The following is a 71477-nucleotide window of genomic DNA, read 5'->3' on the forward strand; positions in this document are numbered from 1 at the left end:
CTACCTCTCCATCCGAACCTATCTTCCTTTTGTAGATCCATTTGCATCCAATAGGTACAATACCTTCTGGTGGATCTACTAAGGTCCAGACTTGGTTGGAATGCATGGAGTCTATCTCTGACTTCATAGCTTCCAGCCATTTCTCGGAATCGATATCAGATATCGCCTCGTTGTAGGTTTTGGGATCCTGTATGTGATCCCTATCTCCCATCAGGAACATTTCCTCGGTATCCTCTTCTAGTATACCTAAGTATCTATCGGGAGGATGGGAGACCCTACTAGATCTACGAGGTGGTCGAGGGACATCGTGTACTGGCTCTTTATGAATGGGTTCAATAGGATCCATGACTCGTTGCTTTTCAGAGACTTTCTCTTCAAGCTCAATTTTCCTCCCACTGCCTTTATCAAGGATAAACTGATTTTCCAAGAAGATGGCATGACGGCTCACAAACACATTGTGATCCTCTGAGACGTAAAAATTGTATCCTAATGACTCTTTAGGATATCCTATAAAACGAGCACTTATGGTCCTAGCCTCTAACTTGTCCGCCTGTAGTCGCTTGACGTGGGCCGGACATCCCCAAATCTTGAGATGACCCAGACTTGATTTCTTACCATGCCATATCTCATACGGTGTGGTAGGAACGGATTTAGAGGGAACTCTATTCAATAAATAAATCGCTGTGAGTAAGGCATCTCCCCAAAGGAACATAGGTAAATCAGTGAAGCTCATCATGGACCTGACCATATCCAATAGGGTCTGATTTCTCCTCTCTGACACCCCGTTGAGTTGAGGTGTACCCGGAGGTGTCCATTGTGAGACTATGCCGTTTTCTTTGAGATAGTCCCGGAATTCCCCACTAAGGTATTCTCCTCCCCGATCTGATCGAAGAGCCTTAAGAGGTTTTCCAGTTTGTTTTTCTACTTCATTCTTGAACTCTTTGAACTTTTCAAAGGATTCAGACTTGTGTCTCATAAGATACACATACCCATACCATGAATAATCATCGGTAAAGGTAATGAAGTAAGAATAACGTCCCCTGGCTAGCACATCGAATGGGCCACATACATCTGTATGTACTAGGGTAAGTATTTCAGTGGTCCTCTCCCCATGTCCTACAAAGGGTAGTCTAGCCATCTTTCCTTGAAGACAGGACTCGCAAACTGGATATGACTCGGAAGTCAATGAGCCTAAGAGCCCATCTTTATCCATTTTGTTCATTCTATCTTCTCCAATATGGCCAAGTCTGAGGTGCCACAAATATCTTTGGTTTATCTCATCTCTGGATCTTTTGGATCCTTTGGCACTCACATCTTGCTCGGTAACATTCACAGATACATCCATATGTAAATGGTAGAGACTGTCAATCATAAAACCACGTGCGACTATTTTATTTCTTAAATAAATAGAACAGCAGTCTTTGTCAAATGTAAAAACATGACCTTCCTGTGCTAGACATGAAACAGAAATCAAATTTCTGCTAGCAACAGGTACATAATAACAGTCTCTAAGTATTAAACTAAATCCAGACGGTAGTCGCAGATGGTAGGTGCCCACAGCCACAGCAGCAACTTTTGCCCCGTTGCCAACCCGAAGGGTTACCGCACCTTCCGCCAGCCTTCTACTTTCCTTTAGACCCTGCATGGTAGTGCACAAATGAGCACTAGAACCAGAATCTATAACCCAACTAGAAGTAGAAGAAACCGTTAGATTAGTTTCAATAATGAGCAAGTCTATACCTTCTGAAGGTGTGTCACCTTTCTTGTTCTTTAGGCTCTCGAGGTATGAAGGACAGTTTCTCTTCCAGTGGCCTTCGACATTGCAGTGGAAACATTTTCCTTTGTCGTTAGCCTTTTTCTTTTGAACTTCCTTCTTTGGCTTCTTGTCTTTCTTCTGCTTCTTTGCAGGCTTCTTTTTCTTCCAAGTAGACTTTCTCTTGGAACCAGAAGTCAACTCAGCAGCGAGGACATTGCCCCTTGAACCTTTCAAGGCTCCCTCAGCAGTTACCAACATGTTGATTAGTTCAGTCTTAGTGCATTCAATCTTATTCATGTGGTAGTTTACTATAAACTGACCAAATGAATCAGGAAGTGACTGTAGGATCAAATCCACTTGCAATTCCTTGTGCATGTCCATACCGAGCTTCTCAAGCTCCTCTAGGTCCTTGATCATGGTCAGACCGTGATCATGGACAGACTGCCCCTCGCGCATCTTCGCTTTGAAAAGCCTCTTGGACACTTCAAAACGAGCTGTGCGACTTTGCTCACCATACAACTCTTGCAGGTGTGCCAGTATGTCCCTAGCAGTCTTTATATTTTCATGCTGGCATTGGAGTTCATTAGACATAGATGCCATCATATAGCATTTTACTCTAATGTCATCGTCCAACCACTTTTTATGCATCTCACGCTGAACATCAGTGGGACGTGCTGGTAATGTGGGGATATCTGAATCGAGTATGTAGCCTATCTTCTCACAGTCCAAAACTATTTTGAGATTTCTAAGCCAGTCCTTGTAATTGGTTCCGGTCAGTCGGTTGGTCTCAAGAATACGGGTCAAAGGGTTTGAAGCCGACATTGTATCTGCAGAGAGTAAAGATTCTAGTTAGACTTTTGTACTTGATCCTAATCTGTCCTAAGGTCTTTTAGAACAAATATGACTCCCACTATTTTCTCGAATCCCTCACACTCCCCTGGTAGGGAAACGGAAATCCTACGCGACTAGGGTTTCTAGTGGGTACTGCGGTCCCACCAATTCACATGCCACCTCACCTAACAGTTATTGGTGACACATAGATGGATGAGTGTACAACTCTTGTACAATGCTTCTCAAGCATGTTGCAGTGCAACTTGGTCTCTAAGCCATGAAGACCTCACCTAACAGTTATTGGTCCCATTTCTTAGTTAAGTCAGACCCACTATATAACCGTAGGAATAAAGTCGTCATTGGGTCCTCACCTAACAGTTATTGGTGCCCAACCCCACCTTTACCCTACAACATCTCATGTCTATAGAGAGGTCCAACCCCCCAATGCAACTTGACCACTGTATCCAGCCGAGACAAGTCAACATCAGAAAGGCCTTAGCAGCTCTACTACAGTGGAAGACCTATTGACTTAATATTGGTTAATCAGGTCTTAGTGTTTGCAACTTGAGCCCTTCATAAGAGGTAATCGAACAATTGGCCAGGTAAGCAGGTGGGAGGCTCCCCTTACTCAGAGAGTAAGGTCCTAATTAAGTAACCACCTTTCATGCTTTCCTAGACACCAATTAGATCAATTAATCTAATATGACTTGCTCATGTCGGTTCACTCTCGACTTGATTGAGGAGGTTTTGATTTAGGTCTCAATTGGGTTTGCTACATCACATGTAGACCTATCTACCCGACTCTCATTCACATCACATGCAAACGGCGCATTGCAGGCAGTTATAATCGCGGCAATAATTAAAGCTCAACTTTAACTAGGTGATGATCATGGATTCTAATTAGGTCGTATTACAAGCACATGCACATCAATCGATCAAGTGGTCTTCAACTCTTGAATTGGTTCCAAGCTTCCTTGATTCGATCCTTGATCAACTCTTGATCCCATCGCCATCAACCGCTTAGATCACCTTTCATCTCATGCCTTTGCTTCAACTTGATCGTTGATGTACATCACATCACAGAAATACAACCAGATATAAAATAAAAATAAAAATAAATTACATCTCCTTTTAGGAGGCACGCAGGCCTCTCAAAACATCAAATAAGATGCATGCAAGCATCTGTAAAATTTACATGACATCGCAGATCACATCGCAGGTCATTACATTTGATACCAAAAGGGTTTGAATCCTATGATCATCACCGTATGCTACAATTATAATTTCAGATCTGAAAACTAACTGATTATATCATGACATAGGTCGCTGATCATGCTAATCATGATTCTAAACTTTGTAATCCCATTAACAATGCAATTAGAATCATCTTTTTATCACATAAAAATCAGCATGTAAAAATCAGCACCCCTGAAAAATCTGCATGCAGAATTTTTCAGCATGCATGATCAATCAATTTTCAGATCTAATAAGCCTTTAGATATTTAATTCTTACCTTAATCTACGAAGCCTAGGCTCTGATACCACTGTTGGGAACCCGCCCATGCCGCTGATATTTCAAAAATTTTTCAGATGGCAGCGGAATCGGCATGCACGAGTTCGACGTTCATCGCATGAACGTTGTTTCGAGACCTTTCGTAATTAGGTAAGAATTAAAACTTTTAAAACTAATAGGAAGATCAAATCTTCACCTTGCGCGGGTAGATGATCACCGCAAATCTGAATTCGTGGTTTTGGAAGAGGGTTCGTTTGAAGCCGTTCAAACGTCCGGCCTCTACGGGTATCCACACGAAGTAGAGAACCGATCAAAGCTTTCTTGTCTTCCCGGGATGCTAGCTCCCTTGCAAAGACTTCTTTTGATGGCTGATCTCCTCTCTTTCAATCAACCCTTGATTGTGCTTGAGAGGAGGAAGAGGAAGAAGGAACTCAAGGAAGAAGAACACAGCTTCTGCAGCCTTCTTTCTTTTCCCCGCGTTGGAAGAAGGATTGGAGGAAGAGGAGGCGGACAAGGCTCTCTTCTTTTTCCTTCTTGTTGGCGGCTGAACCAGGGAGTTGGGAGAGGGTGGCGGCAGCAAGGAGAAGAGGATTCAATTGCTTAGGGCGCCGGCCCCTAGTCCTCCTTATAAAGGGATTGGAGCTCCTAACTTTTAGGAGTTCCAATGACAACTTGCCTAAGAAGGGGGGGCGCCGGCCCTAGCTTCTTCATGTCGCCCTAGCCAAGTGAGAGGGGCTGATGTCCCTCTTACTTGGTTAACCTAATCCTCTTCCAAAGAGGATTAGGTGCCTCTCTCATGGTTTAATCCCAATCCAATTAGGATTAGCCAAATTTGGTTCAATCTACGCTAGTCCTAATCCAATTAGGACTTGAATGAATCATGACTCAATTGAACTCTTCAATCCTAATCCTATTAGGAGTCATGTTGATTCATTAGATTAATAATTAATTTAGACTTAAAGAATCCTAATCTAATTAGGATGTATTTAATTTTAGTCCTAATCCAATTAGGACTCTTATTTGAATCCGAAGTCCTAATCCAATTAGGATTTCTAGGAATCCTACTCCAAGTAGGAATCCAATTTTAATTCAAAATTCCTAATCTCATTAGGATTGTAGGAATCCTATTCTAAGTAGGAATTCCAGTCCTACTCCAACTAAGCTGATGGCTCTATCGAGAGGGCTCGTATCTAGGATTCCCAGCCCTAATCCAATTAGGACTCTAGGAATCCTACCCGAAGTAGGATTTGTGTTTAAGTCTAATTAATTAATTCCCTTTGTTCACTTCTTCAACTTCTATCAATCAAATTGATTTCTTTGTGATTCTTAATCACGATTTCAACCATCGGATCGGTCAATACTTCTAGTGTGTGTGACCCCATAGGTTCTATTCTGACTGGTAGTGAGATATATTGTGATCTCTATCACTATATCATTGAAAACTCCTTTCAATGGGTTGGAACGATTCCAACTCAACTCATTAGGGTTTATCGATCATCAAGATAATCCCTATGAGTCCCACCATCCACCAGTGACACCTAGCAGCATGTAGTGGCTACCCAGCAGAATGGAATGATGAACCTCTAGGTGCAGTTAACATGTGATATAGTCCTACTATCGTGGATCCCTACAGGACGGAGGTCATGGACAACTCGTCAAACCCCATCGTCTGTCATATGTCAAGATTTATTCGACTCGAGTTCGATAGTGAGAAACTCTTTCTCCACTGTGTATACTGCCCCGGCCGAGGTCTTACGAACTCAGTCTTATAAACACATAGGATCTCTCCTTATCTATCAAGGTCGATAGATTCCATATAGGTGCATACCCTACTCCTACAGTGAACTTACTGCAGCCAATCTACACTGCATGGACCCATATGGCTAGGGACCATGTATGTGTGCAGTCAAACTACAATAACCCCACTGTGAGCAGCCGAAGCACCGCAGGTCAAAGGACCAGTCACACTACTGCAACATCAAGCAAGTCACTGACGAGTGGATAGACATCCAAGTGACTTCTTGTATTGGTCACGCTCAGTACCCTTGTTCTCTAACAAGCACCTGCACTATCACTTCAGTGTCCCTACACTGTGGACTCAAGTCTCGTCCATCCAGAAGGAGAGTGATCTGTGCACTGATCGGATCGATCACCGTCCTCGTGATGATCCTTTGATCAGGAGCATTTAGAAATTAATCACCAATGATACATGGCTCAAATTCTCAACTCTTGAGAATATGTATCATCATCTTATTAATTTCTTGGACGATTCATAGACACATAAACAATATGAATGAAAAGATGCCTTTTATTTATTCAATAATAAATAGTCAAGTACAAAATTATGTCCCTAGAATCAACAATGTGTCAGCCAAATTGGCTTCTAGGGCATACATCTAACACTTTAGACCCTGCATAGTAGTGCACAAGTGAGCACTAGAACCAGAATCTATAACCTAACTCGAAGTAGAGGAAACCGTAAGGTTAGTTTCAATCACGAGCAAGTCTAACATACCTTCTGAAGGTGTGTCTGCCTTCTTGTTCTTCAGGCTCTCGAGGTATGAAGGACAGTTCCTTTTCCAGTGGCCATCGACATTGCAGTGGAAACATTTTTCTTTGTCATTAGCCTTTTTCTTTTGAACTTCCTTCTTTGGCTTCTTGTCTTTCTTTTGCTTCTTTGCAGGCTTTTTTTCTTCCAAGTAAACTTTCTCTTGGAACCATAAGTCAACTCAGCAGCAAGGACATTGCCCCTTGAACCTTTCAAGGCTCCCTCAGCAGTTACCAACATATTTAACAGTTCAGTCTTAGTGCATTCAATCTTATTCATGTGGTAGTTTACTATAAACTATCCAAATGAATCAGAAAGGGATTGAAGGATCAGATCTACTTGTAATTTCTTGTGCATGTTCATACCGAGCTTCTCAAGCTCCTCCAAGTCCTTGATCATAGTCAGACCGTGATCATGGACAGACTGCCCCTCGCGCATCTTTGCTTTGAAGAGCCTCTTGGATACTTCAAAACGAGCTGTGCGACTTTGCTCACCATACAACTCTTGCAGGTGTGTCAGTATGTTCCTAGCAGTCTTCATATTCTCATGCTGGCATTGGAGTTCATTGGACATGGATGCCATGATGTAGCACTTGATCCTAATGTCATCGTCTGTCCACTTTTCATGCGCCACATGCTGATTAGTGGTCGGACGTGCTGGTAATGTGGGGATATCATTGTCGAGCACATAGCCTATTTTCTCGCAACTCAGAACAATTTTAAGATTTGTAAGCCAGTCTCTGTAATTGGTACTGGTCAATCAGTTGGTCTCAAGAATACGGGTCAAAGGATTTCAAGCTGACATTATGATCTGCAGAGAGTAAAGATTCTAGTTAGACTTTTTGTACTTGATCCTAATCTGTTCTAGGATCTTTTAGAACAAATGTACCTCCCACTATTTTCACGAATTCCTCACACTTCCCTGGTAGGAAAACGGAAATCCTACTCGACTAGGATTTCTAGTGGGTACTGCAGTCCCACCGATTTACATGCCACCTCACCTAACAATTATTGGTGACACATAAATGGATGAGTGTACAACTCTTGTACAATGCTTCTCAAGCATGTTGTAGTGCTACTTGGTCTCTAAGTCATGAAGACCTCACCTAATAGTTATTGGTCTCATTCCTTAGTTAAGTCAGACCCACCGTATAACTGTAGAAATAAAGTTGTCATTGGGTCCTCACCTAACAGTTATTGGTGCCCAACCCCATCTTTATCCCTACAACATCACATGTCTATAGAAAGGTCCAGCCCCCCGTTGCAACTTGCCCACTATGTCCAGCCGAGACAAGTCAACATTAGAAAGACCTTAGCAACTCTACTACGGTGGAAGACCTATGTAATACCTGGGCCCAAAAAATTAAATGGGCCCAATACCTTTTTGGGCCCGTACTCGAGCATTGGGCCAGGATACCTAATGGACCTAACTGGGGGCCCATTGTTGATGGCTGCCACCTCATGCTTTATGCATGGATGTGACTAGGGACAGGTGGGGATCAGAGGAGGACCCAGCTGTTCAAGCTCCTCCCCAAGAAGAAGCGGGGCGTGACATCTAGTGGTATCAGAGCTCTAGGTTTAACAAGACTATAACCATAAAAATTTGGGGTAATGGGTAGTTAGGAGTATCATAATATGTTAAGATTGTCATAATACCTTAGTCGAAGAAAGTAATTTATTTCAGTTTCATCCTAAACTCTTGACTGCTAGGTAGCTATAAGAAATAAGGAATACTCAGACATTTATCCTGATGAATTACCAGGAATTACCCCTGGTTGAGAAATCGAATTCACCATCGATCTTAGGAAAGGGACCCATCTTCAAGGCCCCCTACCGGGTGATTCTTGTTAAGCTAGGAGAACTGAAATTTTTGGAGAGAAACTTTGTCTACCTAAAAATGTTCTTTTCAAGGGTGTTGCCCGATTTGGGCGATACGGCAAAATGAGTCCTCGCTACATCGGTCCACTTGAGGTGTGACTAATTTCGAGGACGAAATTTATTTAAGGGGGGAAGAATGTAATACCTGGGCCCAAAAATTAACTGGGCCCAATACCTTTTTGGGCCCGTACTCGAGCATTGGGCCAGGATACCTAATGGACCTAACTGGGGCCCATTGTTGATGGCTGCCACCTCATGCTTTATGCATGGATGTGACTAGGGACAGGTGGGGATCAGAGGAGGACCCAGCTGTTCAAGCTCCTCACCAAGAAGAAGCTGGGCATGACACTCGTCCCCCCCCCCAACCTTCTTCTTAAGAGTATCTATTAAACCCTACCGGCTCTCTCTCCAAAAATCTGAGGAACCCCTAAATCGGCAAAGGCGATGGAGTGGAGGCACTGGAGCACGGGGCACTGCAATCCCCTTCGGAAGCCAGGTAAGCCCCCTGCCTTCTCTCCCCCTGTTTTGTGCAAGACAACAAAGAAACAAAGAAAGAAGGGAGGAAGGGGATTGTTGGCAGGCCGAGAGCCACCGGCGACGGCCATCGGCTTCAGCCGTGATCCCGTCGGCGCGGGCGTCGGCTGCTGGCAGACCAAGGGAGCGGCCGCGGGCATCCCGCAGTGCCGCCGGCTTCTCCCGGCCTCTCTTCCCCGTGGGAGAAGAGAAGGCCGCCGCAGGCGCGGCCGTGGGCTCAGCCGCAGGCGCGGCCGTGGGCTCAGCCGCAGGCGCGGCTGTGGACGCCGCGAGCCCGGCCGTGGCACCGCCGACTGTGGCTCGGCCCTCCCAAACCCCCCTTCTTTCTTCACAGGGGAAGAATGAAGAGAGGAAGAGAGAGGGTTTGGGAGTGAGAGAGAGAGAATATGGGGTTGGTGAAGCGAGGTTGAAGAAAAGTAGAAGAATGAAAGAAAGAAAGGAAGAGGGAAAAGAAGAGAGGAAGAGGGGACTCATCCTCCTCGTCGTGTGCGGCGGCCGCCGGCTTCGGCCGCGAGCACCGTCGTCACAGGCTCGGCCGAGGACGCCGCGGGGCCTAGCCGTGGACGCCGCCGGTTGTGGCCCGGCCTTCTTCCGCTCGCCGTCCTCCCTTTCCGCTCGTCGTGCTCCCATCGTCGGAGAAGAGAGGAAGGGGGAGATCGGGATGAAAGAGAAGGGAGGAGAGGAAGCTTCGGGAAGGAGAAGAAAAGAAGAAGGAGAAGAAAAGAAGAAAAAAAAAAGAAAACGGAGAAGAGGAGAAAAGGAAAGGAAAAAAAAAAAGAAAGAAAAAAAAAAGAAAAAGAAAAGAAAAAGAAGGAAAAGAGAAGAAAAGGAAAAAAAAAAAGAAATGAAATGGGTTTAGCCAAATTTGACTATCCAAGCCCAATTAGATTGGGCTAAGTCTAAATCCGAGCTCAATCAGATTGGGCTAAGTCTGGACGAGCCCAAACTATAAATTGGGTTAAATCCGAGCTAATTTAAGTTAAATTGAAATGGGTCCGAACCCAATTAAGCTCATGAGTTGGTCTCAGCAGACCTAATTGGTTGTAAATCAGGCCCAATTCAAGCCCAATTCAACTGACAGAAGGTCGAATTGACCTTGGGCTAACCTTGACTCAGGCCCAAATGAGCCACATTGACCAAATCAGAGCATCCAATTGGCTAGAAAAGGTTGGACCCAATTATAAACGTGGCCCAATCCTTTAATTAAAAACCCAATCAACCCATGTGGACCCAATTTGGTTTTAAATCGAGCCCCAAAGGCTCTAAATTGGGTAAATTGAACTTGGGCTAGATCCTTGGATGGGATCCAAGCAAGTAAGTTCATAGTATGATGAACTAAGAAATTTTATAATAAATAAATGGGGAATAATGTAATCCCTATGATGTTGTTTTAGGTGATTAAGGATTTGTCACCTGGACTTGAGCAATTTGGAAGCGAATTGATGTAAGTAATCTGTCTTAATCTTATCGTAGATCTTGTATTACGTTTTATAAGATGAACCAGTGTTTTTCATACAATTTGAATTGTATACATGATTTGTGAAGAAAGTAAGTAACCTGTCCTAATCCTGTTATGGATCATGTCATGTTATTAATGTTTCCTAAGCATTTATTTTAAGTATATATGTTTCATGCATGATATGTTACAATGCATAAGTAACTTGCATGATCTCAGAAGCTTTGGCTATGTATGCAACATGATGATGCTGATATTTTAATCATGCATGTAAGTTTATAAAGTTTTAGCTAGCCCAGAGGCACTATAATGGGCTCAAAGATGCTACTGAGAATGACTGGGCCTGCCCCGCCAGTGGCTGAATAGTAACTGGGCCTGCCCCGCCAGTGGCTGAATAGTAACTGGGCCTGCCCCGCCAGTGGCTGAATAGTAACTGAGCTGGCCCCGCCAGTGGTCAAGACTGACTTCGCAGTAGCATCCGAGAGAATGGACCACGGCATGTCGGGGGCACGGTTTCATATGCATATATTATGAAAATTTTGTGATTTGCACTACTGCTTTGTTTAAATTGCATACATATTATGCCATGATGATTATTAGATAAGCATGCATGTCAGCTTCTCAAACCCTGATTTACATGTTTAGCCTACTGGTTGATCCGGTAGGATATGCAGGATTACTTACTGAGCCGTGTAGCTCACATCTGTTTATGCTCCGTTTTCTTTCAGATCCTCACCAGTGATCGCCATCAGATATGTTTTTATTTTGTTACAGAGCTTCGTTATTTTTGGAGAAGCTTATATACTTTTGTACATTTGAATAGCATAGAAGTTCTGTATTTTTGGTTTCAAACTTGAAGGTTGTACTGCAAAACTTTTAATATATATATAAGTTTGAATCCTTTTGGCTACCTATTACCCCTGTATGAGGCTGCGTGCTACTGTGGGCGATAGTCGGCAATAGCACGGCCGTGTCACGGATCCGGGTCCGGGGCGTGACATCTAGTGGTATCAGAGCTCTAGGTTTAACAAAACTATAACCGTAAAAATTTGGGGTAATGGGTAGTTAAGAGTATCATAATATGTTAAGATTGTCATAATACCTTAGTCGAAGAAAGCAATTTATTTTAGTTTCATCCTAAACTCTTGACTGCTAGGTAGCTATAAGAAATAAGGAATACTCAGACATTTACCCTGATGATTACCAGGAATTACCCCTGGTTGAGAAATCGAATTCACCATCGATCTTAGGAAAGGGACCCATCTTCAAGGCCCCCTACCGGGCGATTCTTGTTAAGCTAGGAGAACTGAAATTTTTGGAGAGAAACTTTGTCTACCTAAAAAAATGTTCTTTTCAAGGGTGTTGCCCGATTTGGGCGATACGGCAAAATGAGTCCTTGCTACATCGGTCCACTTGAGGTGTGACTAATTTCGAGGACGAAATTCATTTAAGGGGAGAAGAATGTAATACCTGGGCCCAAAAAATTAACTGGGCCCAATACCTTTTTGGGCCCGTACTCGAGCATTGGGCCAGGATACCTAATGGACCTAACTGGGGGCCCATTGTTGATGGCTGCCACCTCATGCTTTATGCATGGATGTGACTAGGGACAGGTGGGGATCAGAGGAGGACCCAGCTGTTCAAGCTCCTCACCAAGAAGAAGCGGGGCGTGACAACCTATGGACTTAATATCGGTTAATCAGGTCTTAGTGTTTGCAACTTGAGCTCTTCATAAAAGGTAATTGAACAATTAGCCAGGTAAGCAGGTGGGAGGCTCTCCTTACTTAGAGAGTAAGGTCCTAATTAAGTAACCACCTTTAATGCTTTCCTAGACACCAATTAGATCAATTAATCTATTATGACTTGCTCATGTTGGTTCACTCTCGACTTGATTGAGAAGGTTTTAGTTTAGGTCTCATTGGGATTGCTCTACTAGTTTGCATCATATGTAAACCTATCTACCCCACTCACATTCGCATCACATGCAAATAGCATATCACAGACAGTTATAATTGCAGCAATAAATAAAAACTGAATTTAAATAGGTGATGATTATGGATTCTAATTAGGTCATATTACAAGCATATGCACGTCAATCGATCAACTTGTCTTCAACTATTGAATTGGTTTCAAGCCTCCTTGATTCGATCCTTGATCAACTCTTGATCCAATCGCCATCAACCGCTCAGATCGCCGTTCATCTCATGCACTATCTTCGACTTGATCGTTGACGTACATCACATCACAGAAATACAACCAGATATAAAATAAAAATAATAATAAATTACATCCCTTTTAGGAGGCATGCAGGCCTCTCAAAACATCAAATAAGATGCATGCAAGCATCTAAAAAATTACATAACATTACAGATCACATCGCAGGTCATTACGTTTGATACCAAAAGGGTTTGAATCCTATGATCATCACCATATGCAGCAATTATACTTTTCAGATCTGAAATCTAATTGATTATCTTTTGACATGGGTTGCCGATCATTATAAATATGATTCTAAACTTTGTAATTCCATTAACAATACAATTAGAATTATTAATTTATCACATAAAAATCAGCATGCAAAAATCAGCAATCCTGAAAAATTCTGCATGCAGAAAATTTCAGCATACATATCCTTTTAAATTTCAGATCTATCATGCCCGTTTATAATTAATTCTAACCTTAATCTATGAAGCCTAGGCTCTGATACCACTATTGGGAACCCGCCCATGCCGCAGAAATTTAAATAAATTCAGATGGCAGCGGAAGAGGCACAAGCGGGATCGACGTTCATCATATGAACGTTATTCAAAAACCGTTCGTAGATAGATTAGAATTAAAACTTTTAAACTAATTATGAAGATCAGATCTTCACCTTGTGCGGGTAGATGATCACCGCAAACTGAAGTTCGTGGTTTAGGATGAAGGTTTGCTTAAAGCCGTTCACACATTCGGCCTCTACGGATATCTACACGAAGTAGAGATCCGATCAAAGCTTCCTTGTCTCCCCGGGGTACTAGCTCCCTTGCAGAGACTACTTTAGATAGCTGATGTCCTCCTTTTGAATCAACCCTTGATTGTGCTTGAGAGGAGGAAGAGGAAGGATGAAGACCAGAGAAGGATCAAAGCCCCTGCAGCCTTCTTTCTTTTCCCTGCGTTGGAAGGAGGAAAGGAGGAGGAGGAGGCCGCCAAGGCCTTCTTCTTTTCTTCTCCTTGCTTGCGGATGAACCAAGGAAAAAGGGAGAGGGAGGCTCACGGAACAAGGAAGAGGAGAGGAAGAATTGCCTCTAGGGTTTGGCCTTTTGGTCCTTATAAAGGCATATGGAGCTCCTACCTTTTAGGAGCTTCATTATTTTCCTTTTAAGAACCAAGAGGAGGGGCGCACGCCCCTCTTCTTTTCTCTTTGATTTCGGCCAACACCTCTTCCTAACCCTTCATCACGCATGCCCCCACTTGATCTAATCAAGTGGGGCGTGGGGTCTAACCCTAGGTGGTTCAATCCTCTTCTAAAGAGGATTGGGTGCACTTGTTTCCCTTCAAATCCTAATCCAATTAGGATTTGATTGAACCATGAGTCAATTGAACCCTTCAATCCTAATCAAATTAGGAGTCATCATAGTTCATTAGATTAATAATTAATTAGAACTAAAGAAGTCCTAATCCAATTAGGATCTATTTAATTTTAGTCCTAATCCAATTAGGACTCGACTTTGAATCCGTAGTCCTAATCCAATTAGGACTTCTAGGAATCCTATTCTAAATAAGAATCCAAATTGAATTCAAAATCCTAATCTAATTAGGATTGTAGGAATCCTACTTGAAGTAGGACTCCCAGTCCTTCTCCAAGTAGGACTCCCAGTCCTAATCCAATTAGAACTCTAGGAATCCTACTCGAAGTAGGATTTGTATTTAAGTCCAATTAATCAATTTCCATTGTTCCTTCTTCTATTGATTATCAATCGAATTGATTACTCGTGATTCATAATCACTTTTCAATCATCGGAGCGGTCAATACCTCTAGTGTGTGTGACCCCATAGGTTCTATTATGACTGGTAGTGAGATATATTGCGATCTCTATCATAATATCATTGAAAACTCCTTTCAATGGGTTGGAACAGTTCCAACTCAACTCATCAGGGTTTATCGATCATCGAGATATTTTCTGTGAGTCTCACCATCCACCAGTGACACCTAGCAGCATGTAGTGGCTACCCAGCAGAATGGAATGATGAATCTCTAGATGCAGTTATCGTATGATACAGTCCTACTATCATGGATCCCTACAGGATGGAGGTCATGGACAACTCGTCAAACCCCATCGTCTGTCATATGTCAAGATTTATTCGACTTAAGTTCGAGAGTGAAAAACTCTTTCTCCACTGTGCATACTGCCCTGGCCGAGGTCTTACGAACTCAGTCTTATAAATCACATAGGATCTCTGGTTATCTATCAAGGTCGATAGGTTTCATATAGGTGCATACCCTACTCCTACAGTGAACCTATTGCAACCAATCTACACTATATGGATCCGTATGTCTAGAGACCATGTATACGTGTAGTCAAACTACAATAACATCTCTGTGAGTAGCCGAAGCACCGCAGGTCAAAGAACCAGTCACACTACTGCAACATCAAGCAAGTCACTGACGGATGGATAGACATCCAAGTGACTTCTTATCTTGGTCACGCTCAGTACCCTTGTTCTTAACAAGCACCTGCACTATTACTTCAGTGTCGCCACACCGTGGACTCGAGTCTCGTCCATCCATAAGGAAACCAATGTGTGCACTGATCTCATCGGATCGATCACAGTCCTCGTGATGATCCATTGATCAGGAGCATTCAGAATTTAATCATCAATGATTCATGGCTCAAATTCTTACTCTTAAGAATATGCATCATTATCTTATTAATTCTTGGACGATTCATAGACACATAAACAATATGAATGAAAAAGATGTATTTTATTTATTCAATAATAAATAGTCAAGTATAAAATTATGTCCTAGAATTAATAATGTATCAGGCAGATTGGCTTCTAGGGCATACATCTAACATCAGTTAATAGAAGCCATAAGATATAATAACTCTATGTAATGGTGAATAAAGAAATAAAGAAGAGTATATGTAAAGAGATAAACCAATCAGCCATGTTCCCCTCCTTTTCTTTTTGGGTACAAGGATGGGCTTTAAGCTGAAATTAGAGTCTGGATGCAATTCTAATTTCTAAGAGCCAGAAACACAGGATCTGAAAACTCCAACATACAAACTAGATATGTTACGGTGGAAAGAGAAAACTGCAACACAGCCGCATCATCTCAGGCTTAAAGCTGAATTTTCCCCAACTTTGATGTACAACGCTGTCATTGTTGTAACTTGTTTCACGCAGCAATACTCATTTTTTGAATTGTCGCTCCGTATGGGGCGAAATTAATTCCCCACTCTCCGAAAGAATCTGGTGTAACAAAAAGTTTCCAAGTCCAATGACTTCACTAATTTCCGATCCTTGAGAGCCTTTTATTTTTTAATAAAATATCAAAAATGCCCCTGCCCCTCTTGATCTCCTATTTCCACCGAAGAAGAAGAAGAAGAAAAAGGGAGTCGCAACAGCCAACCACGGCCGCTGCCGGCCACGGCCCGGCCCCCTCCCGAACCCCCTCCCGCGGCCGCCGCGGCACCTCCCCACCATGGGGCGAGGGCATTTCCGACAGCATCCCGCATCCTGCGGCCAGCACCTGCCACGGCCTGGCCCCCTCCTGCGTCCGTCGCGGCTGGCGCCAGCCACGGCTCGTTCCCCTCCCGCGTTCGCCGCGGCCCAGCCCCTTTCCGACAGATAAAAGCATCTGTAATGCATGGCGCTAATAAGCATCGGTAATGCATGACGCTAATAAGCAAAGCATCGGCAATTACCGACGCTTTCAAAATGAGTCGGCAAGAGAAATTTCGACGCTTACATTGCCGATGCTTTTGCGGCATTTTATAAAGTATCGATAATAAAAATACCGATGCTTATAAGTATTAGTATATAATTAAAAAAGCATCCGCAATGCTTGATTTCCTTGTGGTGGAATAATGTGATTTTAGTTTTGAAATTGGCTGGTAGCACTTTATTAAGACCCATAATCTTAAAAATAAATTAGTATGTTCACCATTATGCTTAACTATTTATGGGAATGCCTGGATTGCACCTTACTCCTGGGTGGGCCCGTATGCTAGTAAAAGGGTGATAGTATGATTGTCGTGCGTTTGTTGTGCGTCATCTCCTAATTTGTGTATCTTTTCCTTTCTTATGAGAGAGATTATTAGGCATTGGGCCCTTACAAGATCAATTTTTTATACATTGCCGGCAGGCCAATATAATATATACTAGAGGAATTAAATTTGTTTTATCTACTTTTATTTTAAATAAATCTTATTGTTTAAAGAATGGCTTCTTCTCCCGAACTCATGCTTACATGTCATTTAGAAACTTGTACAACACATAGTAGGTTTTATAATAATAAAATTTATACAATTCCTTTAGGTTGGACAATGGGCAGAAGGATCTTCATGCTTTGTTTTTGAAGGCCGTGAGAGTGTTCGGTTGCTGCAAGTGTGTTTTGAACTTTATATACATTAAAATGGAGTGTTTGGTGACCCAAATAGGATTACCACGATGATCTAAGATCACTGTAATCTTTATCCTGTGATAATCCAATCCTTGGTGATCTAAGTTTACCATGCTTGGTATGTTCCTAGAGTATCCACGAGTAAATTGTTATGCCATGAGAATTCAAGATCACTTATTATATAATACAAAAAATATCCTTGATACATGCCACGAGGATTTTTTTATGTATTCTCATTTCTTATGAATTAAGAATATAAGCAAATATACTAATTTTTATAGTGTTCAAATAAATAAAGCAGTCGAGCAAATCACCACATGCAACGTCATCGCCAACTAGTCAAAGATAAAGGCTTTATTGTTAAAACAGAAAAGAAAATAAAAGGCCTTTTAACGTTTTTTTCCTTAATTTCTAGATGAACTTGTATCATAGATTTAACCATATATTCTGTTGCTGGTATTTTCACAAAATGGAGAGCAAATATGTTAGGATAAATCAAAGATAATGTGCAGATCAGATGGAAGCCAGAAAATTTTCTAATTAGTTATTCGATGTAAATTCACAGCATATTTCTCCTTTAGGTACACAGGTTTCTTGTTATTCTATTGTCAGTAGAAGAATGGGAGAGAGAATCCCATCCAAAAAAAAGGAACCGAGGAAAATACATTTCACATTGGGCAGAGAAAAAGAATTTTAATTGCTTTATAATATTCCACACAGTTAAATCTTTTTGCAACATTGAGCTTTCTTAACTTAACTGTGTGGCAAAACAACTTAATTGTATGCAGAAAACACTTAACTGTGTGCAAAAAAGATTTAACTGTGTTTCAAGATGATTTAATTGTATGCCAGGCTATATTAAGTGTGTTCCAAACTTATTTAACTGTGTGCCAGGCTAAATTAAGTATTCAAACATTGATTAACTGATGCCAAGCTTACTTCAATATGTGCCATGCTATATTACTTGCATACCAAGTTTACTAACCTAATTGCAACGGTGAGTTAACTGTATTCGAGGCTATATGAATTGAGTTACAAGCTTACTTAACTAATTATAATGGTGAGAAATCCATTGTACCTATCAATATCATAAAGATCAGATTATTTGCCACTCAGTCATTATTTTCTTTTCTTTCTTTTTCTTTTCTTTTCTTCTATTTTCTCCTCCCGTGTGGCCGGTAGCGCTAGAAGGAGCCGGGCCGTGGCAACCACGGGAGGGAGCCCGACCGCGGCGGCTTTATTTAGTTATTTATTTATAATTATTTTACTTCATTAAAATATATTATTTATTTATTTATTCATTTATTCATATATATAATATTTATTTATTTATTTTTCTTTTCTTTCTTTTTTTCTTTTTTTCTTCTTTTTCTTTCATTTTTCTTCTTTTTTTCTTCCCTTCTTTCCTTCTTCTTCTTTCTTCTTTCTGCTCCTCCTGCAAGCCGGCGGCGCCGGAAGGGGGTCGGGCCGTGGCGGCTGCAGGAGGGGGCCCGGCTGCGGCGGCTTTACTCATTTATTTATAATTATTTATTTCATTACAATATTATTTATTTATTTATTTATTCGTTCATTCATAAATTATTTATTTATTTATTTATTCGTTCATTCATATTTATTTATGCATTTATTTATTTATTTATTTTTCTTTTCTTTCTTTTTTTTCTTTTCATTTTTTTTCTTTTCTTCTTTTTCTTTCCTTTTCTTCTTTTTTTCATTTTCTTTTTTTTTCTCTTATTCCCTTCTTCTTCTTTCTTCTTTCTTCTTCTCCCGCGAGCCGATGGCACCAGAAAGGGGCCGGGCCGTGGCGGCCGCAGGAGGGGGCCGCAGGAGGGGCCGCAGCCACGGTGGCTTTATTTATTTATTTATATATATTTTTATTATAGTATATTATTTATTTATTTATTCATTCATTCATTCGTGTGTATATATATATATTTCTTTTTCTTCTTCTTTTTTCTTTTCTTCTTTTTCTTTACTTTTCTTCTTTTTTTCTTTTCTTTTTCTTTTTTTTTCTTCTCTTCTTTCCTTCTTCTTTCTTCTCCTCCCGCGAGCCGGCAACGCCGGAAAGGGGCCGGGTCGTGGGAGGGGGCCCAGGAGGGGGCTGGGCCGTCGCCGCCAGCGGCCGCGACTGGCCAGCGGAGAACACGTCTCCTTTTGCAAGGCTAGCGGCGCCGGAAAGAGACCGGGCCGCGGAGGACGCTGGAGGAGGGCGGGCCTAGGCCGGCGACGGCCGCAGGATGGGGCTTGTTGGGGGCGGGGGCATTTCTGACACGCGGCCACGGGAGGGGGCGGGGGCGGAGGCATTCCCGGCAGCATGGCCGCGGAAAAGGCTTGGGAGGGGGCGAGCCGTAGCCGGTGGCGGCCACGGCTGGCCCGACCCCCTTTTTTTTTCTCTTCTTTGGTGGGAATGGAAGAGGTGAGAATGAGAGATCAGTAGGGTGGGGGCATTTTCGTCTTATAATGAAATATTGAAATATTGCTGGATTGGTTGTTAAACAACCAGTCAACATAGATTAAACGTTAGAGACCAGTCAAAAAATATACCGGTCATTAGTTTTCCCTACTTTCTATTCATCATGCTCAAAAATAGAAGAGTTAGTTCTTTTTCTATTCAGCAAATTCCTCACCGTTAAAGTTGTCTGAATTGAGAAAAAGTTTCCATTCAAAGCTAAGATTTCTGCAAGGATTGGTGACCGAATCCATTATATAATACGGTAATAACTTTATCTTCCCCAAAGGATCATTATATTTGACTTGCGGTCAACACCACTGATTTCGTACGTCAACTACTCGTCCAACTGGTGCGTTCCAGGACGTAAAACATCTCCTTAATTTCCCCCATTTTGTGGAGCCAAAGTGGCCAGCTCTGTTTCCGTTCTCCAGTGCGGACGCGTACAGAAGCATCTAAAACGAAAGACTTGTGTGGTCGTAAGAGAGACTTGCTCAAATCTCCTAACGCGTTAATTAACGCGCAAAGGGGGGCATCTGTATCTATATAAATCAGTCCTATCCTTCCTTCCAAGTGCGCAGCAAATTTAGAGAGAATAAATTCTCTGTCATGGCTCTTCTCCACTCCTCACTCTGCTCTTGTTGTGCCTTTTTTCTTCTGGCTTTTACTTTTCTCCAGGCGCCGCGAGTCTATGGAAGGGAGACGGAAAATCGATACGTGGTTGGTGTTCGCTCTTTGCTGCCGAGCTCAGTTTGCTCCTCACCGAGAGGTTGGTGTAAACTATATCTAATCATTTACGCTTGGCTTTCCTTGTTAAAGAGAAAGATTGGGTAGAACATTCTTCCCAAAAAGACTGGGGAGAATATACTAATGTATCGTTTATGCATGACAAAGATATTAGCGTGGCATGTACTTGGTGCCCTGATGGAGAATTCTGGCCGACCTTTGAAAATTTCTCAAAAGTTTTAGTTGAAAATTCAGTTCTCCCACCTCCTTCAGAAAACATAATAAATAAAGAGGTTGCATATTCTTTTAGCTCAAATTAAGTACTTTAGACATAATTTGCAGGTTATACACGGTAATACACATTTTGTGTTTCAAAATTTCTCAAAAGAGTTCCTCGACAAAGAATTGATGTTCTGAAATACTTCGATAAAAGACGGAAAGGACATGCCAGTTTCACTGGTCTTGATGCCTAATTTGCTTTTTTTGGGAATGGGAGGGGATAGGGGATTGTGTGGTTCCTGACCAACCAAGTCAAAGCCACTCGGTCCCCTGTTTCAGAACGCACATAGTATATATAAATGTATATAGAAGATCTTCATGTCACGGTAGGTAGATGACGTAAGGATATGGAAACCTTTTGTAGGCGCTCCATTAGCCTATGACATTGTCTCTTTGCTAAATCTGTTGAAAATTATAATTCCACAGATTCAAACCCGTCCATGATGAGAGTAGTGCACCGGCACGGCCCATGCTCGCCGCTGAGCCCCAGCCGGAAGCCAGCCGACGTCAAACTCCTAAACCAGGACCAAGATCGAGTCAACTGGCTCCAACGCCAGATCTCCATCGCCTCCAACGGCACTCGTGCCTCGCTCGCCGCAACTATCCCCGCCAACTCCGGCGGCTCGATCGGGACCGGCAATTACGTCGTCAAAGTCGGTTTCGGCACCCCTAAGAACGACTTCACGGTGATCTTCGACACCGGCAGCGACATCACATGGATCCAGTGCAAGCCGTGCAGTGGTCGTAACTGCTACCCCCAACAGGATCCACTCTTCGACCCATCTCAATCCTCCACCTATTCCAAATCCCAGTTGAAGGGCTTCTTCGGCAGCGACACCCTCACACTGACGCCCTCCGACGTGCTGCCGAATTTCTTGTTCGGCTGCGGCGATCAGAGCAAGGGGCTCTTCGGTAGGGCTGCCGGTCTGCTCGGTTTAGGGCGTAGACCAGTATCGCTAGTATCGCAGTCGTCGCCGAAGTATGGCGGTGTCTTCTCTTACTGCATTCCATCCACATCGAGCAAGCCAGGCTATCTGACACTAGGCAGTCGTCGACTGTCGAACGTCCAGTTCACGCCGTTGCGGACATTCTCCAATTTGCCTTCATTCTACTTCCTTGATCTCGTGGCAATCAAAGTCGGCGGTAAGCAGCTTCCAATATCTTCGAAGGTGTTCTCTACTGCCGGGACGGTGCTTGATTCCGGCACAGTGATCAGCAGATTGCCTCCATCGGCCTATGCCGCCCTTCAGTCGGCATTCCGTAAGCAGATGACCAGGTACAAGATGGTGCCGGCTCTGTCGATACTGGACACATGCTATGATTTCACAGGCTATGACACGGTGTGGGTGCCGACGGTGGCGCTGATGTTTGGAGGCGGGACTACCCTTAACGTCGACTTCTCCGGCATACTATACGTGCCCAACGTTTCGCAGGCGTGCCTGGCGTTCGCCCCCAATGGCGATGCCAAGGACTTTGGCATCATCGGCAACGCGCAGCAGAAGCGGTTTAATGTGGTTTATGACATCGCAAATAGAAGAATTGGGTTTGGCGCCAACGGTTGTAATTAATTGGTCGAACACAATGGTTGGGAGCATGATAGATTAACTGATTGATCAAGCAACCAGGAGAGAAGAAAAAGAAATTAAGAGCTCATCGTAAGAAAACAGAACAAAAAGAGAACCGGCCTAGTGTAGGACGAAATAGTCCCTCTACTTAATTATTCAAGAAAAAAATAGCATGATTATAGTCGTGCTAATTTATCTTTGGCATGATAAAAACTGGATCTTGATTTGAGCTCGTCCTCATTTGGTTTCGATGTTTTGGCTGTTCCATGTGTTTAATCATCGGAGCAAATGAAGTTAGGTGCAACATCATTATCAAAGAATGGGCATCATGGAAGGGTTTTTAAAATAATCACTTCGTGAAAACACTTTTACATGACAAAGGGTCTACAAGTTCCTAGAAATTAACTTCCATGTCAAAATTTGACTTGGTAAACAAAACTTTATATGATTCATGCAACACGTCGATAGTATTCGCCAATGGCCGCGTTTGAGATACTGGACACCTGCTACAACTTCACTGGGTATAGCAGAATTAGAGTGCCTGCGGTACGCTCTGCAGTTCAGTGCTGGTGTCACGTTTAACGTCGATGCCTCGGGTATCCTCCTTTTCGCGAGCCCCTCGCAGGGTTGCCTCGCATTCGCCAGCGTCGATGAGGATGGGCTTTCCATAGTTGGGAACATGCAGCAGAGGACGTTCGACGTGGTTTATGACGTTGCCAGGGAAATGATTGGGTTTGGTGCCGGAGGATGCAGCTGAGGGATTATGAGTACAGCAGTTATGAGCAGCAGCGCTTTGAGGATGTAATACATAATGTTAGCTTACTCTGTTTTCTCTTTAGGATTATTTCATAAAATTGATAGAAGAATTGCCTGTGTCAACCGCTGGGGATACCTCCCAATATTTGAATAGAAGACTTCCTTCATGAAGGGAAAGGGTACACCTACTAGCTTTAGGCATGCTTGCAATATAGATTATCCGGTCAAGCTTTTCAACACCCCCTTTAGCTAGTAAGATACTGATTTGCAAGGGATGGACGATATGGGTAACAAGGCCGGGTATGGGTTTAATTTTGATTCCTTATGTGGTTTGGCTGTTCCAAACTTTTAAGCAAATGTAATTAAGTAATCTATAAGAAAGCTTTCTTGATTTTAAGTAAATATAATTGAGTAATCTATAAGAAAGCGGTAAAGAAGTAAAGTAAGATAGATCACAACACAAACACAAGGTTTTTATAGTGGTTCGGAGCCAACCCTGGCTCCTACATCCACTCCCTAAGCTTCTCTTGGGAGTTCACTATAATCTCAAGATTACAGCCCAGTAGTTTTACAAGCTCACAACCCAACTTATTGTTTTCGCAGTATCACAACGAACCTGGTCGGTTTTCCCTGGCTCACCGACTAAAACCGCTCCGTTTGTTTTTTCCGGCTCATAAACATCCCCATTGATTTTACAGGCTCACCAACAAACCTTAACCCCTTGATTCACCAAAACTAGTTTCTTTTTTTTTTGACGCAATAGCGGCTTACACACTACGGGTGTGAATGCGGCCAACAAAATTAGAAAATAGAGAAACTGATTTTTCTTAGTTCACAAAGAGTTTCTCAACATCAACAAGAAGAAAGAGATTGTAAAAATTCTACCAATTTCAATGTCAACAGCATCTACGTTAGGAGTAATGCTACTAAATTCTTCTGCACTGAAGGTATCTAGAACAATAGTGCTTTCAATGTATGACATGTCTCGCTCCTAGCAACAATTAATATATTGATTTTTTAAAAAAGGTTAGATCTGACGGCTGCGCATTCACCCTCGGTGGCATTGTTTGTTTAGAAAGTCGATTGTCTGTCCACCAGGAGAGTGTTGGCTCGGAGGGGGTGAGCATCACTCTAGATTGTGGGGTTTGCTAGGCGGCAAAGGAGTCTATACTCCACGTCTTGTTCGGTTGCCAGCGTGCTGCTCAGATTTGGGAGTGTGCTTCGGCCTCTTTTGATTTGTGTCGGGGATGAGCATCGATTGAGGATTTTCTAATCTTCTTGGCAGAGTCCTCTCGGAGGCTCGACCAGCAAGAGCAGGGGATTACGGCAGCTTATCTAGCTTAACACTACTGTCTAGATAGAATCTCTTCGAGGATAGAGATACACATCCGAGAGTGGGGGTGGATAGGGCCTTACTTCATGCAGCGGAGGTCCTCGACATCACTGTGTCGGCGTCTCTTGGGTTGGTTAGGAAAATCAGGGGCTTTCACTCTGCTCATGTAGCATTCAGGATTATTCTCATCTCCTGAGAGCTCCCACCCCTTGGTTTTTTCAAGGTAAACTTTGACGATAATGTCACAGCAGGTTGATGCTGCGATGCCGGGTTTGTCATCAGAGATCAGCAGACCAGATTAGTGGCGGGCGGGGGCCGACGCATCTTTGATCAAACTGTTGCTGGGGCCGAGGTTAGAGCTGCTTGGGAGGGCGTTTTGAATGCAAAACAAGTGCCGGTGCGGGGCTGCATTATTCTTGAGAGGGATGCCGCCACGGTGATTGAGGGGATTCAAAATCCCAAGCAGTCTGCTGGGAGGATGCGGCTGCTCCATGACATTCGCCGTCTTTTAGGTGAATGTATTTTCTTCCGAGCCTCTACTGTGTATATGGAGGCCAACAGTGCTACGGATTGGGTAGCTTTTTATGCAGTCCACCACTTCGGTGATGTCATCTAGGAGGGACATGACCCTGTACAATCTTTCTTGCATTTTGACTTTATGGACTATACTCACATATGGTGTATGTGAGTCGCCGATGTACCAAAAAAACAAAAGAAAAAAAAGAAAAGAAAAGAAGATTAGATCATCATACTGATTTGCCAGCTGAGCTTCTCATAGTACAATGAGATTTTAGAAGACATTATGCTGATACCACAATCAGTTAATAGAAGCCATAAGATATAATAACTCTATGTAATGGTGAAGAAAGAAATAAAGAAGAGTAGATGTAAAGAGATAAACCAATCAGCCATGTTCCCCTCCTTTTCTTTTTGGGTACAAGCATGGGCTTTAACCTGAAATTAGAGACTGGATGCAATTCTAATTTCTAAGAGCCAGAAACACAGGATCTGAAAACTCCAACATACAAACTAGATATGTTACGGTGGAAAGAGAAAACTGCAACACAGCCGCATCATCTCAGGCTTAAAGCTGAATTTTCCCCAACTGTGATGTACAACGCTGTCATTGTTGTAACTTGTTTCACGTAGCAATACTCATTTTTGAATTGTCACTCCGGTAATGTTAAATGTATGGGGCGAAATTAATTCCCCACTCTCCGAAAGAACGAACCTGGTATAACAAAAAGTTTCCGTTGACCGGTTCTAAAATCTTTAGTCTAATTATTTCACTAATTTTTGATCCTTGAGAGCCTTTTATTTTTTAATAAAATACCGAAAATGCCCCTGCCCCTCTTGATCTCCTATTTCCACCGAAGAAGAAGAAGAAGAAAAAAGGGGTCGCAACGGCCAACCGCGGCCGCCATCGGCCACGGCCCGGCACCCTCCGGAACCCCCTCCCGCGGCCACCTCGGCACCTCCCCACCATGGGGCGGGGGCATTCCCGACAGCCTCCCGCATCTTGCGGCCGGCGCCTGCCACAGCCTGGCCCCCTCTTGCGTCCGTCGTGGCTGGCGGCAGCCACGGCTCGTTCCCCTCCCGCGTTCGCCGCGGCCCAGCCCCTTTTCGATGCCGCCGGCCTCACGGAAGGAGAAGACTTCTCTGCTAGCCAGCCGCTGCCGGCTGCGGCCCGGCATCCTCCCACAGCCGCCATGGCCCAGCCCCCTTCCGGGCCGGCCTCGCAGGAGGAGAAGAAAGGAGAAGAAAGAAGAAGAAGGGAGGAAGAGAAGAAAAAAGAAAAAAAAAGAAAAAAAAAGAAAAAAAAGAAAAAAAGAAGAAAAAAAGAAAAGAAACAATAAATATATATATATGAACAAATAAATAAATAAATAAGATAATAAATAAATATATTTTAATAAAATAAAATAATAAATAAATGAAGAAAGGAGGCCGGGCCGCGACTGTCGTAGGTGCCGCCGACCACGGCCAGGCCATCTCCTGTGGCCACCACAGCTCTGCCCCCTTTTGATGCTGCCGGCCTCGTGGGAGGAGAAGAAAGGAAAAGAAAGGAGAAAGAAGTAGGGAAGAAGAAAAGAAAAAAGAAAAAAAAGAAAAGGAAAGAAAAGAAAAAAGAATAAATAAAAAAATAAATGCATAAATATATATATGAATGAACAAATAAATAAATAAATATATTTCAATGAAATAAAATAATAAATTAAATAAATAAATAAAAAGAAAAATAATGAGTGAGTGGAAAATAATCTGATCTTTATGATATTGATAGGTACAGTAGATTTGTCACCATTTTAATTAATTAAGCTTGAAACTCCGTTCATATAACCTCGAACATAGTTAACTCACCATTGCAATTAGGCTAGTAAGCTTGGTACATAGGTAATATAGCATGACACACATTAAAGTAACCTTAGCACACAGTTAATCAATGTTAAGTGAATACTTAATCTAGCCTGGCGCACACAATTAAGTTTCTCGAACACACATTAGTAAACTTAGAACACACTTAATCTAGCATGGCATAAAATCTTGGAACACACTTAATTTAGCCCGAAACACACTTATATCTTCCCTACACATAGTTAAATCTTTTCTGCAATTAGGTTAGTAAGCTTGGTGCATAGGTAATATAGCATGTCACATATTTAAGTAAGCTTGGCACGTAGTTAATCAATGTTAAACACTTAATCTAGCCTGGCTCACATAGTTAAGTTATCTCGACACACAGTAAGTAAGCTTGGAACATACTTAATCTAGCATGGCACAAAATCTTGGAACACACTTAATTTAGCCCGAAACATACTTAAATCTTCCTGCACATAGTTAAGTCTTCTCTGTAATTAGGTTAGTAAGCTTGGTATACAGGTAATATAGCATGGCACACATTTAAGTAATCTTGGCAAGCAGATAATCAATGTTTGAACACTTAATCTAACCTAGCACACAGTTAAATCTTTTCGACACAATTAAATCCACGATACCTATTGTTGCTGGTGGTCCAAACCGAGAACGATTGACACGACGGTGTGAACGGGGTTCCGCCTGAGTTGTCTTGGTTGGTGCTGGTTGCGCTCCACCTTCCGCCAAGGAACCTGCAAACAAGCCTTGCACCACCACCAGGGTGGTGATGGCCCTCCGACGGTCAAGTCAGAGGAGATTGGAGGAGGAGAGATGATAATCACAAGTGGGAGAGAGTGCTCTGGGAGGTATTGCTTACCCCCCCCTTCTCCCCCCAGCCGCATATATACCTGGCTGGGAGGTCTCTCAGGGGGGTTTGTCGTCGTGGGGCACGATAGAATGGCCACTGACATGGCCGTTACGGGGCGTCGTGGAGCAGCGCTGGGTACGGTCATGGCAGGGCGTAGTGGAGCTCCGCTTTGTACGGTTGATACAGGAGATCGTGGGCAGCATCGGGTACAGCCGTTGCAGGGAGTAGTGGAGCAGGAGGCCGCGGCGTGCCTCTGGAGAATAGCCTGTCGTTATCAAAAGATCTCCGACTCGGGGTCGGAATGCTGGATCATAGGGCAGCCGACCCGGGGTCGGGCTGCGAAGCCGAGGAGGTCCGACTCGGGGTCGGAGTGCTGGATCATAGGGCAGCCGACCCGGGGTCGGGCTGCGGAGCCGAGGAGGTCCGACTCGGGGTCGGAGTGCTGGATCATAGGGCACCTGTAGCTTTCCTGGATACGCGTGCCGATCACGTGGGGCATGGCGGCTCAATTCCCCCATAACAGTAGCCCCCCACTTCCGAGCCTGGAACCAGAAGGGGAACAGGTGAAGGGAGTGATGTTTCGAGATTGCCGCCATCCTTCGGAGAGGCGCGCGCGCTTCAAGCTTCCCGCCTTCTTTATGGCGTATGGCGGTTGCTGCTGACCTGGCAACCTGAGGATTTCGGCGGACATCCTTCCTTAATGGTGTCGATTCGCCTTTGGGGTGCGAGCGACCCTTCGGCGGCCAGGCGTCTTCTGGCGTCATCGAGGTGTCACTTGCCCTTTCGCCTATTTAATCGGGGCCCCTCCCCCGTCCGTCTTCTTCTTTACGGACATTTTCGAGTTTCTCCTTTGCGCTACCATTGTTGCCGCCGAAACGTTCGCTTGCTTTTCCTTTGACGCTCTCGGAGCCGTTCTTCCTCCTCTTCAAGTGAGTTTCCCACTCTTCTACTTTGAGCTCTTCATACTTTTTCTTTTTGTACTAGTGCACCCCAGTCGTTCCGGCCTTTCCCTCCTTCTTGACCCCGTCCTGACCGTAGATTGGCCATTAGGGATGGGCGAAGTGGGAGCAGATAGCATCAAGTCAAAACTGGTCGCCGAGGACTTAGACGGATTTGTGGCTCGGTACCACCTTCCCGAGGCCTGCAATGTCACGCTCCCAGGGCCTGAGGAGAGGATGTCTCATCCTCCTCGAGGGAAGATCGCCATCAATGAGGGCATCCTCCAGGCCGGGTTCCGCTTTCCCCCTTCAGACCTAGTCTTACAGGTGCTTCGGGGTTTAGGAATGGCACCGACGCAACTGGTGCCGAACTCGTGGCGTGCTCTGACGGTCTTCCAGGTTCTCTGTCGCTTGCATGCGATTCCCGCCACCTTGAACGTTTTCTGGGAGCTCTACGGCCTGAGCGGCCACCCCCAGGACAAAGGGTGGTGGTGCTTCGCAGCGCGGCGAGGGTGCGGCCTTGTCAAGGAGGGTCCTACCTCCATTCACCACTGGAAGGAGCGCTTCTTTTTCGTTGATGCAGACCCCTCCTGGGAAATCAGGGCAATCTGGGGGACGCCGGTGAAGTCCCCAATTGGCCTGTCGAAGTTGTCGAGGGAGGAATCCGAGGGCGTCGCCGCCTTGAAGGGGTTGGTCGCCGAGGGCCAGCTTCCCCCGGTGGGCCGCCTTATTTCTGAGGATACCTTGGTGAACGTCGGTTTGAGCTCGGTCCCCACCGACCGTGAGTCCGCCATCGTTTCTTTAGCTCTTTTCTTCTCTTTCGTTCCTTCTTCCTTTCGGTTTCTCAGTCCCTGACCATCCCGTCCTTCTTGCAGAGGTCGACGACGTCATGCGGTCGGTGAAGTCGAAGGCTGTTGGTAGGGCGTCCCTGCTGGAAGCAGTCCGGAGGAGGAAACGAGCTCTTCCGAGCGGGGCCCCACCGGCGAAGAAGTCCCGTAAGGAGATACCTCCGATGCCGACCGACGAGTCCGGGCCCACCGGTCAGGGAGATGTCGTGGGCACCGACCGGCAGCTGACGCTGTATCAGCCCTCCGGTGGTAAGGTTGCCGCTACTCCGGAGGTGCCACCTGAGCCTGCTCAAGACGGACGGGTCGGACGTGATCGGTCCCCGACCCGGCCTTCGACTCGGTCGGCTCCTGATGACTCGAGGAGGGACGCGCCGAGGCCCCGGCCGAGCGGGACCCTATCAATTCCTGGGGCGACCCCCGCCCCGAGCGCGATCAGCCGGACTCTTCCCCAGGCGATGGATAAGGGTAAGGCTGCAGAACCACCATCCGGCTCCGGGGAGAAATCGGGGTCTGCCTTCACTACCGATGGCGCCCGAAATCTCATCGAAACAGTGTTGCTGGAGAAGGACCGTCGGCGGGTCCGGGAGTTGGATGTCTCTGACGTTGGGGCCGCCAGCTGCGTCTGTCTCATGTCGGTGAGTGTTCTTCTGGCCGTCTTTCACCATTTATTGGCTCTGTTGTTCTCCGCCTGACTCCCTTATTTTTCCTATTTCTTAGCTCGCCCAGTACATGATCCGTCTGGAGGAGTGCTACAAGGAACAGGCGGGGCTTTTGGCGAAGGCCGAGGACCGGCTGAAAGCAATGGAAGAGGGAGGCCGGGCTGCGGCAGGCAGGACGACCGGGGACCTCGAGGCGAGGCTCCGGGAGGCCGAAGAGCGGGCACTCGGCTTCGCCGCCCTGGAGGAGCAACTGTCAGAGGCTCGGGAGCAACTCAAAGCCGCCTCGGGCCTCGAAAGCAGGGTCAAGAAGGCGGAGGAACGGGCTGAAAAGCAGTCCCGGAAGATCGCGGACTATCGAGAGCGGTGGGAGAAGGCCCAGCGGTCTGCCGACAACGCCTGCGACCGAATCCGCTCTTTTGAAGCCAAACTAGGCGAACTGGAGTCGGCCCTGGAGAAGTCATGCACGGACGTCCAAGAGCTCCGTTCGCGCCTGAAGGAAGCCGAGGCCGCTCGGGTTGCTACCGAGGCGAAGCATAAAGAGGCTCAGGCTGATCTGCTGAGGGTCTCCTCTGAGGCCGAAGGCCGGATTGTGGCGAAGGTCTTGGAGGCCAAGGCTCAGATTATGGAGCGAGCTGAGGCGGAGCTGGCCGAGAAGAGGGCGGAAATCGGGCGTCAGGCGGTAGAGGCTTATCGCCAGTCCGCCGAGTTCGCCCATGATATGTCGGAGGCAGTGCGGACCTATCGCCAGTCTGACGAGTTTGTCCATGACGCGTCGGACGCGGGGGCCGAAGCCTTCACCTTGGGCTTCGAGGAGGGCCTGGCAAGGGTGTCGGCTAAGTATCCCGAAGTTGACCTGAGCGAGATCTCCCTCCTGGACTCCTCTCCGGCGCCATCGCCTGCTGGTTCTCCTGCTGCTTCCCTACCTCCCGCGGACGAGCCCGGCGTTCCCGACCCGGGAGTTCCTCCAAGCTGACCTCTTGTACCTTTCATTGTCTTTTTTATTTTTGTATGTCGGCGTTTTGCCCAATTGTATGGGCCTCGGCCCTGAAAATTAATGCACGTTGAATATTTCTTCATCTCGCCCTCGTCCTCTTTTTTTTTTTTTTTTTTTTTTTTAGCTCTTGGTTGCTTCTTGCTGACTTTTGATTCCCGAAGTTCTTCCGGCGCTAGGCCAGGCATCCGAGGGTTAAACCTCAGGAAACTCTTCCGGCGCTAAGCCAGGCATCCGAGGGTTAGGCCTCAGGAAATTCTTCCGGCGCTAAGCCAAGCATCCGAGGGTTAGGCCTCAGGAAATTCTTCCGGCGCTAAGCCAGGCATCCGAGGGTTAGGCCTCAGGAAACTCTTCCGGCGCTGAGCCAGGCATCCGAGGGTTAGGCCTCAGGAAACTCTTCCGGCGCTAGGCCAGGCATCCGAGGGTTAGGCCTCAGGAAACTCTTCCGGCGCTAAGCCAGGCATCCGAGGGTTAGGCCTCAGGAAATTCTTCCGGCGCTAAGCCAGGCATCCGAGGGTTAGGCCTCAGGAAACTCTTCCGGCGCTGAGCCAGGCATCCGAGGGTTAGGCCTCAGGAAACTCTTCCGGCGCTAGGCCAGGCATCCGAGGGTTAGTCCTCAGGAAATTCTTCCGGCGCTAAGCCAGGCATCCGAGGGTTAGGCCTCAGGAAATTCTTCCGGCGCTAGGCCAGGCATCCGAGGGTTAGGCCTCAGGAAATTCTTCCGGCGCTACGCCAGGCATCCGAGGGTTAGTCCTCAGGAAATTCTTCCGGCGCTAAGCCAGACATCCGAGGGTTAGGCCTCAGGAAATTCTTCCGGCGCTAGGCCAGGCATCCGAGGGTTAGGCCTCAGGAAATTCTTCCGGCGCTACGCCAGGCATCCGAGGGTTAGGCCTCAGGAAATTCTTCCGGCGCTAAGCCAGGCATCCGAGGGTTAGGCCTCAGGAAATTCTTCCGGCGCTAAGCCAGGCATCCGAGGGTTAGGCCTCAGGAAATTCTTCCGCTCGCTGGTCGGCCAAGGCTGGCGCAAGCCGAAGCGACCGGTCGGGGCTTCCGGCTAGTCTGCTCCCGGGATGATCATCGGGTTAGCCAGGCATCTGAGGGTTGTCAAGCCTCAGGGAAATTCCGCTCGTTGGTCGGCCAAGGCTGGCGCAAGCCGAGGCGACCGGTCGGGGCTTCCGGCTAGTCTGCTCCCGGGATGATCATCGGGTTAGCCAGGCATCCGAGGGCCGAGCCTCGGGAGGTTCCACTCGTTGGTCGGCCTAGGCTGGCGCAAGCCGAGGCGACCGGTCGGGGCTTCCGGCTAGTCTGCTCCCGGGATGATCATCGGGTTAGCCAGGCATCTGAGGGTTGTCAAGCCTCAGGGAAATTCCGCTCGTTGGTCGGCCAAGGCTGGCGCAAGCCGAGGCGACCGGTCGGGGCTTCCGGCTAGTCTGCTCCCGGGATGATCATCGGGTTAGCCAGGCATCTGAGGGTTGTCAAGCCTCAGGGAAATTCCGCTCGTTGGTCGGCCAAGGCTGGCGCAAGCCGAGGCGACCGGTCGGGGCTTCCGGCTAGTCTGCTCCCGGGATGATCATCGGGTTAGCCAGGCATCCGAGGGCCGAGCCTCGGGAGATTCCACTCGTTGGTCGGCCTAGGCTGGCGCAAGCCGAGGCGACCGGTCGGGGCTTCCGGCTAGTCTGCTCCCGGGATGATCATCGGGTTAGCCAGGCATCTGAGGGTTGTCAAGCCTCAGGGAAATTCCGCTCGTTGGTCGGCCAAGGCTGGCGCAAGCCGAGGCGACCGGTCGGGGCTTCCGGCTAGTCTGCTCCCGGGATGATCATCGGGTTAGCCAGGCATCTGAGGGTTGTCAAGCCTCAGGGAAATTCCGCTCGTTGGTCGGCCAAGGCTGGCGCAAGCCGAGGCGACCGGTCGGGGCTTCCGGCTAGTCTGCTCCCGGGATGATCATCGGGTTAGCCAGGCATCCGAGGGCCGAGCCTCGGGAGATTCCACTCGTTGGTCGGCCTAGGCTGGCGCAAGCCGAGGCGACCGGTCGGGGCTTCCGGCTAGTCTGCTCCCGGGATGATCATCGGGTTAGCCAGGCATCTGAGGGTTGTCAAGCCTCAGGAAAATTCCGCTCGTTGGTCGGCCAAGGCTGGCGCAAGCCGAGGCGACCGGTCGGGGCTTCCGGCTAGTCTGCTCCCGGGATGATCATCGGGTTAGCCAGGCATCTGAGGGTTGTCAAGCCTCAGGGAAATTCCGCTCGTTGGTCGGCCAAGGCTGGCGCAAGCCGAGGCGACCGGTCGGGGCTTCCGGCTAGTCTGCTCCCGGGATGATCATCGGGTTAGCCAGGCATCCGAGGGCCGAGCCTCGGGACATTCCACTCGTTGGTCGGCCTAGGCTGGCGCAAGCCGAGGCGACCGGTCGTGGCTTCCGGCTAGTCTGCTCCCGGGATGATCATCGGGTTAGCCAGGCATCTGAGGGTTGTCAAGCCTCAGGGAAATTCCGCTCGTTGGTCGGCCAAGGCTGGCGCAAGCCGAGGCGACCGGTCGGGGCTTCCGGCTAGTCTGCTCCCGGGATGATCATCGGGTTAGCCAGGCATCTGAGGGTTGTCAAGCCTCAGGGAAATTCCGCTCGTTGGTCGGCCAAGGCTGGCGCAAGCCGAGGCGACCGGTCGGGGCTTCCGGCTAGTCTGCTCCCGGGATGATCATCGGGTTAGCCAGGCATCCGAGGGCCGAGCCTCGGGACATTCCACTCGTTGGTCGGCCACTTGTCGCTCGCCGCCCATCGGGGTTTCTCTGTGCCCAGCCGCGACCGTGTTTCTCCTCTCCTCCAAGCGTTGCCTGGGGGGAACACGAGAAGGGTATTAAACGCTAATTAATGCGTTACCTGGGAAATCGGATCGCCAGTTGCTGCTGGTGAGGAGTGTTAGTTGAGCGGCCGCGATACGCGGGTTCTTCGAGGAGGATGCGGCCTGGGCGCGAGCGGAGACACGTGGACCTAGGGGTATACGTCACCCGGATCGTCCTGCACAAAGAATGCGATTTAAGGAGAATGACGCTTAGGAAATCGCGGGGAGATACGCCTCGGGAGCCGGAACGGCTCCGGATTCAGTGCGCCTGCATTTATTGGAGCCACCCGTATCGGAACTACCAGGGGGCCGCAGCTTGGCTATAAATACAGGTGCAGGTACGATGGAATTTGCCAAGCCGGAGCTGCAGGTTGCCATGGATCGCGGACCTCCTCCTTGGCATATGACTGAGAGACTCCTGTCGAAGGAAAGGGGCTCCCCTTACAACTTCAGCCAACTAGCCGTTTCATCTGGGATCAACAAGGAGGGTCTCCCCGGCGGAACTCCGCTCTAGGCGTTTCATCCGGGATCACATCTCCCCTCCTTGAAGTTCAGCCTCCCGGTTGAGCTCTGCGCCGGACGCTCAATCCGGGACCGCGCCTCCATATACTCTTCCCCCTTGAATCCCTTCTCTTCCCTACCACTGGGGAAGATGGAAATATCCTTTGGAGGCGGCGTTCCCCTGGGGGCAGCGGGAGCTTCTTCTGCGGCGGCTCCTCCTCTTTTTGGTGAGGTGCTGGATGGCGCCTCCGGTTAGAAGCACCCACTTCTGGTGGGACTGCAGCCGCCCTGGGTTGAGGGTTTGGGTCCCCACCTCTTCTTTACTTTCTTTACTCCCTAATTCCCCTCTGGGAATTCCTTGTAATCACACGAGCACGCCACTGTAACCAGAAATTATTGAAATGAAAAGTATTGCACCTTTTTAAATTGTCTTTCTGGCCTTGTTGTTCTACTGGTAATACATCCGCAGGTTAGCGGAATTCCAGCCCCTTGGAATTTCTCGGCCATCTAGGGCTTCCAACTGGTAGGAGCCAGGTCGGTTTACCCAACGAACTTTATACGGGCCTTCCCAATTTGGCGCTAGCTTCCCACCTTCCGTAGGTTGAGATGCCTTAGCTCGCCTCAGCACCAGATCTCCAATTCTGAAAAGCTTCGGTCGGACTTTGGAGTTGTAATATCGGGCAACCCTCTGCTGATACATTGCCATCCGTACCTGAGCCATTTTCCCTTGCCTCTTCCAAGAGATCCAAGTTCCCTCGGAGTTGCTCTGAATTGGCCTCGGGTCGGTGCGCGGCCACCCGAGGCGAGGGGAGTCCGAGCTCCACGGGGGCAACGGCTTCCGTGCCATAGGTTAGGCTGAAAGGCGTCTCTCCAGTAGGAGTCCGTTGTGTGGTCCGATACGCCCAAAGGACATTCTCGAGTTCCTCGACCCAAGCTTGCCCCGTCCGGCCGATCCGCGCTTTGATACCTTGGAGGATTGTCCGATTTGTGACCTCGGCCTCGCCGTTGGTTTGGGGATGCGACACGGATGTGAACCGATGCTCGATCCCGAATTCCTCGCAGAAGTCCCGGAAGTGCTTGTTATCAAACTGTCGACCGTTATCCGAGATGAGGACCCGAGGTACTCCAAATCGGACAATGATGTTCTTCTTCACGAACTTCCGGACTTGTGCCTCCGTGATGGTGGCCAGTGGCTCTGCCTCCACCCACTTGGTGAAGTAGTCGATGGCGACAATCAAAAATTTCCGCTGGGCCGAAGCGACGGGGAATGGTCCGAGGATATCCATTCCCCACTGTGCGAAGGGCCAGGGCGCGGTGATTGGCGCCAAGGGGACAGAGGGGACTCTCTGGACGTTGGCGTGGCGCTGGCAGGCGTCGCATTTCCGCACGTGGTCCTTCGAGTCCTCCAACAAGGTCGGCCAATAGTAGCCTTGCCTCATGATCTTATGCGCCAAGGACCTAGCCCCCAAGTGCGATCCGCAGATGCCTTCGTGGACTTCGCCGAGGGCGTAGGCCGCTTCCGCGGGGCGGAGGCACCTTAAGAGGGGGGCGGTAAACGAGGTCCGATACAGCCTCCCTTCATAAAGTACGTAGTGGGCGGACTTCTTTACAAGCCGCCGGGCCTGATCTTCGTCTTCAGGGAGGATTCCTTCGGCGAGGTAGGCGACGAGCGGGTCCATCCAAGACGGCTCCGGATCAATTGCCATCACCGCTCCAGCCCCGTCAATGCTCGGGGCATCCAGGGTCTCCAGGTAGATTGCCCTCGACAAGTTGTGCGCGTCTGCGTCCACTAGGCGGGACAACCTGTCGGCCCTGGCATTTTCGCTCCTCGGGACCTGCTGAATGTCAACACTGCCGAGGTCGGGAATGAGTGTTTGCACCTTCCGGACGTAGCTCTGCATGGTCGGGCTCCGCGCCTCGAACTCCCCTCGAACCTGCCCGACCACCAGCTGGGAGTCGGTGAAGACTTTCAGACGCCGGATGCCGAGCTCCTTGGCGAGTTTGAGTCCCGCGACTAGGGCCTCGTACTCCGCCTCATTGTTGGTCACTGGAAATCCGAACCTCAAGGCATACTCGGCTATCACTCCATCGGGATTGGTGAGGACCAGCCCAGCCCCTCCACCTTCAGGGTTCGACGACCCGTCAATGTGGAGCGTCTAGATCGGGAGATCGAGGCTGGGTGTCTCCGGCGGCTTAGGTTCCGCCTCCTGCACAGTGCACTCAGCGAGAAAGTCCGCGAGCACCTGGGCCTTGATGGCTGGTCGGGGCTGGTAGCGGATGTCGAACTCACCAAGTTCTACTGCCCACTTCACCAGCCGTCCCGCATTCTCTGGATTGCTGAGAATCTGCCGCAGTGGTTGATCGGTCAAAAGGGTGACAGAATGAGCCTGGAAATAGGGGCGAAGCCTCCTGGTCGCAGTCAGCAGCGCGAAGGCGATCTTCTCAGCCTTCGTGTACCGCGTCTCGGCATCCCGGAGGACTCGGCTGATGTAGTATACAGGCTTCTGAAGTCTTGCCTCTTCCCGAACCAGTACTGCGCTGACTGCGGTTGGGGAGACCGCCAGGTAAAGGTAGAGCATCTCCCCCTCTTGCGGCTTGGACAGCAGGGGAGGAGACGCCATGTACTCCTTGAGCTGGTCGAACGCCGCATGACATTCGGCCGTCCAGAGGAAGTCTTTTGGGCGCTTCAACACCTTGAAGAATGGTTGGCAGCGTTCGGCCGACTTTGCCACAAATCGTCCGAGCGCGGCGACCCTTCCAGCGAGCTCCTGAACCTCCTTCACTTTGGTCGGAGGGGACATATCTTGGATGGCTTTGATCTTGTCCGGGTTGGCCTCGATCCCCCGCTGGTTGACAATGAAACCGAGGAACCTCCCGGCCGAAGCACCAAAAGCGCACTTCGCTGGGTTTAGCTTCATGCGAAACTTTCGCAAGGTGGTGAAAGTCTCCTCCAGATCTGCAATGTGCTGGTCTGCATGGCGGCTTTTTACCAGCATATCGTCCACGTACACCTCCATATTCCGGCCGATCTGCTCCTTGAAGATTTTATTGACGAGGCGCTGGTAAGTGGCGCCAGCGTTCTTCAGACCGAAGGGCATTACCTTGTAACAGTACAGCCCCCGGTCTGTTATGAAGGTAGTTTTCTCCTCGTCCTGTGGAGCCATCATTATTTGGTTGTAGCCGGAGAAGGCGTCCATAAAAGACAGTAGCTGATATCCGGAAGTCGCGTCGACCAGTTGGTCTATCCGTGGAAGCGGAAAGCTATCCTTGGGGCACGCCTTGTTCAGGTCGGTGTAGTCGACGCACATCCTCCACTTCCCGCTCGCCTTCCGGACAAGTATGACGTTTGCCAGCCACTCGGGGTAGCTCACCTCTCTTATGAAACCTGCCTCCAAGAGTTTGTCTACCTCCTGGTCGACCACCCGGATCTGATCCGGGGCACAGTGTCTCTTCTTTTGCTTTACTGGTCGGTGGGTCGGGTCGACGTTGAGGGCGTGAGAAACGACCTCCGGGTCGATCCCAGGTACATCGGCCGCCGACCAGGCAAACACATCTGCATTGGCTCGGAGGAATTCCACTAACCGGAGCCGAGCTTCCAAGTCGAGGTTGGCACCGACCCGGACCGTGCGGTCCGGGCGGCCTTCTTCGAGGGGAACTTCGATTACGCCCTCGGCCGGCTCCCCGTGCCGCAAGGCCTCTTCGTCTCTGGCGTCAAGTGACTCGACGCTTAGGGCCTCCATGGGCTTCTTCCCTTTGAGAGTTGCTAGGAAACACTGCCGTGCGGTCGGCTGGTCACCTCGGACCTCTCCAATCCCGGCCGCTGTGGGGAACCGCATGAGCAAATGGTAGGTAGAAACCACCGCGCGAAGGGCGTTCAGTCCGGGTCGTCCGAGGATAGCGTTGTAGGCCGAGGGGACACGGACGACCAAGAACCCGAGCCGCACCGTGGCTTCTGCGGGTGCAATGCCCGCAGTCACAGGCAGCTCGATGACACCTTCGGCCGAGATAGCGTCTCCAGTGAATCCTATGAGGGGGGTGGATGTTTTGTGCAACAATTGTCGGGAAAAGCCCATCTTTTGGAAGGCCTCGTAATACAAAATATCAGCTGAGCTTCCACTATCCACAAGAACACGCCTTACATCATAGTCCGCCATAGTGAGAGAGATCACCATGGCGTCATCGTGGGGAGTCTGAACCCCCTTTACATCTTCATCACAAAAAGTGATTACATTTCCGACCCGCTGCCTCTTCGCGACGGCCACTCCTGATACTTCCGCCGAGCCCCCTGCGTTCCTCACGGGCCGAGAGCAGCCCCCAGTGATGGTGTGGATCACTCCCGCAACGGGTCGATTCTGCTCCCGAGGCTCCTGAGGGGCCGGGTCGGCTGGACGCGGGTCTGCGGGGGGACGTCGGTCGTTTACATATCGACCGAGACGCCCTCGGCGAATGAGAGCCTCGATCTCGTCCCGAAGCTGGAAGCAGTCTTCGGTATCGTGGCCGTGGTCTCGGTGGTACTCACAGTACGCCCGAGAAGGCTTCCTCCCAGGGATCTTCTTCATCTGCCTCGGGACCGGGAGGTCCTCCCGCCCCCTGACCTCCATGAGGATCTGGGCCCGGGGGGCCAGGAGTGGGGTGTACCGGTTGAAGCGTCGGTGCGGAGAACGAGGGCGTGTGGCGCCGTGGTTCCTTGCTGGTGACGGGCTTCTGCGCCGGCGTTGAGGCGTCGGGCTCCTCCTCTGGGGTGCCTCTTTTCGCCTTTTCTTCCCGGGCTTTAGAGGGGCCTCGGCGGCCTCCTTGTTCCGGTGGGAGGCTGCCTCCTCGGCGTCTGCATACTGGTTTGCCCGAGACAACAGCTCCGGGAAGCTCCGCGGCAGGCGTTTGTCCAGGGAGAAGGTGAGTCTGCCCTTCCGGAAGCCTCGCTTCAGGGCTGAGAGAGCCACCTCCTGGCTCAAATTCCGGACCTCCAGTGTTGCCTTGTTGAAGCGGGTGAGATAATCCCGCAGGCTCTCTCCCTCGTTCTGCCGGACATCGAAGAGGGAGTCGGAGACCAGTCTTCGCCGGCTACTGACGGCGAAATGGCTGATGAAGAGACGGGTGAACTGGTGGAAGGACTGGATGGAATTAGCCTCCAGGCCGGCGAACCACGCCCTTGCCGGGCCGCGGAGGGTCGCCGGGAAGGCCTTGCAGAGGAGAGGATCCGATGCTCCATGGAGGAGCATAAGAGTCCTGAAACTCTCCACGTGGTCCCGTGGGTCCGCCGCCCCATCGTAGGGTTCGATCGCCGGCATTTTGAACCCCGGCGGGTTTAGGGTTCGCAGGATCCTTGAGGCAAGCGCCGGCTGGGAGGAGATTTCCAAGTCGGCGAAGGGATCTTTGGAGTGGCCCTTCAGGACCTGGAGCTGTCTGTGGAGATCGTCCACCCGCCGGTCCAGGGAGCGCGACCGGTGGGTGGGAGACAAGGAGCGGCGCGAGGGGGACCGACTGGAGTGCGGGCCCCTCGAGGACTGGGGTGTCTGAGAACGCGCCCGGGTCCGCCTCTCGTACCCCGCGCAGCTCCGATGAGAAGGTCCTGGCAGAATGGACCGCACTCGAGAATCCTCCCCGCGCCGGCGCTCCTCTCCATGGGAGAGGAAGGAGCGCGGGTTGTGAGGAAGAGGCGAGTGCTCGGGGAGCAGCGGCTCCTGAGCCCGCTGCGGCACCCGAGAGATCACACCCTGCAGATTCTGCACTGCCTCCGCGAGGGTGCGAACCTGCTGGGCTAGCTGGTCGAACTGAGCAGGTTCGACCGTCTGAATGGGAGGAGAAGCGGTGGAATGCTGCTGAGAGTGTGTTGGGGACGCAGCAGCCTCCCGGCCAGAGGCGCGAGAGGCTCCGCGACCGGAAGCATTGGAAGCTCCGCGACCACCTCGCCGTGCCATTACGATCGTTCTGAGATTCGGCCCTTCCTCTAGCGCCAACTGTTGCTGGTGGTCCAAACCGAGAACGATTGACACGACGGTGTGAACGGGGTTCCGCCTGAGTTGTCTTGGTTGGTGCTGGTTGCGCTCCACCTTCCGCCAAGGAACCTGCAAACAAGCCTTGCACCACCACCAGGGTGGTGATGGCCCTCCGACGGTCAAGTCAGAGGAGATTGGAGGAGGAGAGATGATAATCACAAGTGGGAGAGAGTGCTCTGGGAGGTATTGCTTACCCCCCCCCCTTCTCCCCCCAGCCGCATATATACCTGGCTGGGAGGTCTCTCAGGGGGGTTTGTCGTCGTGGGGCACGATAGAATGGCCACTGACATGGCCGTTACGGGGCGTCGTGGAGCAGCGCTGGGTACGGTCATGGCAGGGCGTAGTGGAGCTCCGCTTTGTACGGTTGATACAGGAGATCGTGGGCAGCATCGGGTACAGCCGTTGCAGGGAGTAGTGGAGCAGGAGGCCGCGGCGTGCCTCTGGAGAATAGCCTGTCGTTATCAAAAGATCTCCGACTCGGGGTCGGAATGCTGGATCATAGGGCAGCCGACCCGGGGTCGGGCTGCGAAGCCGAGGAGGTCCGACTCGGGGTCGGAGTGCTGGATCATAGGGCAGCCGACCCGGGGTCGGGCTGCGGAGCCGAGGAGGTCCGACTCGGGGTCGGAGTGCTGGATCATAGGGCAGCTGTAGCTTTCCTGGATACGCGTGCCGATCACGTGGGGCATGGCGGCTCAATTCCCCCATAACACCTATCAATGTCATAAAGATCAGATTATTGGCCACTCACTCAATATTTTTTTTTTTTTCTTTTCTTCTTCTTTTTTTTTTTTATATTTTCTCCTCCCGTGAGGCCGGCGATGCCAGAAGGGGGCCGAGCCGTGGCGGCAGTAGCCGTAGTGGCTTTATTTATTTATTTATTTATTTATTTTATTTCATTACAATATCTTTATTTATTAACTTATTTACTTATTTATTCGTTCATTCATATATATGTATGTACTTATTTATTTAATTTTCTCTTTTATTTTTTATTTTTTTTTCTTTTCTTCTTTTTTTTTGTTCTTCTATTTTCTCCTCTCGTGAGGCCGGCGGCGCCAGAAGGGAGCCGGGCCGTGGCGGCCGCAGCCGTGGCGGATTTATTTATTTATTTATTATTTTATTTCATTACAATATATTATTTATTTATTTGTTTGTTCATTGATATATATATATATATATGCGTGTGTGTATTTATTTATGCATTTATTTATTTATTTATTTTTCTTCTTTTCTTTTCTTCTTTTTTTTCTTTTTCTTTCCTTTTTTCTTCTCTTCTTCCCTTCTCATTCTTTCTTCTTTCTTCTTTCTTCTCCTCACCGTAAGGCCGGCGGTGCCGGAAGCAGGCCGGGCCGTGGTGACCGCAAGAGGGGGCCGAGCCGCAGCCAGCGGCAGCCGCGGCCGGCAGCGCCTGTGGCAGCCACGGCGGCTGCAGCTGGCTAGCAGAGAACTCTTCTCCTCCCGCGAGGCCGGCGGCGGGGGACGTAGGAGGAGGGTGGGCCGTAGCCGGCGACGACCGCGGAATGCGGGAGGGCACCCCCTTCTTCTTTCTCTTCTTCAGCACCTCCCTACCGTGGGAGCAGGGGTATTCTCGGCGGTGGGGAAGGGGGCGGGGCCGTGGCGGCCATGGGAAGGGGCTCGAGAGGGGGCCGGCCGTGGCCAGTGGTGGCTGTTGGAAGGGGCTTGGGAGGTGGCGGGCCGTGGCCACGGCAGGCGGCGGTATTTTTCTTCCCCTTTTTCGGTGGGAATGGGAGATCAGTAGGGGCGGGGGCATTTCGTCTCATGTTGGAATGTTGAAATATAGCTGGACCAGTTGTTAAACAACCAGTCAACAGGAATTAAACGTTAGAAACCGGTCAAAAAAATAGACCGGTCATTAGTTTCCCCTATATTATTTGAATAGCCTTGGTTCAAAAGCAATATAGCTCGCAACTGCGAATTAGAAGGAATTACCTAATTTCAGTATCACATAGGCATAAATTGGACGGAGCTCCGCCAGTCATCTTCTGGTGTACATCACTCATTGTCATGGCCTGCTCCACATGTAATATTGCTCCTTTCTGAGTCTGTAGTAACTTTTTTGAGGAGTCTTTAGTAATGTTAGCTGAATATTAGTCTCACTTCTATATCCATTGAAATTCTCAGACACGTAGCCAGTTTCTGCCATCTTATTGAAATGAAATGGATGGAGGTCATGTTCATCTCTTTACGGTCGTACGCAGCCAAGGGGACTGGTAATCGAAGGGTATTCTTCTTACAGCCTAAAACTTTTCCATGGCATAAAACCAGAAGGATGGTGGTTGGTCTGTCCAAGGAGACCTTAGTAAAGAAGACCAAGTGCGTCTCTGGTGATGGATCTAACAGCGTGTCATGGTAGTTTTTTATTTCTTTTTTAGAATAAGTAAGAGGAGGCAGGCAGATTCACCATTTGATTCACACTGTAAAACAAAACCAAGAATAATCCGGAATTATCTGTCACAAGATCGGAAACTTCAGAACATCTTAGTATTAGGTGTCAACCTAATCATTCTTAGGAAACTAGCTGTGACCATAGAAAGTAGGGAAGTATAAACATCCAATATGCACCTGAATTTTTTTGAGCAAAAATATGGATGTGAAATTGAAAGTAGAATTCCTCTCGAAAAAATAACCAAAGAAGAATGCAGGAAAAGATAAACTTATATGTATGTATATATGTATATACGATTTTTAAAATTTAGACTAATATCGAACTGATTTTTTTAATTTAAAAATTTGCAAACCAAAACCAAACTGACTGATCCAAACCGAATAGAAATAACGGGTTGGCTTGGTTTTACAGTTTGATCACTTCTTTTGCACACCTCTACTTGTCTTTCTGCTTTTTGCCTTTTCTCGTTTCATTTATCAATGAAATATGAGGTGGCTTCCCAAAGAGGCAAACGTTAGCCGAAATCTCTATCTCATATGTTTCCTTCAAAGCAATATTTATGCTCAATGATTTCGTTATTGGATAACAAGGATTCTTTTTTTAAGGCCCAGTTGAAACGATGGATTGTCTGTGACCTTTGAAAAGTATACTCTTATGTCATGTTAATTCATAAACGGGAACAGCAACCATTCTTTGTGGAAATAGAGGAATTCCTCCTTCACAATTATTGGCTGAATTTGTCCATTATTGCATATGACAATTATTATAATTCCTGCAATCAATGACACCGATTACATTTTTAGGCCAGATATGTGTAGTCAAACAAACTATGGAAATAAGTTCCCTGCAGTCGATGCAAGGCACTTTTCACACGTCAAAGTCTTCACGTACCATGTAGGGCTGAGCATTTCCCAAGCAGGAGGGATCTTAGAAATTCTATAGATTTGCAGCTTCCCAAAGAGTGGTTAACACCAATCCCTAGCCAACGAACCCATGGCTTCGGCTCTCCTCCCATTAATCCGCTCCCTGCTCCTTTCCTTGCTTCTGTATTGCAATCCGTATGCCGTCCACGGAGTAGCAAACAGCCATCATGTCCTTGGATCCGACTCTTTGAAGCCGGCGACTGCCTGCTCCAAACCCAAAGGTTAACACTCTCTTCACGCTAGCAGTTAATTGATTGGTTTTGGCTTTTGACTCGTCACCCTTCAGTACTCTATTTTATAACAATCCGAGCTAGCCTCCTCTTGCTTTGGAAAAGCAAACTAAAGTCGAACGAGTGCATGAAATAACCTTAATATTAGGTCATTTGTGTTGGTGAGCATAATAAATTATAATTGAGGGCTGGGATAAGGTTGTATATATGGGAGTTACTTAGACGCTCTTTATGATATTCAATCATAGTTCATGCTGATATATCAAGGTCTAAGATAATGAGTAGAATAATGTTTAACCTCTCTTTCAGTATGTTTTGTGTAAACAGCAAGGGTTTGTACGATGACTTTTATTTATTTATTTATTTATTATGTTTTATGGTCAGCATTCTATGACAGGAACTATATACGGTCTCGATCTATATTTCTGTCGTTGGGTGGATTGAAATAATATTTAAATACAAATCTCCATCGTAGGTTAAAATGATATGTTTGACACTGCAAGTGATTATGGCAAGATTTAGAATTTTTATATTATTTTAGGATTAAAAATTCATATTTATTCCACTTGACTGTTGAAAGTGCTAGTTTGTCGTAAACTTTCTGACGCGCTGTTTTACCCGCGGACCAAGTGCAAGTCTAAAGATAGCAAGCGTTTCCTAAAAGCAAAGATAATGCACGACTTACGAATATTATGGATAGTTATATTATTCATGAATTCTAATATTAATAACAACAGACTGTCTCTCTATGAATATACAGACAGTTTTCTCCAATTTATAGTGTATGTTGGTGGGTATGCATGGACTATATGTCGGGAAGAATGAAAGAATCATTTGGATACCTTTGTTTTTTTTGGGAATCATCATCAAATTAAAATCTAAAGCAAAGGAAATTTGGGAATATCTCATGAAGACACTTTGGCAATGGTCACCGCTAGACCTGCTCGTGGGACAGGCCGGACCGGGCTTAGCACTAAGTATGACTAAAATTACTGATTCTATGTACCTGGATTTCTAAGTCCACAAGCATGCTCATTTATCCGAACCTAGCTAGAGTTTGACTGAAATTGGAGGAATATGCAATGAGACTAAAAGAAGTCGGAACCATAGTAATTCCTGAATAGCTAAATTATGTCAAATATATATTTGAGCTGTTGCATGCTAATCATCCGTTAACTCGTTCCTAGTTAAATATGTGAAACATTTGTAGATGAGCTATTGCATGCTAATCATCGGTTACATGTACTTCAAATTATAAGATGCCTGCTTAGTATTGAACCTTCTGGCGTTTCTGCACAAACTCTTGCAGCATCCTCTGGTAATAAGCTGACGGTCGTTCACCGGCACGGCCCCTGCTCGCCCATCATCAACACCAGGCAAAAGCTGAACCACAGGCAGATCCTCCACCGTGACCAAGCCCGGGTCATTTCCCTCCACAACCGGATATCCGCTGCTTCCAGGAAGGATAAATCGACCGGCATCACGGTGCCCGACCATGTCGGCATCTCGTTCAGCACCTCAGACTACATCGTGACGGTGGGCTTCGGCACTCCCAAAAAGAGTTTCTCGGTGATCTTCGACACCGGCAGCGACATCTCGTGGATCCAATGCAGGCCATGCGCCGGCGGGTGCTACTCCCAGAATGAGACGCTCTTCGACCCATCCCAATCGTCTACCTATGCCAATATATCATGCAGCTCAGCCGTCTGCCTCTCATTCGGCTCAGCTTGCGATGCATCATCGACTTGCATCTACGCTGTCCGATACGGTGACAATTCCTCCACTGTTGGCTTCCTTGCGCAGGAGACCCTCACCTTGACGCCCTCTAACGTGCTGACAAACTTCGAATTCGGGTGCGGGGAGAAGAACAAAGGCCTCTTCGGTAGCGTCGCCGGGCTGGTAGGCCTCGGCCGTGGCGAGGTGTCATTGGCATCGCAAGCAGCACAGGAATATGGCGGAGTCTTCTCCTACTGCCTCCCGCCGAGGGTCAGCTCGACCGGGTATCTGACACTGGGAGCCAGCGGGCCGGCCCCCAACGTCAGATTTACGCCGATGCTCACCAATCCGGCGAAACCCTCCTTCTACTATGTTGAGCTAATAGGACTAAGTGTTGGAGGAAAGAATTTACCGATACCGCCGAGCACCTTCACAGATACCGGAACTATCATCGACTCCGGCACGGTGATCACCTACCTTCCATCGTCGGGCTACTCTGCACTTCGTGATGAATTCAGGCGGCAGATGGCAAACTATTCCATGGCGCCTCCACTGCCAATGTTGGATACTTGCTATAATTTTACTGGGGTTGGTTCGATATCGTTGCCTTCGGTTGGTCTAAGATTTAGCGGCGGAGTGACGCTCGATGTCGATCCTTCGGGCATACTTTATCCTGCGAGCATCTCGCAAGCATGTCTAGCGTTTTCTGGAAACAGCGATCCGAGCTCGATCTCCATCATTGGCAACACGGTGCAGCGGACGTACGACATTGTTTATGATGTTGCCAGGGGAATGATTGGGTTCGGAGCCGGAGGCTGCAGCTGACGGATGGATATGGTAGTTATGACTTCTGATTGATGAGCCAATCTGGTAATCAAAAAACAAGAATAATGAAGCGCAGGAGTGATGCGCAGATGTAATAGAATAACGTGGACAAACTTACTACTGCTATATATCTTTGTTGTTGCTGTTGTTTTACGGAAACTGTCATCTTTATGCCAGTCAGTAATAGACCTTTCAGCTACCGTGCCTATGGTTGATTCCCGGTGGCTCTCTTGTAGGTGTAGGAGTTTTGAACGAGGAGACTCGGGAATCCATTGAGTTCTCCTCTCTCTCTTTCTCTCTCCCTTTAAAGTACTAATCCGTTTCGCTGCTGGTGCTTTGAGTTTTAATGACTTTCTGCATGATTTTTGGGTCAGATCCAGCTTCGACATAAGGATTCGTTGAGACCCAGGGCCAACTAAGGAATTATTTTTAAGAAGACTTTGCTTCTCTTTTGCTGGATCCTCTCTTGAATGCGCTGATAGTTGAGAATCACTTCAATAAGCTTTTAATGGGAGGAGTGCTCTGAACGCATGGGATGCAATAACTCCTCTTTTTGCTATGAATAGCTCTAACTCTCCTTCGGTGGTTGATGGACTTGAATGCTCTCAATGGATTTTCTCTCTTTTTATTGTTAATGCTTAGAACCACCTTTTATAACTTATCTCCTCGAAAACTAGCCATTAGAGAGGAGAAAAGAGTCGTTCTGACAAAACTGCACGCCCTAGCAAAGTATCCATTGAGATTGGAGTCGACTCTCCCGTCTTGGAGTCGGCTCGGCTGAAATAGGAGACGTCTCATGAAAATCTGGAGTCAACTTGAATTCGGGCTCTTATAAATAAGCTCTCTGTCAATCATGTAAGAGTCGGCTCGAAGAAATCGGGAATCGCCTCGCCCACAGCGTTTTCAAATGGGAACTACCAGCTATTTTCCAGGAGATGGTTCGAGCAATTCCGAAGTCGGCTTGCATTCTGGTCTGTGCAAAATTGCTCTCGGCCTTTTTCTGTAGGAGTCGGCTCATAAACAATTCGAGTCGACTGGGCCACTGTGCCGAAGAAATTACTTTGCGGCTTGAATTTGCGGGAGACGGCTCGAAAATTCTAGGAGTCGACTCGTGCACTGTAGCTTGAAAATTCGTTCTTTGTTTCCTCTGTAAGAGTCGGCTCGTGAAAATTAAAAGACCTAGATTCTGTTTAAACCCTTTTCAGATGATGAAAATTTTAAAATTGTAATCTAAACGCAACCATGCATCCACGAAAAGATTTGTGGGGGAAAAAATCTTGAAATATTAGTGTATTAAGAGTGTCTCGTATGTTATTGCTATTAAAAATTAAATATCTTTATGTTAAAAATCCAGTTCCAAAACTAGTTTCTTTTTTTTTTGGGCGCAATAGCGGCTCACACACTACGAGTGTGAATGCGGCCAACAAAATTAGAAAATAGAGAAACTGATTTTTCTTAGTTCACAAAGAGTTTCTCAACATCAACAAGAAAGAAGAGATTGTAATAATTCTACCAATTTCAATGTCAACAGCATCTACGTTAGGAGTAATGCTACTAAATTCTTCTGCACTGAAGGTATCTAGAACAATAGTGCTTTCGATGTATGACATGTCTCGCTCCTAGCAACAATTAATATATTGATTTTTAAAAAAAGGTTAGATCTGACGGCTGCATATTCACCCTCGGTGGCATTGTTTGTTTAGAAAGTCGATTGTCTGTTCACCAGGAGAGTGTTGGCTCGGAGGGGGTGAGCATCACTCCAGATTGTGGGGTTTGCTAGGCAGCAAAGGAGTCTATACTCCACGTCTTGTTCGGTTGCCAGCGTGCTGCTCAGATTTGGGAGTGTGCTTCGGCCTCTTTTGATTTGTGTCGGGGATGAGCATCGATTGAGGATTTTCTAATCTTCTTGGTAGAGTCCTCTCGGAGGCCCGACCAGCAAGAGCAGGGGATTACGGCAGCTTATCTAGCTTAACACTACTGTCTAGATAGAATCTCTTCGAGGATAGAGATACACATCCGAGAGTGGGGGTGGATAGGGCCTTACTTCATGCAGCGGAGGTCCTCGACATCACTGTGTCGGTGTCTCTTGGGTTGGTTAGGAAAATCAGGGGCTTTCACTCCGCTCATGTAGCATTCAGGATTATTCTCATCTCCTGAGAGCTCCCACCCCTTGGTTTTTTCAAGGTAAACTTTGACGATAATGTCACAGCAGGTTGATGCTGCGATGCCGGGTTTGTCATCAGAGATCAGCAGACCAGATTAGTGGCGGGCGGGGGCCGACGCATCTTTGATCAAACTGTTGCTGGGGCCGAGGTTAGAGCTGCTTGGGAGGGCGTTTTGAATGCAAAACAAGTGCCGGTGCGGGCTGCATTATTCTTGAGAGGGATGCCGCCACGGCGATTGAGGGGATTCAAAATCCCAAGCAGTCTGCTGGGAGGATGCGGCTGCTCCATGACATTCGCCGTCTTTTAGGTGAATGTATTTTCTTCCGAGCCTCTACTGTGTATATGGAGGCCAACAGTGCTACGGATTGGGTAGCTTTTTATGCGGTCCACCACTTCGGTGATGTCATCTGGGAGGGACATGACCCTGTACAATCTTTCTTGCATTTTGACTTTATGGACTATACTCACATATGGTGTATGTGAGTCGCCGATGTACCAAAAAAAACAAAAGAAAAAAAAGAAAAGAAAAGAAGATTAGATCATCATACTGATTTGCCAGCTGAGCTTCTCATAGTACAATGAGATTTTAGAAGACATTATGCTGATACCACAATCAGTTAATAGAAGCCATAAGATATAATAACTCTATGTAATGGTGAATAAAGTAATAAAGAAGAGTAGATGTAAAGAGATAAACCAATCAGCCATGTTCCCCTCCTTTTCTTTTTGGGTACAAGCATGGGCTTTAACCTGAAATTAGAGACTGGATGCAATTCTAATTTCTAAGAGCCAGAAACACAGGATCTGAAAACTCCAACATACAAACTAGATATGTTACGGTGGAAAGAGAAAACTGCAACACAGCCGCATCATCTCAGGCTTAAAGCTGAATTTTCCCCAACTTTGATGTACAACGCTGTCATTGTTGTAACTTGTTTCACGTAGCAATACTCATTTTTTGAATTGTCACTCCGGTAATGTTAAATGTATGGGGCGAAATTAATTCCCCACTCTCCGAAAGAACGAACCTGGTATAACAAAAAGTTTCCGTTGACCGGTTCTAAAATCTTTAGTCCAATGACTTCACTAATTTTCAATCCTTGAGAGCCTTTTATTTTTTAATAAAATACCAAAAATGCCCCTGCCCCTCTTGATCTCCTATTTCCACCGAAGAAGAAGAAGAAAAAGGGGGTCGCAACGGCCAACCGCGGCCGCCGTCGGCCACGGCCCGGCACCCTCCGGAACCCCCTCCCGCGGCCGCCTCGGCACCTCCCCACCATGGGGCGGGGGCATTCCCGACAGCCTCCCGCATCTTGCGGCCGGCGCTTGCCATAGCCTGGCCCCCTCCTGTGTCCGTCGTGGCTGGCGGCAGCCACGGCTCGTTCCCCTCCCGCGTTCGCCGCGGCCCAGCCCCTTTCCGGTGCCGCCGGCCTCACGGAAGGAGAAGACTTCTCTGCTAGCCAGCCGCTGCCGACTGCGGCCCGGCATCCTCCCACAGCCGCCATGGCCCAGCCCTTCCGGGCCGGCCTCGTAGGAGGAGAAGAAAGGAGAAGAAAGAAGAAGAAGGGAGGAAGAGAAGAAAAACAAAAAAAAAGAAAAAAAAAGAAGAAAAAAAAGAAAAGGAAGAAAAAAAGAAAAAAAAGAAAAGAAACAATAAACATATATATATGAACAAATAAATAAATAAATAAATAAATAAGATAATAAATAAATATATTTTAATAAAATAAAATAATAAATAAATGAAGAAAGGAGGCCGGGCCACGACTGTCATAGGTGTCGCCGACCACGGCCAGGCCATCTCCCGTGGCCGCCACAACTCTGCCCCCTTTTGATGCTGCCGGCCTCGCGGGAGGAGAAGAAAGGAAAAGAAAGGAGAAAGAAGAAAGGAAGAAGAGAAGAAAAAAGAAAAAAAAGAAAAGAAAAGAAAAGAAAAAAATAAATAAAAAAATAAATGCATAAATATATATATATATATATGAATGAACAAATAAATAAATAAATATATTTCAATGAAATAAAATAATAAATTAAATAAATAAATAAAAAGGAAAATAATGAGTGAGTGGAAAATAATCTGATCTTTATGATATTGATAGGTACAGTAGATTTGTCACCATTTTAATTAATTAAGCTTGGAACTCCGTTCATATAACCTCGAACATAGTTACACTACAGCAAAATTGGTTTTTGCCGACGCTTTATACAAGCGTCGGCGATTTCCTTTGTAGCGCCTAAAACGCCCGACGCTTTTAAAAAGCGTCGGCAATATACGACGCTAATTTGCGTCATTGTATCATAGAACCTAAGACGACGCGTATTCGCATCGTCGAAAACCTAATTCTAAACAAAACCCAGCGGCCGCCCCCCTTCTCCCCCATCCTCGATCGATATCAAGCCCTAGCCGATCCTAGCTCCTCCCTCCTCCGCCTCCACGCTCTCCAAAACCTAGGGTTTCTAGGGTTTCCTGAGCGCCGACCCTTGTCCCCTCCTCCTCCCTCCTCTTCGGTGGCGGCGGTCCAGCATTCGACGTCCTCCGCACCCTCTCCTCCAACCGCTTCTCCCGACGAATCTCCGGCCGAAGGTATGGAAGATATTTTTCTTGTTCCGTTCTAATTTCGCAGTTTTGATCTCGTGATAGCGTTATAATCTCTAAATGTTTTTCTTGTTGTTTAGATGGTAAATTCTGCGATCTTTATGAAACTGCAATGTAGTGCTATTTTGCTTATTAAAAGGAAAAGTTTGCTGAAGGGGATGAAAACATGAGATTTCTTTTCATGATGAAGAAGCAACAATGCAAATTTATATTCAACTTTTAACTAATAGATTTATTTTTTCTTGGCTAGCAGTAAAGCCAGCATGCAAACATTTATGCCTTCCACTTGCTTTTGTCAAACAGAAAGCAAATGATCTTTCTGAAGATGATGCTAAGTTGATAACTTACCAATCCAATCCATTGCATACACTTTAAATCCATTATCATTCAGTTGCTTCGCAAAATAATTATATCTTCTACTGCAGACCACAAAACATTTTCCTTCAGCAGCATTTCAAAATTTATGCATAAGCTTCTGTAGTTGCCTTAATAAATTTCAGTGGAATGAGATGTTAACACACCTGTGCTCATTCAAGCCATGCAAAAGAACCACCAGTCCCCTGCACCACGTAAACAAAAATCAGCAGGTGTCTTGAATTGAGAGATTTAAGAAATCCCGAATTCTGTAATTTAGATAGGGCGACAAAAGGCAAACCATACAGCCCTGCACAATTGTTAGTGCAAGACACAATGGGCATATACAAGGATTCTAGATCGAACATCCTCCATGATTCAGAGCCATAAAAATGCAATGATGATGGTGATTTACATCGAGAACTTTAAATACAAGGACTAAATGTCAGCACAACTTCCAGAACTCGTAGCAAGCTAACAAACCATGCACTGTTGCATCTTGTAAAGTTTTCGCATCAACATGACATATTCTCTGAAAAAGATTATATGGTTTAGTAATTTCTAGGAGATACAGTGTAGTTCCTGTATTCTGAAGTTGTTACATCCTTCCCACTATATATTGGTATTCAAGCATCAAATGACCTTCCCAGTTTCAAGGAATGACATAGAAGTGAAAATTTTCCTATTTTAATTTGGAATTTATTGTCTGATGTAGCTCGAATTGTAGGGCTTATAAGTATCAGTTATGCACATAGAATTATTGCATTAATATGTGCTTTCTACTTAGGACTATTTGCTTATTCTGTATTTTGTCCTTGGGCAATCACTCTCTCCATGTGCATTATGCACACCTGCACATTATTGAATACTATGCATATCATCTGCTTATAGTTTGCATTAATCATAGGTATAGATTGAGAGTTTATTTGCTGAATACCTGTTAATACTATGATGATACACCATTGAAAAGAGTTGGTTATTACCGTTGCCTGCTTAGACAGTAGATAGCAGAGGCATCTGTTCTGAGAGAAAGCCTGATGTCACTGCCTTCAGAAATTAAGATGGATCCAGTAAATTCATTTTTGGGAAGATTGCTTCTGGAAGAGCTAACTCCTGTTGTCATGGTCCTCTCAACTCCTCTTGCTGAAGATGCTTGCCAAAAGAATGGACTAAATTTTGTTGCAAGAGCATTAGATTGTTAACAAAGTTTTCAAAACTAGCAGAGGTTGAAAAAGATCTCTCTGAAGATCTTGATACACACGAAACATCGTGTATTGAAATTATGCAGCATACTCATGAATTTTTCCAAAACTAGCATCACTAGTATATCATTAGACATACTCTTTAAATCTTGTATATGGCCTATGAGGTGTCTCACCAAAAGGCCAGCCAGGCTTGATAAAATTGAACTGTGACCAACTGATCAACACTTATCTCTTGAAATAGCAGATGTTGCTAATTTTTATGGAGTCCTCAGTTAGCGGTTCAGAGGGAAAGCCATATTATCTAAATGCATATTTTAGGGGGGATGCCACAGTAAACATCTGAAATTGTGATTTACAAGCATTTTAGTGACAAAAATGATCTATGCTGCCATTTATATGCATAACTTCAAAACAAGATTACTGGCATTTACTTGAGAAAGTTCAGCGAGAGGGGAAGTTAATAAAAGTTTTCAGAGATGAGTGAAATAGACATATTCTATTGCAATTCATTTAGATTTTATTTATTATTTAACTAATATTGCTTTCTTTTGTGCATACTAGGTAACAACATGCCGCGAGAAAAATGATTCAGAGATGTTGAGTTTCAGCACACATCCATGGGATCTTCTTCCGATCAGTCCCTACGGTCCCAACAGCCCGACGAGCCCCAGCAACACGAGTCTCAGTCTGTGCACGTGCCACTGTTGATTGTCCAGACATGGATGACGTGCACATCCAGGGTAATTTGATTTACATTTTTAATATTAATTTTTCTTACAATCCATGGATATTTTATCTTATTTTTATAGATGGACTGGGGAGAGTGAGGACACGAGGACCCACTCGAGCACAGGACGTGTGGAGTCTACGTGAGGATGAGAAGATCGTCGTCCAATGCAATGAACTGGGGCAGCCTATCAAGAGGGCTGCAAGCATTTTATCGACTTTTCTAGGATCGGTTGCGCGGAAGGGTCACTTGTGTCCGCTCAACTATATGAAATGGAATGAAATGCTTCCTTTGTATAAGGTTGAGCTTCTTAAAGTTATTGAGGTAAAGAATTGAATTTGCTTACTGTTGCTGGTGGTCCAAACCGAGAACGATTGGCACAGCGGTGTGAACGGGGTTCCCTTTGAGTTGCTTTGGTTGCGCTCCGCCCTCCGCCGTGAAACCTGCAAGCAAGCCTCGCACCACCACCGGGGTAGTGGGGGCCCTCCGACGATCAAGTCAGAGGAGATCGAAGGAGAAGGAGAAGGAGAAGGTAGCAGGTGAGATGATACTCTGGAAGATATATCTTACCCTCCCCCTTCCCCCCCAGCCTCATATATATCAGGCTGGGGGGTTTTTCCGGGGATTCGTCATCGTGTGGCACGATGGGGCTGCCACTGACATGGCCGTTACAGGGCGTCGTGGGGCAGCGCTGGGTACAGCCATGGCAGGGCATAGTGGAGCTCCGCTTTGTACGGCTGTTACAGGGGATCGTGGGGCAGCGCCGAATACGGCCGTTGCAGGGAGTAGTGGAGCAGGGGGCCGCGGCGTGCCTCAGAGGAACATTCTGTTGTTGTCGAGAGATTGCCGACTCGGGTCGGATTGCTGGATCAAGGGGCAGCCGACTCGGGGTCGGGCTGCGGAGCCGAAGATATCCGACCCGAGGTCGGATTGCTGGATCAAGGGGCAGCCGACTCGGGGTCGGGCTGCGGAGCCGAAGATATCCGACCCGAGGTCGGATTGCTGGATCAAGGGGCAGCCGTAGTCTTCCTGGGCGCGCGTGCCGGTCACGTGGGGCATGGTGGCTAAGTTCCCCCGTAACAGTAGCCCCCCACTCCCGAGCCTGGAACCAGGAGGGGAACGGGTGAAGGGAGTGATGCTTCGAGATTGCCGCCATCCCTCGGAAAGGCGCGCGCGCTCCGAGCTTCCCGCCTTCTTTATGGCGTATGGCAGTTGTCGCTGATCTGGCGGTCTGCGGATTTCGGCGGACATCCTTCTTTAATGGCGTCGATTCGCCTTTGGGGCGCGAACAAACTTTCGGCAGCCAGGCGCCCTCTGGCGTCACCGAGGCGTCACCCGCCTTTCCGCCTATTTAACCGGGGGCCCTCCCCCGTCCGCCTTTCTCTTCACAGGCATCTTCAAGTTTCTCCCTTGTGCCGCTGCCGTTGCCGCCGAACTGTTCGTTCGCTCCTCCTTTGACGCTCTCGGAGCCGTTCTTCCTTCCTTTCCGGTGAGTTGCCCCACTCTTCAATTTAGGGCTCTCCGTACTTTCTCCTTTCGTGCTAGTGTACTCCAGTCGTTCCGGTGCCTTCCCCCCTCTTGATCCCGTCCTGACCGTAGATTCACTGGCCATTAGGGATGGACGAAGTAAGGGCGGACCGCATTCAGTCGGAGCTGGTCCCTGAAGACCTAGATAGGTTCGTGGCCCGGTACCACCTTCCCGAAGCCTGGAACATTACGCTCCCGGGGCCTGAGGAGAGGATGTCCCATCCTCCTCCAGGGAAGGTCGCCATCAATGAGGACATCCTTCGGGCTGGGTTCCGCTTTCCCCCCTCGGACTTAGTCGTGCAGGTGCTTCGGGGTTTAAGAGTGGCGCCGACGCAACTGGTGTCGAACTCATGGCGCACCATGACGGCCTTCCAGGTTCTCTGCCGCATGCATGAGGTTCCCGCCACCCTGAATGTCTTTTGGGAATGCTACGGCCTAAACGGCCACCCCCGGGACAGAGGGTGGTGGTGCTTCGCGGCGCGGCGAGGGTGCGGCCTCGTCAAGGATGCTCCTTCCTCCATTCACGGCTGGAAGGAGCGTTTCTTTTTTATTGACGTAGATCCCTCTTGGGGAATCGGGACAACCTGGGAGACGCCGATGAAGTCCCCGATCGGCTTATCGAGGTTGTCGAGGGAGGAGTCCGATGGCGTTGCCGTTTTGAGGGGGCTGGTTGCCGAGGGCCGGCTTCCCCCGGTGGCCCGCCTTATTTCCGAGGATGCCTTGGTGAACTCGGTCTGAGCTCGGTCCCCGCCGACCGTGAGCCCGCCACCACTTCTTTTTTAGCTCTTTTCTCCTCTTTCGTTTCTTCTTTCCATCAGTTTCTCAGTCTCCGACCATCTCGTCCTTTTTGCAGAAATCGACGACGTCATGCGGTCGAACAAGGCGATGGCTGTCAGTAGGGCGTCCCTACTGGAAGCGGTCCGGAGGAAGAAACGGACTCCTCCGAGCGGGGTCCCACCGGCGAAGAAGTCCCGCCCGCAGGCGACTCCGACGCCGACAGACGGGTCCGGACCCACCGATCAGGGGGACGCCGCGGGCTCGGACCGACAGTTGACGCCGTATCAGCCCTCCGGTGATGAGACTACCGCTTTTCCGGAGGCGTCACCCTGGCGCGCCCGAGACGGCCGGGTCGGACGCGATCGGTCCCCAGCCCGGCCTTCGACTCGGTCGGCTTCGGATGATACGAGAAGGAGCGCGCCGAGGCCCCGGCCGAGCGGGACCCTGTCGATTTCTAGAGCGGCCCCCGCCCCGAGCACGGTCAGCATGACTCTCCCCCAAGCAATGGGTAAGGGTAAGGCCGCAGAACCACCGTCCGGCTCCGGGGCGAAGTCGGGGTCAGCCTTCACTTTCGCCGGCGCCCGAAACCTCATCGAGACGGTGCTGCTGGAGAGTGACCGTAGGCGGGTCCGGCAGATGGGGATCCCTGACGTCGGAGCTGTCAGCTGCGTCTGTCTCATGTCGGTGAGTGTTCTTCTGGCCGCTTTCGTCATTTATAGGCTCTATTGATCCCCGCCTGACGCCCTCATTTTTCCTATCTCTTAGCTCGCCCAGTACATGATCCGTCTGGAGGAGAGCCACGAGGAACAGGCGAGGCTTCTGGCGAGGGCCGAGAGCCGACTGAAAGCTGTAGAGGAGGGAGGCCAGGCTGCGGCGGGGAGGACGACCAGGGACCTCGAGACGAGGCTCCAGGTGGCCGAAGAGCGGGTACTCGGCTTCGCCGCCCTCGAGAGGCAACTGTTGGAGACTCAGGAGCAACTCAAGATTGCCTCGGGTCTCGAAGGCGAGATCAGGAAGGCGGAGGAGCGGGCCGAAGAGCAGTCCCGGAAGGCTGCCGACTTCCGGGAGAGGTGGGAGAAGGCCCAGCAGTCAGCCGACAACGCCCGCAACCGAGCCCGATCTTTTGAAGCCAAGCTGGCCGAATTGGAATCGGCCTTGGAGGAGTCCCGCGCGAGCAACCAGGAGCTTCATTCGCGCCTGGAGGAGGCTGAGGCTGCTCGCGTTGCTGCCGAGGCGAAGCACATAGAGGCTCGGGCCGATCTGCTGAGGGTCTCCTCCGAGGCGGACGACCGAATTGTGGCGAAGGTCATGGAGGCGAAAGCTCAGATTACGGAGCGAGCGGAGGCGGCGTTGGCCGAGAAGAGCGCGGAAATCGGGCGTCAGGCGGTACAGGCCTATCGTCAGTCCGCCGAGTTCATCCGTGACATGTCGGACGCGGGGTCCGACTCCTTTGTCTTAGGCTTCGATGAAGGCCTGGCGAGGGTGTCCGCTAGATACCCCGAAATTGACCTGAGTGGGGTCTCCCTCCTCGACTCCCCTTCGATGCCATTGCCTGCTGATTCTCCAACTGTCTCCCTACCCCTTGCGGGTGTGCTCGCCGTTCCCGACCCAGGGGTTCCTCCAAGCTGACCCTCTGTACTTTTCTTTGTTCTTTTCTTTGTATGTTGGCGTTTTGCCATGTTGTATGGGTCTCGGCCCTGGTGCAACGAAAGTTAATGCAAACAGAGTGTTTCCTCATTTCACTTTCATCCTTCCTCTTTTTAACTCTCGGTAGCGCCTCGCCGACTCCTGACTCTTGAAGTTCCTCCGGCGCTAGGCCAGGCATCCGAGGGTTAGGCCTCAGGAAATTCATCCGGCGCTAGGCCAGGCATCCGAGGGTTAGGCCTCAGGAAATTCTTCCGGCGCTAGGCCAGGCATCCGAGGGTTAGGCCTCAGGAAATTCTTCCGGCGCTAGGCCAGGCATCCGAGGGTTAGGCCTCAGGAAATTCATCCGGCGCTAGGCCAGGCATCCGAGGGTTAGGCCTCAGAAAATTCTTCTGGCGCTAGGCCAGGCATCCGAGGGTTAGGCCTCAGGAAATTCATCCGGCGCTAGGCCAGGCATCCGAGGATTAGGCCTCAGGAAATTCTTCCGGCACTAGGCCAGGCATCCGAGGATTAGGCCTCAGGAAATTCTTCCGGCGCTAGGCCAGGCATCCGAGGGTTAGGCCTCAGGAAATTCATCCAGCGCTAGGCCAGGCATCCGAGGGTTAGGCCTCAGGAAATTCTTCCGGCGCTAGGCCAGGCATCCGAGGGTTAGGCCTCAGGAAATTCTTCCGGCGCTAGGCCAGGCATCCGAGGACTGAGCCTTGGGGAATTCCGCTCGTTGGTCGGCCAAGGCTGGCGCAAGCCGAGGCGACCGGTCGGGGCTTCAGGCTAATCTGCTCCCGGGATGATCATCGGGTTAGCCTGGCATCCGAGGGCCGAGCCTCGGGGAATTCCGCTTGTTAGTCGGCCAAGGCTGGCGCAAGCCGAGGCGACCGGTCGGGGCTTCAGGCTAGTCTGCTCCCGGGATGATCATCGGGTTAGCCTGGCATCCGAGGGCCGAGCCTCGGAGAATTCCGCTCGTTGGTCGGCCAAGGCTGGCGCAAGCCGAGGCGACCGGTCGGGGCTTCAGGCTAGTCTGCTCCCAGGATGATCATCGGGTTAGCCTGGCATCCGAGGGCCGAGCCTCGGAGAATTCCGCTCGTTGGTCGGCCAAGGCTGGCGCAAGCCGAGGCGACCGGTCGGGGCTTCAGGCTAGTCTGCTCCCGGGATGATCATCGGGTTTGCCTGGCATCCGAGGACCGAGCCTCGGGGAATTCCGCTCGTTGGTCGGCCAAGGCTGGCGCAAGCCGAGGCGACCGGTCGGGGCTTCAGGCTAGTTTGCTCCCGGGATGATCATCGGGTTAGCCTGGCATCCGAGGACTGAGCCTCGGGGAATTCCGCTCGTTGGTCGGCCAAGGCTGGCGCAAGCCGAGGCGACCGGTCGGGGCTTCAGGCTAGTCTGCTCCCGGGATGATCATCGGGTTAGCTTGGCATCCGAGGGCCGAGCCTCGGGAAATTCCGCTAGTTGGTCGGCCAAGGCTGGCGCAAGCCGAGGCGACCGGTCGGGGCTTTAGGCTAGTCTGCTCCCGGGATGATCATCGGGTTAGCCTGGCATCCGAGGGCCGAGCCTCGGGAAATTCCGCTCGTTGGTCGGCCAAGGCTGGCGCAAGCCGAGGCGACCGGTCGGGGCTTCAGGCTAGTCTGCTCCCGGGATGATCATCGGGTTAGCCTGGCATCCGAGGACTGAGCCTCGGAAAATTCCGCTCGTTGGTCGCGCGCCTATCACTTGCCGCTCGACGGGGTTTCTCCGTGGCCAGCTGCGATCGTATTTCTCCTCCTCTCGACGCGTCGCCTGGGGAACACCAGAAGGCTATTAAATGCTAATTGAGGCGTTACCTGGGAAATCGGATCGGCCAGTTGCTGCTTGCGAGGAGTGCCAGTTAAGCGGCCGCGATACGCGCGTTCTTCGAGGCGGATGCGGCCTGGGCGCGTGCGGAGATACGTGTGCCGTGGGATACACGCCGCCCGGAGTGTCCTGCATAAAGAATGCAATTAAGGAGAACGACGCTTAGGAGATCGTGGGAGGATACGCCTTGAGAGCTGGAACGGCTCCGGATTCGATGCGCCCGCATTTATTGGAGCCACCCGCATCGGAACGACCGGGGGGCCGCAGTTTGGCTATAAATATAAGCGCAGGTGTGGTGGAGCCTGCCAAGCCGGAGCTGTTCAGGTTGCCATGGATCGTGGACCTCCTCTCCGGTGCGTGGCTGGGAAGCCCCTGCCAGAAGAACGGGAGGTGCGCCCCTCGCGACTTCCGCCAACTAGCCGTTTCATCTGGGATCAACGGGGAGATTCTCCCCGGTGGAACTCCGCCCTAGGCGTTTCATCCGGGATCACATCCCCCCTCTTTTCCGTCCCACCTCCCGATTGAGCTTTGCGCCAGACGCTTCATCCGGGATCGCGCCTCCTCGCGCTCTTCTCCCTTGTATTCCTTCTCTCCCCTTCTCTTGGAGAGGGCCGGAATATCCTTTGGAGGTGGCGTTCCTCTAGGAGCAGTGTGAACTCCTTCTTCGTCCACTTCTTCTTCGTCCGCGCCGGCTCTTCGTCTTTTGCGTGAGGCGTCGATGGCGCCTTCGGGGAGAAGCACCCACGCCCGGTGGGATTGCAGCTGCTTCGGGTGGAGGGTTCGGGATCCCGGATCTTCAACTCTACGGAGTCTCCACCTCTTCCTTGTTTTCTTTACTCCCCAATTCCCCTCTGGGAATTCTTTGTAATCACACGAACACACCGTTGTAACCAGGAATTATTAAAATGAAAAGAATTGTACATTTTTCGAACTGTCTTCCTGGCTTTGTCATTCTACTGGTAATACGCCCGCAGGTTAGCGGAATTCCAGCTCCTCGAAATTTCTCGACCATCTAGGGCCTCCAACTGGTAGGAGCCAGGTCGGTTTACCCAGCGAACCCTATACGGGCCTTCCCAATTTGGCGCCAGCTTCCCACCTTCCGCGGGTTGAGATGCTTTGGCTCGCCTTAGCACCAGATCTCCGATTCTGAAAAGTTTCGGTCGGACCTTGGAGTTATAATATCGGGCCACCCTCCGCTGATACATCGCCATCCGAACCTGCGCCATTTCTCTTGCTTCTTCCAAGAGGTCCAGGTTCCCTCGGAGTTGCTCCGAATTGGCCTCGGGTCGGTGCGCGGCCACCCGGGGCGAGGGGAGTCCGAGCTCCACGGGAACAACCGCTTCCGTGCCATAGGTTAGGCTGAAAGGTGTCTCCCCGGTAGGGGTCCGATGCGTGGTCCGATACGCCCAAAGGACATTCTCGAGTTCTTCGACCCAAGCTTGCCCCGTCCGACCAATTCGCGCCTTAATTCCTTGGAGGATTGTCCGATTTGTGACCTCGGCCTCACCGTTGGTTTGGGGATGCGACACAGATGTGAACCGATGCTCGATCCCGAACTCCTCGCAGAAATCATGGAAATGCTTGCTGTCGAACTGTCGACCATTATCCGAGATGAGGACTCGGGGTACCCCAAATCGGACAATAATGTTTTTCTTCACGAACTTCCGGACTTGCGCCTCCGTGATAGTGGCCAGCGGCTCTGCCTCCACCCACTTGGTGAAGTAGTCGATTGCAACAATCAAGAATTTCCGCTGGGCTGAAGCGACGGAGAATGGTCCGAGGATATCCATTCCCCACTGTGCGAAGGGCCAGGGTGCTGTGATTGGTGCCAAGGGGACAGAAGGGACTCTCTGGACGTTGGCGTGGTGCTGGCAGGCGTCGCATTTCCGTACATGATCCTTTGAGTCCTCCAACAAGGTAGGCCAATAATAGCCTTGCCTCATGATCTTGTGCGCCAAGGACCTAGCCCCCAAGTGCGATCCGCAAACGCCCTCGTGGACTTCGCCGAGGACGTAGGCCGCTCCGAGGGGCGGAGGCACCTTAAGAGGGGGCGGTAAACGAGGTCCGATACAGCCTCCCTTCATAGAGTACGTAGTGGGCGGACTTCTTGACAAGTTGCCGAGCTTGATCTTCGTCTTCAGGGAGGATCCCTTCGGCGAGGTAGGCGACGAGCGGGTCCATCCAAGACGGCTCCGGATCAATCGCCATCACCGCTCCAGCCTCGCCGATGCTCGGGGCCTCCAGGGTCTCCAGGTAGATTGCCCTCGACAAGTTGTGCGCCTTTGCGCTCACCAAGCGGGACAACCTGTCGGCCCTAGCATTTTCGCTTCTGGAGACCTGCTGGATGTCGACACTGCCGAGATTGGGAATGAGTGCTTGCACCTTCCGGACGTAGTTCTGCATGGTCAGGCTCCGGGCCTCGAACTCCCCACGGACCTGCCCGACCACCAGCTGGGAGTCGGTGAAGACCTTCAAACGCCGGATGCCGAGCTCCCTGGTGAGTTTGAGTCCCGTGACTAGGGCCTCGTACTCCGCCTCGTTGTTGGTCACTGGAAATCCAAATCTCAAGGCATACTCGGCTATCACTCCATCAGGACTGGTAAGGACCAGCCCGGCTCCTCCACCCTCGGGGTTCGACGACCCATCGATGTGAAGCGTCCAGGTCGGGAGGTCGAGGCTGGGCGTTTCCGGCGGTCTAGGTTCCGCCTCTTGCACCGTGCACTCAGCGAGGAAATCCGCGAGCACCTGGGCCTTGATGGCGGGTCGAGGCTGGTAGCGGATGTCGAACTCACCGAGTTCTATTGCCCACTTCACCAGCCGTCCCGCATTCCCGGGGTTGCTGAGGATCTTGGATGGCCTTGATTTTGTCCGGGTTGGCTTCGATACCCCGCTGGTTGACAATGAAACCGAGGAACCTCCCGGCCGAGGCGCCGAAGGCGCACTTCGCTGGGTTCAGCTTCATGTGAAACTTCCGCAAGGTGGTGAAAGTCTCCTCCAAATCCGCGATGTGCTGGTCTGCATGGCGGCTCTTCACCAGCATATCGTCCACGTACACCTCCATGTTCCGGCCGATTTGCTCTTTGAAGATTTTGTTGACGAGGCGCTGGTAAGTGGCGCCAGCATTCTTCAGACCGAAGGGCATTACCTTGTAGCAGTACAGCCCCCGGTCTGTTATAAAGGCAGTTTTCTCCTCGTCCTGTGGGGCCATCATTATCTGGTTGTAACCGGAGAAGGCGTCCATGAAAGACAGCAGCTGATATCCGGAAGTCGCGTCGACCAGTTGGTCTATTCGCGGAAGCGGAAAGCTATCCTTAGGGCACGCCTTGTTCAGGTCGGTATAGTCGACGCACATCCTCCACTTCCCGCTCGCCTTCCGGACAAGTACAACATTTGCCAGCCACTCGGGGTAGCTTACCTCCCTTATGAATCCTGCCTCCAAGAGCTTGTCTACCTCCTGGTCAACCACCCGGATCCGATCCGGGGCACAGTGTCTCTTCTTCTGCTTTATTGGTCAGTGGGTCGGGTCGACGTTGAGGGCGTGAGAAATGACCTCCGGGTCGATCCCAGGTACATCGGCCGCCGACCAGGCAAATACATCGGTATTGGCTCGGAGGAATTCCACCAACCGGGCCCGAGCTCCTGGATCGAGATTGGCGCCGACCCGGACCGCCCGGTCGGGGCGGCCTTCCTCGAGGGGGACTTCGACCACACCCTCGGCCGGCTCCCCCTGCCGCAAGGCCACCTCGTCTCTGGCATCAAGGGACTCGACGCTTAGGGCTTCCACGGGCTTCTTCCCTTTGAGGGTTGCTAGAAAACATTGCCGTGCGGTCGGTTGGTCACCTCGGACCTCTCCGATCCCGACCGCCGTGGGGAACCGCATGAGCAAGTGGTACGTGGAGACCACCGCGCGAAGGGCGTTCAGCCCGGGTCGCCCGTGGATAGCGTTGTAGGCCGAGGGAACACGGACGACCAAGAACCCGAGTCGCACCGTGGCTTCTGCGGGTGCGACGCCCGCAGTCACAGGCAGCTCAACGACACCTTCCGCCGGGACAGCGTCACCGGTGAATCCTACGAGGGGGGTGGACATTTTGTGTAACAACTGTCTGGACAAGCTCATCTTTTGGAAGGCCTCGTAAAACAAAATATCAGCTGAGCTTCCACTATCCACAAGAACACGCCTTACATCATAGTTTGCCATAGTGAGAGAGATCACCATGGCGTCATCGTGGGGAGTCTGAACCCCCTTTACATCCTCATCAGAAAAGGTGATTACATTGCCGACCCTCTGCCTCTTTACGACGGCCGTCCCTGACGCTTCCGTCGAGCCCCCTGCGTTCCTCACGGGCCGAGAGCAGCCCCCAGTGATAGTGTGGATCACGCCCGCAACGGGTCGATTCTGCTCCCGAGGCTCCGGAGGAGCCGGGTCGGCCGGACGCGGGTCTGCGGGGGGACGTCGGTCGCTCACATATCGACCGAGACGCCCCCGACGGATAAGAGCCTCGATCTCGTCCCAAAGCTGGAAGCAGTCCTCTGTGTCGTGGCCGTGGTCTCGGTGGTACTCACAGTACGCCCGGGAGGGCCTCTTTCCAGGGATCCTTCGTATCTGTCTCGGGGCCGGGAGGTCCTCCCGCCCCTTGATCTCCATAAGGATCTGGGCCCGGGGAGTCAGGAGAGGGGTGTACCGGTTGAAACGTCGGGGCGGAGAACGAGGGCGTGGGGCGCCGTGGTTCTTCGCCGGCAACGGGCTTCTGTGCCGACGCTGGGGCGTCGGGCTCCTCCTCTGGCGTGCCTCTTTCCGCCTTTTCTTCCCAAGCTTTGGAGGGATCTCGGCAGCCTCCTTGCTCCGGTGGGCGGCCGCCTCCTCGGCGTCCGCATACTGGTTCGCCCGGGACAACAGCTCTGGGAAGCTCCGCGGCAGGCGTTTGTCCAGGGAGAAGGTGAGCCTGCCCTTCCGGAAGCCACGCTTCAGGGCTGAAAGAGCTACCTCCTGACTCAGGTTCCGGACCTCCAGCGTAGCCCTGTTGAAGCGGGTAAGATAATCCCGCAGGCTTTCTCCCTCGTTTTGCCGGACATCAAAGAGGGAGTCGGAGACCAGTCGCCGCCGGCTACTGACGGTGAAATGAGTGATGAAGAGGCGAGTGAACTGGTCGAAGGACCGGATTGAGTCAGCCTCCAGCCCGGCGAACCATGCCCTCGCCGGGCCACGGAGGGTTGCCGGGAAAGCCTTGCAGAGAAGGGGATCTGATGCTCCGTGGAGGAGCATAAGGGTCCTGAAACTCTCGACGTGATCCCGCGGATCCGCCGCCCCGTCGTAGGGCTCGATCGCCGGCATTTTGAACCCCGGCGGATTCGGGGTCCGCAGGATCCTCGAGGCGAGCGCCGGCTGGGAGGAGATCTCTAAGTCGGCGAAGGGATCTTTGGAATGGCCCTTCAGGACCTGGAGTTGTCGGTGGAGATCGTCCACCCGCCGGTCCAGGGAGCGCGACCGGTGGGTGGGAGACAAGGAGCGGCGAGAGGGGGGCCGACTGGAGCGCGGGTTCCTCGAGGACTGGGGGGTCTGGGAACACGCCCGGGCCCGCCTCTCGTACCCCGCGCAGCTCCGGTGGGAAGGTCCCGGCAGAATGGAGCGTGCTCGAGAATCCTCCTCGCGCCGGTGCTCCTCCCCATGGGAGAGGAAGGAGCGCGGGTTGAGGAGGACAGGCGAACGCTCAGGCAGCGGCGGCTCCTGAGCCCGCTGCGGCACCCGGGACATCGCACCCTGCAGATTCTGCACCGCCTCCGCGAGGGTGCGAACCTGCTGGGTTAGCTGGTCGAACTGGGCGGCTTCGACCATCTGAATGGGCGGTGGGGCGGTGGAGTGTTGCTGAGAGCGTGTTGGAGACGCAGCGGCCTCCCGGCCAGTGGCGCGAGAGGCCCCGCGACCGGAAGCATTGGAAGCTCCACGACCACCTCGCCGTGCCATTACGATCGCTCTGAGATCCGGTCCCTTCCTCTAGCGCCAACTGTTGCTGGTGGTCCAAACCGAGAACGATTGGCACAGCGGTGTGAACGGGGTTCCCTTTGAGTTGCTTTGGTTGCGCTCCGCCCTCCGCCGTGAAACCTGCAAGCAAGCCTCGCACCACCACCGGGGTAGTGGGGGCCCTCCGACGATCAAGTCAGAGGAGATCGAAGGAGAAGGAGAAGGAGAAGGTAGCAGGTGAGATGATACTCTGGAAGATATATCTTACCCTCCCCCTTCCCCCCCAGCCTCATATATATCAGGCTGGGGGGTTTTTCCGGGGATTCGTCATCGTGTGGCACGATGGGGCTGCCACTGACATGGCCGTTACAGGGCGTCGTGGGGCAGCGCTGGGTACAGCCATGGCAGGGCATAGTGAAGCTCCGCTTTGTACGGCTGTTACAGGGGATCGTGGGGCAGCGCCGAATACGGCCGTTGCAGGGAGTAGTGGAGCAGGGGGCCGCGGCGTGCCTCAGAGGAACAGTCTGTTGTTGTCGAGAGATTGCCGACTCGGGGTCGGGCTGCGGAGCCGAAGATATCCGACCCGAGGTCGGATTGCTGGATCAAGGGGCAGCCGACTCGGGGTCGGGCTGCGGAGCCGAAGATATCCGACCCGAGGTCGGATTGCTGGATCAAGGGGCAGCCGACTCGGGGTCGGGCTGCGGAGCCGAAGATATCCGACCCGAGGTCGGATTGCTGGATCAAGGGGCAGCCGACTCGGGGTCGGGCTGCGGAGCCGAAGATATCCGACCCGAGGTCGGATTGCTGGATCAAGGGGCAGCCGTAGTCTTCCTGGGCGCGCGTGCCGGTCACGTGGGGCATGGTGGCTAAGTTCCCCCGTAGGGGAGTATGTGAGGACCCGTGCGGGTGTGTGTTTAGTCCCACATCGGTTATTCGCTGGGTAGATCTTGGGTACTTATACAGGATCAAGGAACCCAAATAAAACCTGCCGGCTAGCCATTTTGGGTGAGATCCTGGGTTGTTACAAATGGTATACTATCACAATTTTATTTTTTGATTTATCATTGTTATAACATTCTTGACTTTGGTGTAGAAAAAGTTTGTCCTTTCTAAAGAGAGCCATGATTGGGTGCTGAAGTCCGTCAACTGCAAGTGGAAAGAATATAGGGCCAAGTTAAAGGCGGACTGGAAGCATGATGGTATGACAGAAGAGGAGGTTGCCCATGTTTGTCCTCCTGATGTAATCCCTCATCAGTGGAGGGAGCTTGTTCACTACTGGTTTTCCGAGAAAGCTCAGGTTGTGTATATTTTTTCAATACTTTAGATTGTATTTACTAATAATATAGATTACAAATTTATACATTAAATATATTATATTGTTTATTCTTTTTTTGGAAGACATATTCCAATATTGGTAGAGCTGCACGAGCCTCTCAGACTGTTCCTCATACTTCAGGCTCGATGAGTTATGCTAGGCGTAGAGCTGAATTCGTAAGTTTTTTTTGAAACTCTTTGAAACTATTTATAATTATTCTATCATATAGCATGTATCAAGATAACTAGCTTGCCAATATACTTTTTGTTGTAGATGGATGATAATGGGAGGGAGCCTGGTAAGGTGGAGTTTTATAAGATGACTCACACCCACCGAGATGGCAGTTTTGTTCGGGAGGAGTCAAGAGATATAGTTGTATGTATTCATCTTTGAATCTTTCAACGATATTATTATTAGTTCTATTATTGGCATACATTAATTTGACTTTTTTTTGAGAGATATAGGATAGGGCAACAACTCTTATTTCAGAGCGCGTCGGAGAGTCATCATCATCCGACGCGACCAGTCATATTGAAGCTCAGGTGCTCGCTGAATTATTGGGCCCAGAGCGTTATGGTCGAGTGAGGGGTTATGGTGTTGGAGTTACCCCCACTCAGTTATCTGCAGTGGGCATGTATACAAGAAATGCTGGAGAAGGCAGTAACAATGCAGAAGTTAGAAGACTTCGGGCAACAATTGAAGATATGAAGGATCGCCATCAGGCAGAGTTGGCGGAGCTGAAGCAGAACCAACAAACTTTGCAGTTTCAGCTTGAGCATATTTCATCTATGTTACAGCGATTTCTCCCTCCTCAGGTAAATAACTATATGTATTTGATGACTACATAATTATTATTTTGCATGAATTAATGATTTTCATATTCCTAACTTCTAAAGTTTCTTTTTTTTTTTGTAGATTCCTGATACTTCAACAGCTCGCAGAGATGATGATGGGGCTGAATCCGGTCCCTGATATTTTTTAGACTGTTATCTAAAGAGTTTTATATGTATCTTTCTTATATTTTTCAAAATACATTGTAATTCTAAACTTATGTAAATTTAATCTTATATGACAATATGAATGTTTCGAATGATCTGTATGTTTGTCTTGATGTAAATGTAATGCAGGTTCATATTGCTATATTATATTTCTTAATATGCTTTTGTTTTTCTTTTTTTTTAAAAAAAATCCACTCCCGACGCTTTAAAGCGTCGTTAAAAACCCGCTTTGGAACGCTATCGCCGACGCTTTCAAAGCGTCAGTAAAAAACAGGATTTAGACGACGCTATATAAGCATCGGTAAAAACCAACCTGGACGCCGAGTTAGCAGTTTACGCCGATGCTTTATTGCGTCGGCAAAACAAAGTACGCCGACGCTTTAGGAAGCGCCGGTAAAGCATAGGTTTTGCCGACGCTTTCCTAAAGCATCGGCAAAAACTTTTTCCACTCAAGTATCGGCAACGCTTTTGCGACGCTTTCCATTGCGTCGGTGGGGTTTTTGCCGACGCTAAATAGCGTCGGGAATGGTTATAAAAAACGCCGGGAAAAACTATTTTTCTTGTAGTGTTAACTCACCATTGCAATTAGGCTAGTAAGCTTGGTACATAGGTAATATAGCATGACACACATTAAAGTAACCTTAGCACACAGTTAATCAATGTTAAGTGAATACTTAATCTAGCCTGGCACACACAATTAAGTTTCTCGAACACACATAAGTAAACTTAGAACACACTTAATCTAGCATGGCATAAAATCTTGGAACACACTTAATTTAGCCCGAAACACACTTAAATCTTCCCTAAATCTTCTCTGCAATTAGGTTAGTAAGCTTGGTACATAGGTAATATAGCATGTCATATATTTAAGTAAGCTTGGCACGTAGTTAATCAATGTTAAACACTTAATCTAGCCTGGCTCACATAGTTAAGTCATCTTGACACACAGTAAGTAAACTTGGAACATACTTAATCTAGCATGGCACAAAATCTTGGAACACACTTAATTTAGCCCGAAACATACTTAAATCTTTCCTGCACATAGTTAAGTCTTCTCTGTAATTAGGTTAGTAAGCTTGGTATACAGGTAATATAGCATGGCATACATTTAAGTAAGCTTGGCAAGCAGATAATCAATGTTTGAACACTTAATCTAGCCTGGCACACAGTTAAATCTTCTCGACATACAGTTAAATCCACTATACCTATCAATGTCATAAAGATCAGATTATTGGCCACTCACTCAATATTTTTTTTCTTTTTCTTTTCTTCTTCTTTTTTTTTCTTCTATTTTCTCCTCCCGTGAGGCCGGCGATGCCAGAAGGGGGCTGAGCCGTGGCGGCAGTGGCCGCAGTGGCTTTATTTATTTATTTATTTATTTATTTTATTTCATTACAATATCTTTATTTATTATCTTATTTATTTATTTATTCGTTCATTCATATATATGTATGTACTTATTTATTTAATTTTCTCTTTTATTTTTTATTTTCTTTTCTTTTCTTCTTTTTTTTTTGTTCTTCTATTTTCTCCTCTCGTGAGGCCGGCGGCGCCAGAAGGGAGCCGGGCCGTGGCGGCCGCAGCCGGCAGCAGCCGTGGCGGATTTATTTATTTATTTATTATTTTATTTCATTACAATATATTATTTATTTATTTGTTTGTTCATTGATATATATATATGTGTGTGTGTGTGCGCATTTATTTATGCATTTATTTATTTATTTATTTATTCTTCTTTTCTTTTCTTCTTTTTTTCCTTTTTCTTTCCTTTTTTCTTCTCTTCTTCCCTTCTCATTCTTTCTTCATTCTTCTTTCTTCTCCTCCCGTAAGGCCGGCGGTGCCGGAAGCAGGCCGGGCCGTGGTGACCGCAAGAGGGGGCCGAGCCGCAGCCTGCGGCAGCCGCGGCCGGCAGCGCCTGTGGCAGCCACGGCGGCTGCAGCTGGCTAGCAGAGAACTCTTCTCCTCCTGCGAGGCCGGCGGCGGGGGACGTAGGAGGAGGGTGGGCCGTAGCCGGCGACGACCGCGGAATGCGGGAGGGCACCCCCTTCTTCTTTCTCTTCTTCAGCACCTTCCTACCATGGGAGCAGGGGTATTCTCGGCGGTGCGGAAGGGGGCGGGGCCGTGGCGGCCACGGGAGGGGGCTCGAGAGGGGGCGGGCCGTGGCCAGTGGTGGCTGTTGGAAGGGGCTTGGGAGGGGGCGGGCCGTGGCCACGGTTGGCGGCGGCATTTTTCTTCCCCTTTTTCGGTGGGAATGGGAGATCAGTAGGGGCGGGGGCATTTCGTCTCATGTTGGAATGTTGAAATATAGCTGGACCAGTTGTTAAACAACCAGTCAACAGGAATTAAACGTTAGAAACCGGTCAAAAAAATAGACCGGTCATTAGTTTCCCCTATATTATTTGAATAGCCTTGGTTCAAAAGCAATATAGCTCGCAACTGCGAATTAGAAGGAATTACCTAATTTCATTATCACATAGGCATAAATTGGACGGAGCTCCGCCAGTCATCTTCTGGTGTACATCACTAATTGTCATGGCCTGCTCCACATGTAATATTGCTCCTTTCTGAGTCTGTAGTAACTTTTTTTAGGTGTCTTTAGTAATGTTAGCTGAATATTAGTCTCACTTCTATATCCATTGAAATTCTCAGACACGTAGCCAGTTTCTGCCATCTTATTGAAATGAAATGGATGGAGGTCATGTTCATCTCTTTACGGTCGTACGCAGCCAAGGGGACTGGTAATCGAAGGGTATTCTTCTTACAGGCTAAAACTTTTTCCATGGCATAAAACCAGAAGGATGGTGGTTGGTCTGTCCAAGGAGACCTTAGTAAAGAAGACCAAGTGCGTCTCTGGTGATGGATCTAACAGCGTGTCATGGTAGTTTTTTATTTCTTTTTTAGAAAAAGTAAGAGGAGGCAGGCAGATTCACCATTTGATTCACACTGTAAAACAAAACCAAGAATAATCCGGAATTATCTGTCACAAGATCGGAAACTTCAGAACATCTTAGTATTAGGTGTCAACCTAATCATTCTTAGGAAACTAGCTGTGACCATAGAAAGTAGGGAAGTATAAACATCCAATATGCACCTGAATTTTTTTGCGCAAAAATATGGATGTGAAATTGAAAGTAGAATTCCTCTCGAAAAAAATAACGAAAGAAGAATGCAGGAAAAGATAATCTTATATGTATGTATATATGTATATACGATTTTTAAAATTTAGACTAATATCGAACTGATTTTTTTAATTTAAAAATTTGTAAATCAAAACCAAACTGACTGATCCAAACCGAATAGAAATAACGGGTTGGCTCGGTTTTACAGTTTGATCACTTCTTTTGCACACCTCTACTTGTCTTTCTGCTTTTTGCCTTTTCTCGTTTCATTTATCAATGAAATATAGGTGGCTTCCCAAAGAGGCAAACGTTAGCCGAAATCTCTATCTCATATGTTTCCTTCAAAGCAATATTTATGCTCAATGATTTCGTTATTGGATAACAAGGATTCTTTTTTTAAGGCCCAGTTGAAACGATGGATTGTCTGTGACCTTTGAAAAGTATACTCTTATGTCATGTTAATTCATAAACGGGAACAGCAACCATTCTTTGTGGAAATAGAGGAATTCCTCCTTCACAATTATTGGCTGAATTTGTCCATTATTGCATACGACAATTATTATAATTCCTGCAATCAATGACACCGATTGCATTTTTTGGCCAGATATGTGTAGTCAAACAAACTATGGAAATAAGTTCCCTGCAGTTGATGCAAGGCACTTTTCACATGTCAAAGTCTTCACGTACCATGTAGAGCTGAGCATTTCCCAAGCAGGAGGGATCTTAGAAATTCTATAGATTGGCAGCTTCCCAAAGAGTGGTTAACACCAATCCCTAGCCAACGAACCCATGGCTTCGGCTCTCCTCCCCTTCGTCCGCTCCCTGCTCTTTTCCTTGCTTCTGTATTGCAATCCGTATGCCGTCCACGGAGGAGCAAACAGCCATCATGTCCTTGGATCCGACTCTTTGAAGCCGGCAACTGCGTGCTCCAAGCCCAAAGGTTAACACTCTC

General features: G+C 49.0%; 2 protein-coding genes across 2 annotated transcripts; both read left to right on the plus strand.

The window, feature by feature from the left end:
* The first annotated feature begins 20106 nt into the window (after nucleotides 1-20106).
* LOC120107034 (aspartyl protease family protein At5g10770-like) lies at nucleotides 20107-22379 on the plus strand. Its single transcript, XM_039120185.1, has 2 exons — nucleotides 20107-20340; nucleotides 21003-22379. The coding sequence occupies exons 1-2, from the start codon at nucleotides 20181-20183 to the stop codon at nucleotides 22142-22144; spliced, it is 1302 nt and encodes a 433-aa protein (XP_038976113.1). The 5' UTR covers nucleotides 20107-20180; the 3' UTR covers nucleotides 22145-22379.
* A 213-nt stretch (nucleotides 22380-22592) lies between these two features.
* Nucleotides 22593-46314, plus strand: LOC120107029 (aspartyl protease family protein At5g10770-like). Its single transcript, XM_039120179.1, has 2 exons — nucleotides 22593-22878; nucleotides 44984-46314. The coding sequence occupies exons 1-2, from the start codon at nucleotides 22593-22595 to the stop codon at nucleotides 46312-46314; spliced, it is 1617 nt and encodes a 538-aa protein (XP_038976107.1).
* The last annotated feature ends 25163 nt before the right edge of the window (nucleotides 46315-71477 follow it).

Source organism: Phoenix dactylifera, unplaced genomic scaffold (genome assembly GCF_009389715.1).
Source record: "Phoenix dactylifera cultivar Barhee BC4 unplaced genomic scaffold, palm_55x_up_171113_PBpolish2nd_filt_p 000734F, whole genome shotgun sequence".
NCBI lineage: Eukaryota > Viridiplantae > Streptophyta > Magnoliopsida > Arecales > Arecaceae > Phoenix > Phoenix dactylifera.

Coding starts and splice junctions, on each gene's coding strand:
- LOC120107034 (XM_039120185.1), top strand. CDS start 20,181: ATGGCTCTTCTCCACTCCTCACTCTGCTCTTGTTGTGCCTTTTTTCTT. Junction 20,341..21,002: donor AGTTTGCTCCTCACCGAGAG/GTTGGTGTAAAC, acceptor ATAATTCCACAG/ATTCAAACCCGTCCATGATG.
- LOC120107029 (XM_039120179.1), top strand. CDS start 22,593: ATGCAACACGTCGATAGTATTCGCCAATGGCCGCGTTTGAGATACTGG. Junction 22,879..44,983: donor CAGGGAAATGATTGGGTTTG/GTGCCGGAGGAT, acceptor AAACATTTGTAG/ATGAGCTATTGCATGCTAAT.